Raw genomic sequence first — 61,955 nt, 5'->3', positions numbered from 1 at the left:
GCCGAATAACCACTATAATTATAATATCTCAAAAGCAGCTGGCCTTGTAAACTTAATGACAAAGCAAGCCGATGCATTTTGGGTTTTGTTGTAAAAGAATAAAAATACTATCCATCCTTTCCTTTTTTTCCGGCAACAAGCGATGTTACAAAGATATCACAGCACACAGTGAGATTGAGTGAAAGAAGAGGCACTGAGGCTGGCGTGCAGCACTCCACAGCTCTTGTTATTGTAATCCAGACAGGGGGCGGAAGGAGAAAAGTATGAAGGAATTGCGATAGTGAGACCACCTCTCCTATCTATCTGCATTACATGGAAAACGGATATCTTTAGTACTCATGGCTGGTTAGCTCAGTTGGTTAGAGCGCGGTGCTAATAATGCCAAGGTCGCGGGTTCGATCCCCGTATGGGCCAGGTTGCATTATTTTCTCTCAACTAAACTCTTTTTTTCTCATTTAATCAAGCTCTTATAAATCCATACACTCTGTTGCTCCAGTATACGTTCACTTTCCATTAGTCCTTCTTTTGCCACTGCTGACCAAAGCTCAAGCCGGCAGCGCCAGTAGAACAACACAAGTGCAAGGGATTGTCTCTCCAAGATGGAGACACTGCCTCAGACTATGTCTCGTGAGAGGTGGAGGGAGACCAAGAGCTGATTATTAGATGCGTGGGGATAAGAGGAACATAACTCAGGTGAACAGATTCTGGATAGTGATGCTATAGCTAGGATCAGCAACGTTACAGGGGAAAGGATAGGAAAATAATTAGGTGACAGAAGTATAGAAGTGGCTACAAGGGGGTGTGTCTCTTAAGAGGGCCGAAAGATACACTGAAGGCGAAGTTGAAGTGAAAGAAGAAAGAAAGATCAAAGGAAGTCGACAGTGATTGAGAGAAAACTCACAAAGGCAAATTGAGCAAAAGACAAGGCCTGGGGAGTTAGACTAATTCAATGCAAATTTACACCGCAGATGAGCATGACAACTGACCCTTGTACAGTGGTGCTGAAACAATTTTCAGTGTGGGGGTGCTGCCATCAAAGGGCTTCTGAAAATCCAGGAATCATACAAAGAACTAGTGCTGCGGAATGAGCCACGCACATTCAGAAAGAGTGGTGATGCGTTGGTTACTTATTGGTAATCTTCATTAGCCTTAGACCATTGCGTCCTTGTGACAGTCATTACAAAGTAAGGTGATGTCACCTTCCAACAGGAAGAAAGAACAGGAGGATCCTTAAATGCTAGCCCCATGCACCCAACCTGGGTGCCAAGCCCTTGACAAAGGACTGATGGGAAGGTGGGCAGGATGTAATGTTTGTGACAAAGACAAGATGGACTAAGGGTAATGCAGAGTTCAAAACATTGGTACTCAAATGCAAAACAGAAAAATTATTAAGCCATAATGCTTGACAAATGTATGCTCTGAGGACCAAGTAGCCACCCTAGGAATTTCCTAGATTGTTACTCACTGGAATTCAACCCAGGAGGTGGCCATTCCTCTCGTAGACCATCCCTGAACTGGAAAATATTCTAAAAAGCCTTGCAAAGCCAGAAAAATTGACAACTTAATCCACCTACTCAGAGTCATAAAAGTCACCTTCTTGTCTTTTCCAGGCTGTCCAAAAGTCACAAACAAGGAGTCGGTTTTCCTGAACTGCAGAGGCCTGGTGACATGAAAGAAAAGAGCTCTTTAAACATCAAGTGTATTCAGCAAATGTTCCTACGGAGAGGAAGGAGAGGGAATGAAAGAAGGAAGAATTATTTCCTAAGATCTATCAAAAATAGACTTAACCTTTGCAGCAAAGGTAAGGCTAGGCCTTAAAGTTACCATATCTTCCAAAGTATCAAATGAAGAGAGGACAGCATTTTAAGGCTCCCAGCTCCATAATTGTTCTCAGCAAGGTGATAGGAAATAGGAAAATAAATTTATAGGAAACAATCTTTATGTCTACAGTATCCAGATCCTCAAAGAGATAAAATTGCAAAGCCTATAAAAGAGTAGGAAGATTCTGAGTTGGAGAAAAGGGATTTTTCAACTGGTCTTACAATTGACAAAAGATCAGAACAGTCTAGACACCAAAGATTGTAACATCGACGAAGGTACAGAAAAGTCCCTAAAAACCTTTATCCCAAAGCAATGAGCTTTCAGAGTGGAAAGAGATTCAAGTGAAACCCATTCAGAAGAAAATGCAAAATAGCAGACAAACTACAGGTAGGTGCCAAAAGATCATGAGCAGAACATCACGTCTCAAAAGTCTTCCAGTTCTTTGAGTAAGACTTCGAAGTAGAAGGCCTGCTGGAGTGCTGAATTAACTCCACTAAGGAAGAGGAAAGACCCTTTGCTAGCAGTCCAGACTTCTCAACCTCCAAAGCGATAGAGTGAGTTGGAGCAAGAAGGTCAGGGACGACGTTCTGAGAGAGACACACTTGAGCAGTACCCAAGGAGGTAGAAGAGCCAGGGGTTCAGAAGAGGAAACCATGACATCTCTGGCCAATAAGGGCCCACAAGAATAAGGTTCCCTCCCCCCTGCTGAGACTTGAAGAGAACCATCTGGATCAATAAAAAGTGGGGGAATGTATAAAGGAGACTTCTCAGCCACTTTATCACCAATACGTCCACTATCTAGGCTCCTTGTTCCGGAAGCCTGGATCAGAATCGACAAAGATGAGCATTGTCCTTGTTTGAAAAGAGATCCAGAAAGGGTTTCACAAACTCTCGGCATATCTCTCAAAACAACGACCTGGATAACGTCAACTCCAGCAAATTTGGAAACCTCCAGCTGTCTGCCATCACATTGTCGGTGCCCTTGATGTGTACTGCCGACGTGTGCAACAGGTTGATCTCTGCCCAATAACCCAATTGTTCTGCGATTGCATTGAAGGATTTTGAATGCATGCTTCACTGTTGGTTAATGTAAAAGACAGCTACCTTTTTTTCTCTGTCTTTACTAGCACATTTGTTTGAGACAGATGATGATGGGAAAACTTCAAAGCCCTGTAGATTACCATCAACTCCATCTATTTCCATGACCTCCGACTCTCTAGGAAAGACCACTTGAATCGACAGGATCAGTCCAACACAGTAGCTCTCCAGCCTGGTTTGCTGGCATCTGTTGCGAGGATTCAGGAGCATCCAGGTATATTAGTGTCCACTTAGACCAGTGGTCTTCAAACTCTTTAATGCCGCATCCACCCAATGGGAAAAAAAAACATTGGTGCCTCCCCTCTGAATTGTCCACAATTCTGCTATTAAATTGACACTGTTTAAATATGTCTAGACCTATTTAAACATTGCAGTTAAGTTCTGTTACTGTTTTAAAAATGCAATCAAATACATGACCCCACATATACTATTCTTGTCAGGCCTGCCCTACTAACCAATTGCAGCGTCATGCTCTGCTGAGTAAACTGATCTCACGACAGTGAGGAATGCACAGGCCGGGTGGTGCCCGGCACACGAAAGCTCGCCCTCTTGTGTTGTACGTCTCTTCGCGCAAATGCAAACTCAGATTTCCTGCACTGTGGTCGGCAGGAGAGACATTGGAAGGCGCAGTAGGGAAGGCTTGAGCAACGAACCGTTGGCTATGTTTTGTTGTTACTTTGTTGACATGAGCTCAAGTAATTTGAAGCAGAAGGAACGGCCAGACCTAAAAAAAACTCTCTTACCTCCAACGCCGAATAACCACTATAATTATAATATCTCAAAAGCAGCTGGCCTTGTAAACTTAATGAGCAAGCAAGCCGATGCATTTTGGGTTTTGTTGTAAAAGAATAAAAATACTATCCATCCATTCCTTTTTTTCCGGCAACAAGCGATGTTACAAAGATATCACAGCACACAGTGAGATTGAGTGAAAGAAGAGGCACTGAGGCTGGCGTGCAGCACTCCACAGCTCTTGTTATTGTAATCCAGACAGGGGGCGGAAGGAGAAAAGTATGAAGGAATCGCGATCGTGAGACCAACTCTTCTATCTATCTGCATTTTATGGAAAAAGGAGATATGTAGTACTCATGGCCGGTTAGCTCAGTTGGTTAGAGAGTGGTGCTAATAACGCCAAGGTCGCGGGTTCGATCCCTGTATGGGCCAGGTTGCATTTTTTCTCTCAACTAAACTCTTTTTTTCTCATTTAATCAAGCTCTTATAAATCCATACACTCTGTTGCTCCAGTATACGTTCACTTTCCATTAGTCCTTCTTTTGCCACTGCTGACCAAAGCTCCAGCCGGCAGCGCCAGTAGAACAACACAAGTGCAAGGGATTGTCTCTCCAAGATGGAGACACTGCCTCAGACTATGTCTCGTGAGAGGTGGAGGGAGACCAAGAGCTGATTATTAGATGCGTGGGGATAAGAGGAACATAACTCAGGTGAACAGATTCTGGATAGTGATGCTATAGCTAGGATCAGCAACGTTACAGGGCAAAGGATAGGAAAATAATTAGGTGACAGAAGTATAGAAGTGGCTACAAGGGGGTGTGTCTCTTAAGAGGGCCGAAAGATACACTGAAGGCGAAGGTGAAGTGAAAGAAGAAAGAAAGATCAAAGGAAGTCGACAGTGATTGAGAGAAAACTCACAACGGCAAATTGAGCAAAAGACAAGGCCTGGGGAGTTAGACTACTTCAATGCAAATTTACGCTGCAGATGAGCATGACAACTGACCCTTGTACAGTGGTGCTGAAACAATTTTCAGTGTGGGGGTGCTGTCATCAAAGGGCTTCTGAAAATCCAGGAATTATACAAAGAACTAGTCCTGCGGAATGAGCCACGCACATTCAGAAAGAGTGGTGATGCGTTGGTTACTTATTGGTAATCTTCATTAGCCTTAGTCCATTGCGTCCTTGTGACAGTCATTACAAAGTAAGGTGATGTCACCTTCCAACAGGAAGAAAGAACAGGAGGATCCTTAAATGCTAGCCCCATGCACCCAACCTGGGTGCCAAGCCCTTGCCAAAGGACTGATGGGAAGGTGGGCAGGATGTAATGTTTGTGACAAAGACAAGATGGACTAAGGGTAATGCAGTGTTCAAAACATTGGTACTCAAATGCAAAACAGAAAAATTATTAAGCCATAATGCTTGACAAATGTATGCTCTGAGGACCAAGTAGCCACCCTAGGAATTTCCTAGATTGTTACTCACTGGAATTCAACCCAGGAGGTGGCCATTCCTCTCGTAGACCATCCCTGAACTGGAAGATATTCTAAAAAGCCTTGCAAAGCCAGAAAAATTGACAACTTAATCCACCTACTCAGAGTCATAAAAGTCACCTTCTTGTCTTTTCCAGGCTGTCCAAAAGTCACAAACAAGGAGTCGGTTTTCCTGAACTGCAGAGGCCTGGTGACATAAATGAAAAGAGCTCTTTAAACATCAAGTGTATTCAGAAAATGTTCCTACGGAGAGGAAGGAGAGGGAATGAAAGAAGGAAGAATTATTTCCTAAGATCTATCAAAAATAGACTTAACCTTTGCAGCAAAGGTAAGGCTAGGCCTTAAAGTTACCCCATCTTCCAAAGTATCAAATGAAGAGAGGACAGCATTTTAAGGCTCCCAGCTCCCCAATTGTTCTCAGCAAGGTGATAGGAAATAGGAAAATAACTTTATAGGAAACAATCTTTATGTCTACAGTATCCAGATCCTCAAAGAGATAAAATTGCAAAGCCTATAAAAGAGTAGGAAGATTCTGAGTTGGAGAAATGGGATTTTTCAACTGGTCTTACAATTGACAAAAGATCAGAACAGTCTAGACACCAAAGATTGTAACATCTTCGAAGGTACAGAAAAGTCCCTAAAAACCTTTATCGCAAAGCAATGAGCTTTCAGAGTGGAAAGAGATTCAAGTGAAACCCATTCAGAAGAAAATGCAAAATAGCAGACAAACTACAGGTAGGTGCCAAAAGATCATGAGCAGAACATCACGTCTCAAAAGACTTCCAGTTCTTTGAGTAAGACTTCGAAGTAGAAGGCCTGCTGGAGTGCTGAATTAACTCCACTAAGGAAGAGGAAAGACCCTTTGCTAGCAGTCCAGACTTCTCAACCTCCAAAGCGATAGAGTGAGTTGGAGCAAGAAGGTCAGGGACGACGTTCTGAGAGAGACACACTTGAGCAGTACCCAATGAGGTAGAAGAGCCAGGGTTCAGAAGAGGAAACCATGACATCTCTGGCCAATAAGGGCCCACAAGAATAAAGATCCCTCCCCCCTGCTGAGACTTGAAGAGAACCATCTGGATCAATAAAAAGTGGGGGAATGTATAAAGGAGACTTCTCAGCCACTTTATCACCAATACGTCCACTACCTAGGCTCCTTGTTCCGGAAGCCTGGATCAGAATCGACAAAGATGAGCATTGTCCTTGTTTGAAAAGAGATCCAGAAAGGGTTTCACAAACTCTCGGCATATCTCTCAAAACAACGACCTGGATAACGTCAACTCCAGCAAATTTAGAAACGTCCAGCTGTCTGCCATCACATTGTCGGTGCCCTTGATGTGTACTGCCCACGTGTGCAACAGGTTGATCTCTGCCCAATAACCCAATTGTTCTGCTATTGCATTGAGGGATTTTGAATGCATGCTTCACTGTTGGTTAATGTAAAAGACAGCTACCTTATTCTCTGTCTTTACTAGCACATTTTTTTGAGACAGATGATGATGGGAAAACTTCAAAGCCCTGAAGATTACCATCAACTCCATCTATTTCCATGACCTCCGACTCTCTAGGAAGACCACTTGAATCGACAGGATCAGTCCAACACAGTAGCTCTCCAGCCAGGTTTGCTGGCATCTGTTGCGAGGATTCAGGAGCATCCAGGTATATTAGTGTCCACTTAGACCAGTGGTCTTCAAACTCTTTGATGCCGCATCCACCCAAGGGGAAAAAAACCCATTGGTGCCTCCCCTCTGAATTGTCCACAATTCTTCTATTAAATTGTCACTGTTTAAATATGTCTAGACCTATTTAAACATTGCAGTTAAGTTCTGTTACTGTTTTAAAAATGCAATCAAATACATGACCCCAAATATACTATTCTGGTCAGGCCTGCCCTACTAACCAATTGCAGCGTCATGTTCTGCTGAGTAAACTGATCTCACGACAGTGAGGAATGCACGGGCCGGGTGGTGCCCGGCGCACAAAAGCGCGCCTTCTTGTGTTGTACGTCTCTTCGCGCAAATGCAAACTCAGATTTCCTGCACTGTGGTCGGCAGTATAGACATGGGAAGGCGCAGTAGGGAAGGCTTGAGCAACGAACCGTTGGCTATGTTTTGTTGTTACTTTGTTGACATGAGCTCAAGTAATTTGAAGCAGAAGGAACGGCCAGACCTAAAAAAAACTCTCTTACCTCCAACGCCGAATAACCACTATAATTATAATATCTCAAAAGCAGCTGGCCTTGTAAACTTAATGAGCAAGCAAGCCGATGCATTTTGGGTTTTGTTGTAAAAGAATAAAAATACTATCCATCCTTTCCTTTTTTTCCGGCAACAAGCGATGTTACAAAGATATCACAGCACACAGTGAGATTGAGTGAAAGAAGAGGCACTGAGGCTGGCATGCAGCACTCCACAGCTCTTGTTATTGTAATCCAGACAGGGGGCGGAAGGAGAAAAGTATGAAGGAATCGCGATCGTGAGACCAACTCTTCTATCTATCTGCATTTTATGGAAAAAAGAGATATGTAGTACTCATGGCCGGTTAGCTCAGTTGGTTAGAGCGTGGTGCTAATAACGCCAAGGTCGCGGGTTCGATCCCTGTATGGGCCAGGTTGCATTTTTTCACTCAACTAAACTCTTTTTTTCTCATTTAATCAAGCTCTTATAAATCCATACACTCTGTTGCTCCAGTATACGTTCACTTTCCATTAGTCCTTCTTTTGCCACTGCTGACCAAAGCTCCAGCCGGCAGCGCCAGTAGAACAACACAAGTGCAAGGGATTGTCTCTCCAAGATGGAGACACTGCCTCAGACTATGTCTCGTGAGAGGTGGAGGGAGACCAAGAGCTGATTATTAGATGCGTGGGGATAAGAGGAACATAACTCAGGTGAACAGATTCTGGATAGTGATGCTATAGCTAGGATCAGCAACGTTACAGGGCAAAGGATAGGAAAATAATTAGGTGACAGAAGTATAGAAGTGGCTACAAGGGGGTGTGTCTCTTAAGAGGGCCGAAAGATACACTGAAGGCGAAGGTGAAGTGAAAGAAGAAAGAAAGATCAAAGGAAGTCGACAGTGATTGAGAGAAAACTCACAACGGCAAATTGAGCAAAAGACAAGGCCTGGGGAGTTAGACTACTTCAATGCAAATTTACGCCGCAGATGAGCATGACAACTGACCCTTGTACAGTGGTGCTGAAACAATTTTCAGTGTGGGGGTGCTGTCATCAAAGGGCTTCTGAAAATCCAGGAATTATACAAAGAACTAGTCCTGCGGAATGAGCCACGCACATTCAGAAAGAGTGGTGATGCGTTGGTTACTTATTGGTAATCTTCATTAGCCTTAGTCCATTGCGTCCTTGTGACAGTCATTACAAAGTAAGGTGATGTCACCTTCCAACAGGAAGAAAGAACAGGAGGATCCTTAAATGCTAGCCCCATGCACCCAACCTGGGTGCCAAGCCCTTGCCAAAGGACTGATGGGAAGGTGGGCAGGATGTAATGTTTGTGACAAAGACAAGATGGACTAAGGGTAATGCAGAGTTCAAAACATTGGTACTCAAATGCAAAACAGAAAAATTATTAAGCCATAATGCTTGACAAATGTATGCTCTGAGGACCAAGTAGCCACCCTAGGAATTTCCTAGATTGTTACTCACTGGAATTCAACCCAGGAGGTGGCCATTCCTCTCGTAGACCATCCCTGAACTGGAAGATATTCTAAAAAGCCTTGCAAAGCCAGAAAAATTGACAACTTAATCCACCTACTCAGAGTCATAAAAGTCACCTTCTTGTCTTTTCCAGGCTGTCCAAAAGTCACAAACAAGGAGTCGGTTTTCCTGAACTGCAGAGGCCTGGTGACATAAATGAAAAGAGCTCTTTAAACATCAAGTGTATTTAGAAAATGGTCCTCCGGAGAGGAAGGAGAGGGAATGAAAGAAGGAAGAATTATTTCCTAAGATCTATCAAAAATAAACTTAACCTTTGCAGCAAAGGTAAGGCTAGGCCTTAAAGTTACCCCATCTTCCAAAGTATCAAATGAAGAGAGGACAGCATTTTAAGGCTCCCAGCTCCCCAATTGTTCTCAGCAAGGTGATAGGAAATAGGAAAATAACTTTATAGGAAACAATCTTTATGTCTACAGTATCCAGATCCTCAAAGAGATAAAATTGCAACGCCTATAAAAGAGTAGGAAGATTCTGAGTTGGAGAAATGGGATTTTTCAACTGGTCTTACAATTGACAAAAGATCAGAACAGTCTAGACACCAAAGATTGTAACATCTTCGAAGGTACAGAAAAGTCCCTAAAAACCTTTATCGCAAAGCAATGAGCTTTCAGAGTGGAAAGAGATTCAAGTGAAACCCATTCAGAAGAAAATGCAAAATAGCAGACAAACTACAGGTAGGTGCCAAAAGATCATGAGCAGAACATCACGTCTCAAAAGACTTCCAGTTCTTTGAGTAAGACTTCGAAGTAGAAGGCCTGCTGGAGTGCTGAATTAACTCCACTAAGGAAGAGGAAAGACCCTTTGCTAGCAGTCCAGACTTCTCAACCTCCAAAGCGATAGAGTGAGTTGGAGCAAGAAGGTCAGGGACGACGTTCTGAGAGAGACACACTTGAGCAGTACCCAATGAGGTAGAAGAGCCAGGGTTCAGAAGAGGAAACCATGACATCTCTGGCCAATAAGGGCCCACAAGAATAAAGTTCCCTCGCCCCTGCTGAGACTTGAAGAGAACCATCTGGATCAATAAAAAGTGGGGGAATGTATAAAGGAGACTTCTCAGCCACTTTATCACCAATACGTCCACTACCTAGGCTCCTTGTTCCGGAAGCCTGGATCAGAATCGACAAAGATGAGCATTGTCCTTGTTTGAAAAGAGATCCAGAAAGAGTTTCACAAACTCTCGGCATATCTCTCAAAACAACGACCTGGATAATGTCAACTCCAGCAAATTTGGAAACCTCCAGCTGTCTGCCATCACATTGTCGGTGCCCTTGATGTGTACTGCCGACGTGTGCAACAGGTTGATCTCTGCCCAATAACCCAATTGTTCTGCTATTGCATTGAGGGATTTTGAATGCATGCTTCACTGTTGGTTAATGTAAAAGACAGCTACCTTATTCTCTGTCTTTACTAGCACATTTTTTTTAGACAGATGATGATGGGAAAACTTCAAAGCCCTGAAGATTACCATCAACTCCATCTATTTCCATGACCTCCGACTCTCTAGGAAAGACCACTTGAATCGACAGGATCAGTGCAACACAGTAGCTCTCCAGCCAGGTTTGCTGGCATCTGTTGCGAGGAATTCAGGAGCATCCAGGTGTATTAGTGTCCACTTAGACCAGTGGTCTTCAAACTCTTTAATGCCGCATCCACCCAATGGGAAAAAAAAACATTGGTGCCTCCCCTCTGAATTGTCCACAATTCTTCTATTAAATTGACACTGTTTAAATATGTCTAGACCTATTTAAACATTGCAGTTAAGTTCTGTTACTGTTTTAAAAATGCAATCAAATACATGACCCCAAATATACTATTCTGGTCAGGCCTGCCCTACTAACCAATTGCAGCGTCATGCTCTGCTGAGTAAACTGATCTCACGACAGTGAGGAATGCACAGGCCGGGTGGTGCCCGGTGCACGAAAGCGCGCCTTCTTGTGTTGTACGTCTCTTCGCGCAAATGCAAACTCAGATTTCCTGCACTGTGGTCGGCAGGAGAGACATGGGAAGGCGCAGTAGGGAAGGCTTGAGCAACGAACCGTTGGCTATGTTTTGTTGTTACTTTGTTGACATGAGCTCAAGTAATTTGAAGCAGAAGGAACGGCCAGACCTAAAAAAAACTCTCTTACCTCCAACGCCGAATAACCACTATAATTATAATATCTCAAAAGCAGTTGGCCTTGTAAACTTAATGAGCAAGCAAGCCAATGCATTTTGGGTTTTGTTGTAAAAGAATAAAAATACTATCCCTCCTTTCCTTTTTTTCCGGCAACAAGCCATGTTACAAAGATATCACAGCACACAGTGAGATTGAGTGAAAGAAGAGGCACTGAGGCTGGCGTGCAGCACTCCACAGCTCTTGTTATTGTAATCCAGACAGGTGGCGGAAGAAGAAAAGTATGAAGGAAGTGCGATAGTGAGACCAACTCTTCTATCTATCTGCATTACAAGGAAAAAGGATATCTTTAATACTCATGTCCGGTTAGCTTAGTTGCTTAGAGTGTGGTGCTAATAATGCCAAGGTCACGGGTTTGATCCCCGTACGGGCCAGGTTGCATTTTTCTCTCAACTAAACTCTTTTTTTATCATTTAATCAAGCTCTTATAAATCCATACACTCTGTTGCTCCAGTATACGTTCACTTTCCATTAGTCCTTCTTTTGCCACTGCTGACCAAAGCTCAAGCCGGCAGCGCCAGTAGAACAACACAAGTGCAAGGGATTGTCTCTCCAAGATGGAGACACTGCCTCAGACTATGTCTCGTGAGAGGTGGAGGGAGACCAAGAGCTGATTATTAGATGCGTGGGGATAAGAGGAACATAACTCATGTGAACAGATTCTGGATAGTGATGCTATAGCTAGGATCGGCAACGTTACAGGGGAAAGGATAGGAAAATAATTAGGTGACAGAAGTATAGAAGTGGCTACAAGGGGGTGTGTCTCTTAAGAGGGCCGAAAGATACACTGAAGGCGAAGGTGAAGTAAAAGAAGAAAGAAAGATCAAAGGAAGTCGACAGTGATTGAGAGAAAACTCACAAAGGCAAATTGAGCAAAAGACAAGGTCTGGGGAGTTAGACTACTTCAATGCCAATTTACGCCGCAGATGAGCATGACAACTGACCCTTGTACAGTGGTGCTGAAACAATTTTCAGTGTGGGGGTGCTGCCATCAAAGGGCTTCTGAAAATCCAGGAATCATACAAAGAACAAGTCCTGCGGAATGAGCCACGCACATTCAGAAAGAATGGTGATGCGTTGGTTACTTATTGGTAATCTTCATTAGCCTTAGTCCATTGCGTCCTTGTGACAGTCATTACAAAGTAAGGTGATGTCACCTTCCAACAGGAAGAAAGAACAGGAGGATCCTTAAATGCTAGCCCCATGCACCCAACCTGGGTGCCAAGCCCTTGCCAAAGGACTGATGGGAAGGTGGGCAGGATGTAATGTTTGTGACAAAGACAAGATGGACTAAGGGTAATGCAGAGTTCAAAACATTGGTACTCAAATGCAAAACAGAAAAATGATTAAGCCCTAATGGTTCGCAAATGAATGATCTGAGGACAAAGTAGCCACCCTAGGAATTTCCTAGATTGTTACTCACTGGAATTCAACCCAGGAGGTGGCCATTCCTCTCGTAGACCATCCCTGAACTGGAAGATATTCTAAAAAGCCTTGCAAAGCCAGAAAAATTGACAACTTAATCCACCTACTCAGAGTCATAAAAGTCACCTTCTTGTCTTTTCCAGGCTGTCCAAAAGTCACAAACAAGGAGTCGGTTTTCCTGAACTGCAGAGGCCTGGTGACATAAATGAAAAGAGCTCTTTAAACATCAAGTGTATTCAGAAAATGTTCCTCCGGAGAGGAAGGAGAGGGAATGAAAGAAGGAAGAATTATTTCCTAAGATCTATCAAAAATAGACTTAACCTTTGCAGCAAAGGTAAGGCTAGGCCTTAAAGTTACCCCATCTTCCAAAGTATTAAATGAAGAGAGGACAGCATTTTGAGGCTCCCAGCTCCCCAATTGTTCTCAGCAAGGTGATAGGAAATAGGAAAATAACTTTATAGGAAACAATCTTTATGTCTATAGTATCCAGATCCTCAAAGAGATAAAATTGCAAAGCCTATAAAAGAGTAGGAAGATTCTGAGTTGGAGAAAGGGATTTTTCAACTGGTCTTACAATTGACAAAAGATCAGAACAGTCTAGACACCAAAGACTGTAACATCGACGAAGGTACAGAAAAGTCCCTAAAAACCTTTTTCGCAAAGCAATGAGCTTTCAGACTGGAAAGAGATTCAAGTGAAACCCATTCAGAAGAAAATGCAAAATAGCAGACAAACTACAGGTAGGTGCCAAAAGATCATGAGCAGAACATCACGTCTCAAAAGACTTCCAGTTCTTTGAGTAAGACTTCGAAGTAGAAGGCCTGCTGGAGTGCTGAATTAACTCCACTAAGGAAGAGGAAAGACCCTTTGCTAGCAGTCCAGACTTCTCAACCTCCAAAGCGATAGAGTGAGTTGGAGCAAGAAGGTCAGGGACGACGTTCTGAGAGAGACACACTTGAGCAGTACCCAAGGAGGTAGAAGAGCCAGGGGTTCAGAAGAGGAAACCATGACATCTCTGGCCAATAAGGGCCCACAAGAATAAAGTTCCCTCCCCCCTGCTGAGACTTGAAGAGAACCATCTGGATCAATAAAAAGTGGGGGAATGTATAAAGGAGACTTCTCAGCCACTTTATCACCAATACGTCCACTACCTAGGCTCCTTGTTCCGGAAGCCTGGATCAGAATCGACAAAGATGAGCATTGTCCTTGTTTGAAAAGAGATCCAGAAAGGGTTTCACAAACTCTCGGCATATCTCTCAAAACAACGACCTGGATAACGTCAACTCCAGCAAATTTGGAAACCTCCAGCTGTCTGCCATCACATTGTCGGTGCCCTTGATTTGTACTGCCGACGTGTGCAACAGGTTGATCTCTGCCCAATAACCCAATTGTTCTGCTATTGCATTGAGGGATTTTGAATGCATGCTTCACTGTTGGTTAATGTAAAAGACAGCTACCTTATTCTCTGTCTTTACTAGCACATTTTTTTGAGACAGATGATGATGGGAAAACTTCAAAGCCTTGAAGATTACCATCAACTCCATCTATTTCCATGACCTCCGACTCTCTAGGAAAGACCACTTGAATCGACAGGATCAGTCCAACACAGTAGCTCTCCAGCCAGGTTTGCTGGCATCTGTTGCGAGGAAATCAGGAACATCCAGGTGTATTAGTGTCCACTTAGACCAGTGGTCTTCAAACTCTTTAATGCCGCATCCACCCAATGGGAAAAAAAAACATTGGTGCCTCCCCTGTGAATTGTCCACTATTCTTCTATTAAATTGACACTGTTTAAATATGTCTAGACCTATTTAAACATTGCAGTTAAGTTCTGTTACTGTTTTAAAAATGCAATCAAATACATGACCCCACATATACTATTCTTGTCAGGCCTGCCCTACTAACCAATTGCAGCGTCATGCTCTGCTGAGTAAACTGATCTCACGACAGTGAGGAATGCACAGGCCGGGTGGTGCCCGGCACACGAAAGCTCGCCCTCTTGTGTTGTACGTCTCTTCGCGCAAATGCAAACTCAGATTTCCTGCACTGTGGTCGGCAGGAGAGACATTGGAAGGCGCAGTAGGGAAGGCTTGAGCAACGAACCGTTGGCTATGTTTTGTTGTTACTTTGTTGACATGAGCTCAAGTAATTTGAAGCAGAAGGAACGGCCAGACCTAAAAAAAACTCTCTTACCTCCAACGCCGAATAACCACTATAATTATAATATCCCAAAAGCAGCTGGCCTTGTAAACTTAATGAGCAAGCAAGCCGATGCATTTTGGGTTTTGTTGTAAAAGAATAAAAATACTATCCATCCTTTCCTTTTTTTCCGGCATCAAGCGATGTTACAAAGATATCACAGCACACAGTGAGATTGAGTGAAAGAAGAGGCACTGAGGCTGGCGTGCAGCACTCCACAGCTCTTGTTATTGTAATCCAGACAGGGGGCGGAAGGAGAAAAGTATGAAGGAATTGCGATCATGAGACCAACTCTTCTATCTATCTGCATTTCATGGAAAAAGGAGATCTATAGTACTCATGGCCGGTTAGCTCAGTTGGTTAGAGCGTGGTGCTAATAACGCCAAGGTCGCGGGTTCGATCCCCGTACGGGCCAGGTTGCATTTTTTCTCTCAACTAAACTCTTTTTTTCTCATTTAATCAAGCTCTTATAAATCCATACACTCTGTTGCTCCAGTATACGTTCACTTTCCATTAGTCCTTCTTTTGCCACTGCTGACCAAAGCTCAAGCCGGCAGCGCCAGTAGAACAACACAAGTGCAAGGGATTGTCTCTCCAAGATGGAGACACTGCCTCAGACTGTGTCTCGTGAGAGGTGGAGGGAGACCAAGAGCTGATTATTAGATGCGTGGGGATAAGAGGAACATAACTCAGGTGAACAGATTCTGGATAGTGATGCTATAGCTAGGTTCAGCAACGTTACAGGGCAAAGGATAGGAAAATAATTAGGTGACAGAAGTATAGAAGTGGCTACAAGGGGGTGTGTCTCTTAAGAGGGCCAAAAGATACACTGAAGGCGAAGGTGAAGTGAAAGAAGAAAGAAAGATCAAAGGAAGTCGACAGTGATTGAGAGAAAACTCACAAAGGCAAATTGAGCAAAAGACAAGGCCTGGGGAGTTAGACTACTTCAATTCAAATTTACGCCGCAGATGAGCATGACAACTGACCCTTGTACAGTGGTGCTGAAACAATTTTCAGTGTGGGGGTGCTGCCATCAAAGGGCTTCTGAAAATCCAGGAATTATACAAAGAACTAGTCCTGCGGAATGAGCCACGCACATTCAGAAAGAGTGGTGATGCGTTGGTTACTTATTGGTAATCTTCATTAGCCTTAGTCCATTGCGTCCTTGTGACAGTCATTACAAAGTAAGGTTATGTCACCTTCCAACAGGAAGAAAGAACAGGAGGATCCTTAAAGGCTAGCCCCATGCACCCAACCTGGGTGCCAAGCCCTTGCCAAAGGACTGATGGGAAGGTGGGCAGGATGTAATGTTTGTGACAAAGACAAGATGGACTAAGGGTAATGCAGAGTTCAAAACATTCGTACTCAAATGCAAAACAGAAAAATTATTAAGCCATAATGCTTGACAAATGTATGCTCTGAGGACCAAGTAGCCACCCTAGGAATTTCCTAGATTGTTACTCACTGGAATTCAACCCAGGAGGTGGCCATTCCTCTCGTAGACCATCCCTGAACTGGAAGATATTCTAAAAAGCCTTGCAAAGCCAGAAAAATTGACAACTTAATCCACCTACTCAGAGTCATAAAAGTCACCTTCTTGTCTTTTCCAGGCTGTCCAAAAGTCACAAACAAGGAGTCGGTTTTCCTGAACTGCAGAGGCCTGGTGACATAAATGAAAAGAGCTCTTTAAACATCAAGTGTATTCAGAAAATGTTCCTCCGGAGAGGAAGGAGAGGGAATGAAAGAAGGAAGAATTATTTCCTAAGATCTATCAAAAATAGACTTAACCTTTGCAGCAAAGGTAAGGCTAGGCCTTAAAGTTACCCCATCTTCCAAAGTATCTAATGAAGAGAGGACAGCATTTTAAGGCTCCCAGCTCCCCAATTGTTCTCAGCAAGGTGATAGGAAATAGGAAAATAACTTTATAGGAAACAATCTTTATGTCTACAGTATCCAGATCCTCAAAGAGATAAAATTGCAAAGCCTATAAAAGAGTAGGAAGATTCTGAGTTGGAGAAAAGGGATTTTTCAACTGGTCTTACAATTGACAAAAGATCAGAACAGTCTAGACACCAAAGACTGTAACATCGACGAAGGTACAGAAAAGTCCCTAAAAACCTTTATCGCAAAGCAATGAGCTTTTAGAGTGGAAAGAGATTCAAGTGAAACCCATTCAGAAGAAAATGCAAAATAGCAGACAAACTACAGGTAGGTGCCAAAAGATCATGAGCAGAACATCACGTCTCAAAAGACTTCCAGTTCTTTGTAAGACTTCGAAGTAGAAGGCCTGCTGGAGTGCTGAATTAACTCCACTAAGGAAGAGGAAAGACCCTTTGCTAGCAGTCCAGACTTCTCAACCTCCAAAGCGATAGAGTGAGTTGGAGCAAGAAGGTCAGGGACGACGTTCTGACTGAGACACACTTGAGCAGTACTCAAGGAGGTAGAAGAGCCAGGGGTTCAGAAGAGGAAACCATGACATCTCTGGCCAATAAGGGCCCACAAGAATAAAGATCCCTCCCCCCTGCTGAGACTTGAAGAGAACCATCTGGATCAATAAAAAGTGGGGGAATGTATAAAGGAGACTTCTCAGCCACTTTATCACCAATACGTCCACTACCTAGGCTCCTTGTTCCGGAAGCCTGGATCAGAATCGACAAAGATGAGCATTGTCCTTGTTTGAAAAGAGATCCAGAAAGGGTTTCACAAACTCTCGGCATATCTCTCAAAACAACGACCTGGATAACGTCAACTCCAGCAAATTTAGAAACCTCCAGCTGTCTGCCATCACATTGTCGGTGCCCTTGATGTGTACTGCCCACGTGTGCAACAGGTTGATCTCTGCCCAATAACCCAATTGTTCTGCTATTGCATTGAGGGATTTTGAATGCATGCTTCACTGTTGGTTAATGTAAAAGACAGCTACCTTATTCTCTGTCTTTACTAGCACATTTTTTTGAGACAGATGATGATGGGAAAACTTCAAAGCCCTGTAGATTACCATCAACTACATCTATTTCCATGACCTCCGACTCTCTAGGAAAGACCACTTGAATCGACAGGATCAGTCCAACACAGTAGCTCTCCAGCCAGGTTTGCTGGCATCTGTTGCGAGGATTCAGGAGCATCCAGGTATATTAGTGTCCACTTAGACCAGTGGTCTTCAAACTCTTTAATGCCGCATCCACCCAAGGGGAAAAAAAAACATTGGTGCCTCCCCTCTGATTTGTCCACAATTCTTCTATTAAATTGTCACTGTTTAAATATGTCTAGACCTGTTTAAACATTGCAGTTAAGTTCTGTTACTGTTTTAAAAATGCAATCAAATACATGACCCCAAATATACTATTCTGGTCAGGCCTGCCCTACTAACCAATTGCAGCGTCATGTTCTGCTGAGTAAACTGATCTCACGACAGTGAGGAATGCACAGGCCGGGTGGTGCCCGGCGCACAAATGCGCGCCTTCTTGTGTTGTACGTCTCTTCGCGCAAATGCAAACTCAGATTTCCTGCACTGTGGTCGGCAGTATAGACATGGGAAGGCGCAGTAGGGAAGGCTTGAGCAACGAACCGTTGGCTATGTTTTGTTGTTACTTTGTTGACATGAGCTCAAGTAATTTGAAGCAGAAGGAACGGCCAGACCTAAAAAAAACTCTCTTACCTCCAACGCCGAATAACCACTATAATTATAATATCTCAAAAGCAGCTGGCCTTGTAAACTTAATGAGCAAGCAAGCCGATGCATTTTGGGTTTTGTTGTAAAAGAATAAAAATACTATCCATCCTTTCCTTTTTTTCCGGCAACAAGCGATGTTACAAAGATATCACAGCACACAGTGAGATTGAGTGAAAGAAGAGGCACTGAGGCTGGCGTGCAGCACTCCACAGCTCTTGTTATTGTAATCCAGACAGGTGGCGGAAGAAGAAAAGTATGAAGGAAGTGCGATAGTGAGACCAACTCTTCTATCTATCTGCATTACAAGGAAAAAGGATATCTTTAATACTCATGGCCGGTTAGCTCAGTTGCTTAGAGTGTGGTGCTAATAACGCCAAGGTCCCGGGTTTGATCCCCGTACGGGCCAGGTTGCATTTTTCTCTCAACTAAACTCTTTTTTTATCATTTAATCAAGCTCTTATAAATCCATACACTCTGTTGCTCCAGTATACGTTCACTTTCCATTAGTCCTTCTTTTGCCACTGCTGACCAAAGCTCAAGCCGGCAGCGCCAGTAGAACAACACAAGTGCAAGGGATTGTCTCTCCAAGATGGAGACACTGCCTCAGACTATGTCTCGTGAGAGGTGGAGGGAGACCAAGAGCTGATTATTAGATGCGTGGGGATAAGAGGAACATAACTCATGTGAACAGATTCTGGATAGTGATGCTATAGCTAGGATCGGCAACGTTACAGGGGAAAGGATAGGAAAATAATTAGGTGACAGAAGTATAGAAGTGGCTACAAGGGGGTGTGTCTCTTAAGAGGGCCGAAAGATACACTGAAGGCGAAGGTGAAGTAAAAGAAGAAAGAAAGATCAAAGGAAGTCGACAGTGATTGAGAGAAAACTCACAAAGGCAAATTGAGCAAAAGACAAGGTCTGGGGAGTTAGACTACTTCAATGCCAATTTACGCCGCAGATGAGCATGACAACTGACCCTTGTACAGTGGTGCTGAAACAATTTTCAGTGTGGGGGTGCTGCCATCAAAGGGCTTCTGAAAATCCAGGAATCATACAAAGAACAAGTCCTGCGGAATGAGCCACGCACATTCAGAAAGAATGGTGATGCGTTGGTTACTTATTGGTAATCTTCATTAGCCTTAGTCCATTGCGTCCTTGTGACAGTCATTACAAAGTAAGGTGATGTCACCTTCCAACAGGAAGAAAGAACAGGAGGATCCTTAAATGCTAGCCCCATGCACCCAACCTGGGTGCCAAGCCCTTGCCAAAGGACTGATGGGAAGGTGGGCAGGATGTAATGTTTGTGACAAAGACAAGATGGACTAAGGGTAATGCAGAGTTCAAAACATTGGTACTCTAATGCAAAACAGAAAAATTATTAAGCCCTAATGGTTCACAAATGAATGATCTGAGGACAAAGTAGCCACCCTAGGAATTTCCTAGATTGTTACTCACTGGAATTCAACCCAGGAGGTGGCCATTCCTCTCGTAGACCATCCCTGAACTGGAAGATATTCTAAAAAGCCTTGCAAAGCCAGAAAAATTGACAACTTAATCCACCTACTCAGAGTCATAAAAGTCACCTTCTTGTCTTTTCCAGGCTGTCCAAAAGTCACAAACAAGGAGTCGGTTTTCCTGAACTGCAGAGGCCTGGTGACATAAATGAAAAGAGCTCTTTAAACATCAAGTGTATTCAGAAAATGTTCCTCCGGAGAGGAAGGAGAGGGAATGAAAGAAGGAAGAATTATTTCCTAAGATCTATCAAAAATAGACTTAACCTTTGCAGCAAAGGTAAGGCTAGGCCTTAAAGTTACCCCATCTTCCAAAGTATCAAATGAAGAGAGGACAGCATTTTGAGGCTCCCAGCTCCCCAATTGTTCTCAGCAAGGTGATAGGAAATAGGAAAATAACTTTATAGGAAACAATCTTTATGTCTATAGTATCCAGATCCTCAAAGAGATAAAATTGCAAAGCCTATAAAAGAGTAGGAAGATTCTGAGTTGGAGAAAGGGATTTTTCAACTGGTCTTACAATTGACAAAAGATCAGAACAGTCTAGACACCAAAGACTGTAACATCGACGAAGGTACAGAAAAGTCCCTAAAAACCTTTTTCGCAAAGCAATGAGCTTTCAGACTGGAAAGAGATTCAAGTGAAACCCATTCAGAAGAAAATGCAAAATAGCAGACAAACTACAGGTAGGTGCCAAAAGATCATGAGCAGAACATCACGTCTCAAAAGACTTCCAGTTCTTTGAGTAAGACTTTGAAGTAGAAGGCCTGCTGGAGTGCTGAATTAACTCCACTAAGGAAGAGGAAAGACCCTTTGCTAGCAGTCCAGACTTCTCAACCTCCAAAGCGATAGAGTGAGTTGGAGCAAGAAGGTCAGGGACGACGTTCTGAGAGAGACACACTTGAGCAGTACCCAAGGAGGTAGAAGAGCCAGGGGTTCAGAAGAGGAAACCATGACATCTCTGGCCAATAAGGGCCCACAAGAATAAAGTTCCCTCCCCCCTGCTGAGACTTGAAGAGAACCATCTGGATCAATAAAAAGTGGGGGAATGTATAAAGGAGACTTCTCAGCCACTTTATCACCAATACGTCCACTACCTAGGCTCCTTGTTCCGGAAGCCTGGATCAGAATCGACAAAGATGAGCATTGTCCTTGTTTGAAAAGAGATCCAGAAAGGGTTTCACAAACTCTCGGCATATCTCTCAAAACAACGACCTGGATAACGTCAACTCCAGCAAATTTGGAAACCTCCAGCTGTCTGCCATCACATTGTCGGTGCCCTTGATTTGTACTGCCGACGTGTGCAACAGGTTGATCTCTGCCCAATAACCCAATTGTTCTGCTATTGCATTGAGGGATTTTGAATGCATGCTTCACTGTTGGTTAAAGTAAAAGACAGCTACCTTATTCTCTGTCTTTACTAGCACATTTTTTTGAGACAGATGATGATGGGAAAACTTCAAAGCCTTGAAGATTACCATCAACTCCATCTATTTCCATTACCTCCGACTCTCTAGGAAAGACCACTTGAATCGACAGGATCAGTCCAACACAGTAGCTCTCCAGCCAGGTTTGCTGGCATCTGTTGCGAGGAATTCAGGAACATCCAGGTGTATTAGTGTCCACTTAGACCAGTGGTCTTCAAACTCTTTAATGCCGCATCCACCCAATGGGAAAATAAAACATTGGTGCCTCCCCTTTGAATTGTCCACTATTCTTCTATTAAATTGACACTGTTTAAATATGTCTAGACCTATTTAAACATTGCAGTTAAGTTCTGTTACTGTTTTAAAAATGCAATCAAATACATGACCCCAAATATACTATTCTTGTCAGGCCTGCCCTACTAACCAATTGCAGCGTCATGCTCTGCTGAGTAAACTGATCTCACGACAGTGAGGAATGCACAGGCCGGGTGGTGCCCGGCACACGAAAGCTCGCCCTCTTGTGTTGTACGTCTCTTCGCGCAAATGCAAACTCAGATTTCCTGCACTGTGGTCGGCAGGAGAGACATTGGAAGGCGCAGTAGGGAAGGCTTGAGCAACGAACCGTTGGCTATGTTTTGTTGTTACTTTGTTGACATGAGCTCAAGTAATTTGAAGCAGAAGGAACGGCCAGACCTAAAAAAAACTCTCTTACCTCCAACGCCGAATAACCACTATAATTATAATATCCCAAAAGCAGCTGGCCTTGTAAACTTAATGAGCAAGCAAGCCGATGCATTTTGGGTTTTGTTGTAAAAGAATAAAAATACTATCCATCCTTTCCTTTTTTTCCGGCATCAAGCGATGTTACAAAGATATCACAGCACACAGTGAGATTGAGTGAAAGAAGAGGCACTGAGGCTGGCGTGCAGCACTCCACAGCTCTTGTTATTGTAATCCAGACAGGGGGCGGAAGGAGAAAAGTATGAAGGAATTGCGATAGTGAGACCAACTCTTCTATCTATCTGTATTACATGGAAAAAGGATATATTTAGTACTCATGGCTGGTTAGCTCAGTTGGTTAGAGGGTGGTGCTAATAACGCCAAGGTTGCGAGTTCGATCCCCGTACGGGCCAGGTTGCATTTTTTCTCTTAACTAAACTCTTTTTTTATCATTTAATCAAGCTCTTATAAATCTATACACTCTGTTGCTCCAGTATACGTTCACTTTCCATTAGTCCTTCTTTTGCCACTGCTGACCAAAGCTCAAGCCGGCAGCGCCAGTAGAACAACACAAGTGCAAGGGATTGTCTCTCCAAGATGGAAACACTGCCTCAGACTACGTCTCGTGAGAGGTGGAGGGAGACCAAGAGCTGATTATTAGATGCGTGGGGATAAGAGGAACATAACTCAGGTGAACAGATTCTGGATAGTGATGCTATAGCTAGGATCAGAAACGTTACAGGGCAAAGGATAGGAAAATAATTAGGTGACAGAAGTATAGAAGTGGCTACAAGGGGGTGTGTCTCTTAAGAGGGCCGAAAGATACACTGAAGGCGAAGGTGAAGTGAAAGAAGAAAGAAAGATCAAAGGAAGTAGACAGTGATTGAGAGAAAACTCACAAAGGCAAATTGAGCAAAAGACAAGGCCTGGGGAGTTAGACTACTTCAATGCAAATTTACGCCGCAGATGAGCATGACAACTGACCCTTGTACAGTGGTGCTGAAACAATTTTCAGTGTGGGGGTGCTGCCATCAAAGGGCTTCTGAAAATACAGGAATTATACAAAGAACAAGTCCTGCGGAATGAGCCACGCACATTCAGAAAGAGTGGTGATGCGTTGGTTACTTATTGGTAATCTTCATTAGCCTTAGTCCATTGCGTCCTTGTGACAGTCATTACAAAGTAAGGTGATGTCACCTTCCAACAGGAAGAAAGAACAGGAAGATCCTTAAATGCTAGCCCCATGCACCCAACCTGGGTGCCAAGCCCTTGCCAAAGGACTGATGTGAAGGTGGGCAGGATGTAATGTTTGTGACAAAGACAAGATGGACTAAGGGTAATGCAGAGTTCAAAACATTGGTACTCAAATGCAAAACAGAAAAATTATTAAGCCATAATGCTTGACAAATGTATGCTCTGAGGACCAAGTAGCCACCCTAGGAATTTCCTAGATTGTTACTCACTGGAATTCAACCCAGGAGGTGGCCATTCCTCTCGTAGACCATCCCTGAACTGGAAGATATTCTAAAAAGCCTTGCAAAGCCTGAAAAATTGACAACTTAATCCACCTACTCAGAGTCATAAAAGTCACCTTCTTGTCTTTTCCAGGCTGTCCAAAAGTCACAAACAAGGAGTCGGTTTTCCTGAACTGCAGAGGCCTGGTGACATAAATGAAAAGAGCTCTTTAAACATCAAGTGTACTAAGCAAATGTTCCTCCGGAGAGGAAGGAGAGGGAATGAAAGAAGGAAGAATTATTTCCTAAGATCTATCAAAAATAGACTTAACCTTTGCAGCAAAGGTAAGGCTAGGCCTTAAAGTTACCCCATCTTCCAAAGTATCAAATGAAGAGAGGGCAGCATTTTAAGGCTCCCAGCTCCCCAATTGTTCTCAGCAAGGTGATAGGAAATAGGAAAATAACTTTATAGGAAACAATCTTTATGTCTACAGTATCCAGATCCTCAAAGAGATAAAATTGCAAAGCCTATAAAAGAGTAGGAAGATTCTGAGTTGGAGAAAAGGGATTTTTCAACTGGTCTTACAATTGACAAAAGATCAGAACAGTCTAGACACCAAAGATTGTAACATCTTCGAAGGTACAGAAAAGTCCCTAAAAACCTTTATCGCAAAGCAATGAGCTTTCAGAGTGGAACGAGATTCAAGTGAAACCCATTCAGAAGAAAATGCAAAATAGCAGACAAACTACAGGTAGGTGCCAAAAGATCATGAGCAGAACATCACGTCTCAAAAGACTTCCAGTTCTTTGAGTAAGACTTCGAAGTAGAAGGCCTGCTGGAGTGCTGAATTAACTCCACTAAGTAAGAGGGAAGACCCTTTGCTAGCAGTCCAGACTTCTCAACCTCCAAAGCGATAGAGTGAGTTGGAGCAAGAAGGTCAGGGACGACGTTCTGAGAGAGACACACTTGAGCAGTACCCAATGAGGTAGAAGAGCCAGGGTTCAGAAGAGGAAACCATGACATCTCTGGCCAATAAGGGCCCACAAGAATAAAGTTCACTCGCCCCTGCTGAGACTTGAAGAGAACCATCTGGATCAATAAAAAGTGGGGGAATGTATAAAGGAGACTTCTCAGCCACTTTATCACCAATACGTCCACTACCTAGGCTCCTTGTTCCGGAAGCCTGGATCAGAATCGACAAAGATGAGCATTGTCCTTGTTTGAAAAGAGATCCAGAAAGGGTTTCACAAACTCTCGGCATATCTCTCAAAACAACGACCTGGATAACGTCAACTCCAGCAAATTTGGAAACCTCCAGCTGTCTGCCATCACATTGTCGGTGCCCTTGATGTGTACTGCCGACGTGTGCAACAGGTTGATCTCTGCCCAATAACCCAATTGTTCTGCTATTGCATTGAGGGATTTTGAATGCATGCTTCACTGTTAGTTAATGTAAAAGACAGCTACCTTATTCTCTGTCTTTACTAGCACATTTTTTTGAGACAGATGATGATGGGAAAACTTCAAAGCCCTGAAGATTACCATCAACTCCATCTATTTCCATGACCTCCGACTCTCTAGGAAAGACCACTTGAATCGACAGGATCAGTCCAACACAGTAGCTCTCCAGCCAGGTTTGCTGGCATCTGTTGCGAGGAATTCAGGAGCATCCAGGTGTATTAGTGTCCACTTAGACCAGTGGTCTTCAAACTCTTTAATGCCGCATCCACCCAATGGGAAAAAAAACATTGGTGCCTCCCCTCTGAATTGTCCACAATTCTTCCATTAAATTGACACTGTTTAAATATGTCTAGACCTATTTAAACATTGCAGTTAAGTTCTGTTACTGTTTTAAAAATGCAATCAAATACATGACCCCAAATATACTATTCTGGTCAGGCCTGCCCTACTAACCAATTGCAGCGTCATGCTCTGCTGAGTAAACTGATCTCACGACAGTGAGGAATGCACAGGCCGGGTGGTGCCCGGCGCACGAAAGCGCGCCTTCTTGTGTTGTACGTCTCTTCGCGCAAATGCAAACTCAGATTTCCTGCACTGTGGCCGGCAGGAGAGACATGGGAAGGTGCAGTAGGGAAGGCTTGAGCAGCGAACCGTTGGCTATGTTTTGTTGTTACTTTGTTGACATGAGCTCAAGTAATTTGAAGCAGAAGGAACGGCCAGGCCTAAAAAAAAATCTCTTACCTCCAACGCCGAATGACCACTATAATTATAATATCTCAAAAGCAGCTGGCCTTGTAAACTTAATGACCAAGCAAGCCGATGCGTTTTGGGTTTTGTTGTAAAAGAATAAAAATACTATCCATCCTTTCCTTTTTTTCCGGCAACAAGCGATGTTACAAAGATATCACAGCACACAGTTTGATTGAGTGAAAGAAGAGGCACTGAGGCTGGCGTGCAGCACTCCACAGCTCTTGTTATTGTAATCCAGACAGGGGGCGGAAGGAGAAAAGTATGAAGGAATTGTGATAGTAAGACCAACTCTTCTACCTATCTGCATTTCATGGAAAAAGGATATCTGTAGTACTCATGGCCAGTTAGCTCAGTTGGTTAGAGCGTGGTGCTAATAACGCCAAGGTAGCGGGTTCGATCCCCGTACAGGCCATGTTGCATTTTTTCCCTCAACTAAACTCTTTTTTTCTCATTTAATCAAGCTCTTATAAATCCATGCACTCTGTTGCTCCAGTATACGTTCACTTTCCATTAGTCCTTCTTTTGCCACTACTGACCAAAGCTCAAGCCGGCAGCGCCAGTAGAACAACACAAGTACAAGGGATTGTCTCTCCAAGATGGAGACACTGCCTCAGACTATGTCTCGTGAGAGGTGGAGGGAGACCAAGAGCTGATTATTAGATGCGTGGGGATAAGAGGAACATAACTCAGGTGAACAGATTCTGGATAGTGATGCTATAGCTAGGATCAGCAACGTTACAGGGGAAAGGATAGGAAAATAATTAGGTGACAGAAGTATAGAAGTGGCTATAAAGGGGGTGTGTCTCTCAAGAGGGCCGAAAGATACACTGAAGGCAAAGGTGAAGTGAAAGAAGAAAGAAAGATCAAAGGAAGTCGACAGTGATTGAGAGAAAACTCACAAAGGCAAATTGAGCAAAAGACAAGGCCTGGGGAGTTAGACTACTTCAATGCAAATTTACGCCGCATATGAGCATGACAACTGACCCTTGTACAGTGGTGCTGAAACAATTTTCAGTGTGGGGGTGCTGCCATCAAAGGGCTTCTGAAAATCCAGGAATCATACAAAGAACTAGTCCTGCGGAATGAGCCACGCACATTCAGAAAGAGTGGTGATGCGTTGGTTACTTATTGGTAATCTTCATTAGCCTTAGTCCATTGCGTCCTTGTGACAGTCATTACAAAGTAAGGTGATGTGACCTTCCAACAGGAAGAAAGAACAGGAGGATCCTTAAATGCTAGCCCCATGCACCCAACCTGGGTGCCAAGCCCTTGCCAAAGGACTGATGGGAAGGTGGGCAGGATGTAATGTTTGTGACAAAGACAAGATGGACTAAGGGTAATGCAGAGTTCAAAACATTGGTACTCAAATGCAAAACAGAAAAATTATTAAGCCCTAATGCTTGACAAATGTATGATCTGAGGACCAAGTAGCCACCCTAGGAATTTCCTAGATTGTTACTCACTGGAATTCAACCCAGGAGGTGGCCATTCCTCTCGTAGACCATCCCTGAACTGGAAGATATTCTAAAAAGCCTTGCAAAGCCAGAAAAATTGACAACTTAATCCACCTACTCAGAGTCATAAAAGTCACCTTCTTGTCTTTTCCAGGCTGTCCAAAAGTCACAAACAAGGAGTCGGTTTTCCTGAACTGCAGAGGCCTGGTGACATAAATGAAAAGAGCTCTTTAAACATCAAGTGTATTCAGAAAATGTTCCTCCGGAGAGGAAGGAGAGGGAATGAAAGAAGGAAGAATTATTTCCTAAGATCTATCAAAAATAGACTTAACCTTTGCAGCAAAGGTAAGGCTAGGCCTTAAAGTTACCCCATCTTCCAAAGTATCAAATGAAGAGAGGACAGCATTTTAAGGCTCCCAGCTCACCAATTGTTCTCAGGAAGGTGATAGGAAATAGGAAAATAACTTTATAGGAAACAATCCTTATGTCTACAGTATCCAGATCCTCAAAGAGATAAAATTGCAAAGCCTATAAAAGAGTAGGAAGATTCTGAGTTGGAGAAAGGGATTTTTCAACTGGTCTTACAATTGACAAAAGATCAGAACAGTCTAGACACCAAAGACTGTAACATCGACGAAGGTACAGAAGAGTCCCTAAAAACCTTTATCGCAAAGCAATGAGCTTTCAGAGTGGAAAGAGATTCAAGTGAAACCCATTCAGAAGAAAATGCAAAATAGCAGACAAACTACAGCTAGGTGCCAAAAGATCATGAGCAGAACATCACGTCTCAAAAGACTTCCAGTTCTTTGAGTAAGACTTCGAAGTAGAAGGCCTGCTGGAGTGCTGAATTAACTCCACTAAGGAAGAGGAAAGACCCTTTGCTAGCAGTCCAGACTTCTCAACCTCCAAAGCGATAGAGTGAGTTGGAGCAAGAAGGTCAGGGACGACGTTCTGAGAGAGACACACTTGAGCAGTACCCAAGGAGGTAGAAGAGCCAGGGGTTCAGAAGAGGAAACCAATGACATCTCTGGCCAATAAGGGCCCACAAGAATAAAGTTCCCTCCCCCCTGCTGAGACTTGAAGAGAACCATCTGGATCAATAAAAAGTGGGGGAATGTATAAAGGAGACTTCTCAGCCACTTTATCACCAATACGTCCACTACCTAGGCTCCTTGTTCCGGAAGCCTGGATCAGAATCGACAAAGATGAGCATTGTCCTTGTTTGAAAAGAGATCCAGAAAGGGTTTCACAAACTCTCGGCATATCTCTCAAAACAACGACCTGGATAACGTCAACTCCAGCAAATTTGGAAACCTCCAGCTGTCTGCCATCACATTGTCGGTGCCCTTGATGTGTACTGCCGACGTGTGCAACAGGTTGATCTCTGCCCAATAACCCAATTGGTCTGCTATTGCATTGAGGGATTTTGAATGCATGCTTCACTGTTGGTTAATGTAAAAGACAGCTACCTTATTCTCTGTCTTTACTAGCACATTTTTTTGAGACATATGATGATGGGAAAACTTCAAAGCCTTGAAGATTACCATCAACTCCATCTATTTCCATGACCTCCGACTCTCTAGGAAAGACCACTTGAATCGACAGGATCAGTCCAACACAGTAGCTCTCCAGCCAGGTTTGCTGGCATCTGTTGCGAGGAATTCAGGAGCATCCAGGTGTATTAGTGTTCACTTAGACCAGTGGTCTTCAAACTCTTTAATGCCGCATCCACCCAATGGGGAAAAAAACATTGGTGCCTCCCCTCTGAATTGTCCACAATTCTTCTATTAAATTGACAATGTTTAAATATGTCTAGACCTATTTAAACATTGCAGTTAAGTTCTGTTACTGTTTTAAAAATGCAATCAAATACATTACCCCAAATATACTATTCTGGTCAGGCCTGCCCTACTAACCAATTGCAGCGTCATGCTCTGCTGAGTAAACTGATCTAACGACAGTGAGGAATGCACAGGCCGGGTGGTGCCCGGCGCACGAAAGCGCGCCTTCTTGTGTTGTACGTCTCTTCGCGCAAATGCAAACTCAGATTTCCTGCACTGTGGTCGGCAGGAGAGACATGGGAAGGCGCAGTAGGGAAGGCTTGAGCAACGAACCGTTGGCTATGTTTTGTTGTTACTTTGTTGACATGAGCTCAAGTAATTTGAAGCAGAAGGAACGGCCAGACCTAAAAAAAACTCTCTTACCTCCAACGCCGAATAACCACTATAATTATAATATCTCAAAAGCAGCTGGCCTTGTAAACGTAATGAGCAAGCAAGCCGATGCATTTTGGGTTTTGTTGTAAAAGAATAAAAATACTATCCATCCTTTCCCTTTTTTCCGGCAACAAGCGATGTTACAAAGATATCACAGCACACAGTGAGATTGAGTGAAAGAAGAGGCACTGAGGCTGGCGTGCAGCACTCCACAGCTCTTTTTATTGTAATCCAGACAGGGGGCGGAAGGAGAAAAGTATGAAGGAATTGCGATAGTAAGACCAACTCTTCTATCTATCTGCATTTCATGGAAAAAGGATTTCTGTAGTACTCATGGCCGGTTAGCTCAGTTGGTTAGAGCATGGTGCTAATAACGCCAAGGTCGCGGGTTCGATCCCCGTACGGGCCAGGTTGCATTTTTTCTCTCAACTAAACTCTTTTTTTCTCATTTAATCAAGCTCTTATAAATCCATACACTCTGTTGCTCCAGTATACGTTCACTTTCCATTAGTCCTCCTTTTGCCACTGCTGACCAAAGCTCAAGCCGCAGCGCCAGTAGAACAACACTAGTGCAAGGGATTGTCTCTCCAAGATGGAGACACTGCCTCAGACTATGTCTCGTGAGAGGTGGAGGGAGACCAAGAGCTGATTATTAGATGCGTGGGGATAAGAGGAACATAACTCAGGTGAACAGATTCTGGATAGTGATGCTATAGCTAGGATCAGCAACGTTACAGTGGAAAGGATAGGAAAATAATTAGGTGACAGAAGTATAGAAGTGGCTACAAGGGGGTGTGTCTCTCAAGAGGGCCGAAAGATACACTGAAGGCAAAGGTGAAGTGAAAGAAGAAAGAAAGATCAAAGGAAGTCGACAGTGATTGAGAGAAAACTCACAAAGGCAAATTGAGCAAAAGACAAGGCCTGGGGAGTTAGACTACTTCAATGCAAATTTACGCCGCAGATGAGCATGACAACTGACCCTTGTACAGTGGTGCTGAAACAATTTTCAGTGTGGGGGTGCTGCCATCAAAGGGCTTCTGAAAATCCAGGAATCATACAAAGAACTAGTCCTGCGGAATGAGCCACGCACATTCAGAAAGAGTGGTGATGCGTTGGTTACTTATTGGTAATCTTCATTAGCCTTAGTCCATTGCGTCCTTGTGACAGTCATTACAAAGTAAGGTGATGTGACCTTCCAACAGGAAGAAAGAACAGGAGGATCCTTAAATGCTAGCCCCATGCACCCAACCTGGGTGCCAAGCCCTTGCCAAAGGACTGATGGGAAGGTGGGCAGGATGTAATGTTTGTGACAAAGACAAGATGGACTAAGGGTAATGCAGAGTTCAAAACATTGGTACTCAAATGCAAAACAGAAAAATTATTAAGCCCTAATGCTTGACAAATGTATGATCTGAGGACCAAGTAGCCACCCTAGGAATTTCCTAGATTGTTACTCACTGGAATTCAACCCAGGAGGTGGCCATTCCTCTCGTAGACCATCCCTGAACTGGAAGATATTCTAAAAAGCCTTGCAAAGCCAGAAAAATTGACAACTTAATCCACCTACTCAGAGTCATAAAAGTCACCTTCTTGTCTTTTCCAGGCTGTCCAAAAGTCACAAACAAGGAGTCTGTTTTCCTGAACTGCAGAGGCCTGGTGACATAAATGAAAAGAGCTCTTTAAACATCAAGTGTATTCAGAAAATGTTCCTCCGGAGAGGAAGGAGAGGGAATGAAAGAAGGAAGAATTATTTCCTAAGATCTATCAAAAATAGACTTAACCTTTGCAGCAAAGGTAAGGCTAGGCCTTAAAGTTACCCCATCTTCCAAAGTATCAAATGAAGAGAGGACAGCATTTTAAGGCTCCCAGCTCACCAATTGTTCTCAGGAAGGTGATAGGAAATAGGAAAATAACTTTATAGGAAACAGTCTTTATGTCTACAGTATCCAGATCCTCAAAGAGATAAAATTGCAAAGCCTATAAAAGAGTAGGAAGATTCTGAGTTGGAGAAAGGGATTTTTCAACTGGTCTTACAATTGACAAAAGATCAGAACAGTCTAGACACCAAAGACTGTAACATCGACGAAGGTACAGAAGAGTCCCTAAAAACCTTTATCGCAAAGCAATGAGCTTTCAGAGTGGAAAGAGATTCAAGTGAAACCCATTCAGAAGAAAATGCAAAATAGCAGACAAACTACAGCTAGGTGCCAAAAGATCATGAGCAGAACATCACGTCTCAAAAGACTTCCAGTTCTTTGAGTAAGACTTCGAAGTAGAAGGCCTGCTGGAGTGCTGAATTAACTCCACTAAGGAAGAGGAAAGACCCTTTGCTAGCAGTCCAGACTTCTCAACCTCCAAAGCGATAGAGTGAGTTGGAGCAAGAAGGTCAGGGACGACGTTCTGAGAGAGACACACTTGAGCAGTACCCAAGGAGGTAGAAGAGCCAGGGGTTCAGAAGAGGAAACCAATGACATCTCTGGCCAATAAGGGCCCACAAGAATAAAGTTCCCTCCCCCTGCTGAGACTTGAAGAGAACCATCTGGATAAATAAAAAGTGGGGGAATGTATAAAGGAGACTTCTCAGCCACTTTATCACCAATACGTCCACTACCTAGGCTCCTTGTTCCGGAAGCCTGGATCAGAATCGACAAAGATGAGCATTGTCCTTGTTTGAAAAGAGATCCAGAAAGGGTTTCACAAACTCTCGGCATATCTCTCAAAACAACGACCTGGATAACGTCAACTCCAGCAAATTTGGAAACCTCCAGCTGTCTGCCATCACATTGTCGGTGCCCTTGATGTGTACTGCCGACGTGTGCAACAGGTTGATCTCTGCCCAATAACCCAATTGTTCTGCTATTGCATTGAGGGATTTTGAATGCATGCTTCACTGTTGGTTAATGTAAAAGACAGCTACCTTATTCTCTGTCTTTACTAGCACATTTTTTTGAGACATATGATGATGGGAAAACTTCAAAGCCTTGAAGATTACCATCAACTCCATCTATTTCCATGACCTCCGACTCTCTAGGAAAGACCACTTGAATCGACAGGATCAGTCCAACACAGTAGCTCTCCAGCCAGGTTTGCTGGCATCTGTTGCGAGGAATTCAGGAGCATCCAGGTGTATTAGTGTTCACTTAGACCAGTGGTCTTCAAACTCTTTAATGCCGCATCCACCCAATGGGGAAAAAAACATTGGTGCCTCCCCTCTGAATTGTCCACAATTCTTCTATTAAATTGACAATGTTTAAATATGTCTAGACCTATTTAAACATTGCAGTTAAGTTCTGTTACTGTTTTAAAAATGCAATCAAATACATTACCCCAAATATACTATTCTGGTCAGGCCTGCCCTACTAACCAATTGCAGCGTCATGCTCTGCTGAGTAAACTGATCTCACGACAGTGAGGAATGCACAGGCCGGGTGGTGCCCGGCGCACGAAAGCGCGCCTTCTTGTGTTGTACGTCTCTTCGCGCAAATGCAAACTCAGATTTCCTGCACTGTGGTCGGCAGGAGAGACATGGGAAGGCGCAGTAGGGAAGGCTTGAGCAACGAACCGTTGGCTATGTTTTGTTGTTACTTTGTTGACATGAGCTCAAGTAATTTGAAGCAGAAGGAACGGCCAGACCTAAAAAAAACTCTCTTACCTCCAACGCCGAATAACCACTATAATTATAATATCTCAAAAGCAGCTGGCCTTGTAAACGTAATGAGCAAGCAAGCCGATGCATTTTGGGTTTTGTTGTAAAAGAATAAAAATACTATCCATCCTTTCCCTTTTTTCCGGCAACAAGCGATGTTACAAAGATATCACAGCACACAGTGAGATTGAGTGAAAGAAGAGGCACTGAGGCTGGCGTGCAGCACTCCACAGCTCTTTTTATTGTAATCCAGACAGGGGGCGGAAGGAGAAAAGTATGAAGGAATTGCGATAGTAAGACCAACTCTTCTATCTATCTGCATTTCATGGAAAAAGGATTTCTGTAGTACTCATGGCCGGTTAGCTCAGTTGGTTAGAGCATGGTGCTAATAACGCCAAGGTCGCGGGTTCGATCCCCGTACGGGCCAGGTTGCATTTTTTCTCTCAACTAAACTCTTTTTTTCTCATTTAATCAAGCTCTTATAAATCCATACACTCTGTTGCTCCAGTATACGTTCACTTTCCATTAGTCCTTCTTTTGCTTCTGCTGACCAAAGCTGAAGGCGGCAGCGCCAGTAGAACAACACAAGTGCAAGGGATTGTCTCTCCAAGATGGAGACACTGCCTCAGACTATGTCTCGTGAGAGGTGGAGGGAGGCCAAGAGCTGATTATTAGATGCGAGGGGATAAGAGGAACATAACTCAGGTGAACAGATTCTGGATAGTGATGCTATAGCTAGGAACGGCAACGTTACAGGGGAAAGGATAGGAAAATAATTAGGTGACAGAAGTAAAGAAGTGGCTACAAGGGGGTGTGTCTCTTAAGAGGGCCGAAAGATACACTGAAGGCGAAGGTGAAGTAAAAGAAGAAAGAAAGATCAAAGGAAGTCGACAGTGATTGAGAGAAAACTCACAAAGGCAAATTGAGCAAAAGACAAGGCCTGGGGAGTTAGACTACTTCAATGCAAATTTACGCCGCAGATGAGCATGACAACTGACCCTTGTACAGTGGTGCTGAAACAATTTTCAGTGTGGGGGTGCTGCCATCAAAGGGCTTCTGAAAATCCAGGAATCATACAAAGAACAAGTCCTGCGGAATGAGCCACGCACATTCAGAAAGAATGGTGATGCGTTGGTTACTTATTGGTAATCTTCATTAGCCTTAGTCCATTGCGTCCTTGTGACAGTCATTACAAAGTAAGGTGATGTCACCTTCCAACAGGAAGAAAGAACAGGAGGATCCTTAAATGCTAGCCCCATGCACCCAACCTGGGTGCCAAGCCCTTGCCAAAGGACTGATGGGAAGGTGGGGAGGATGTAATGTTTGTGACAAAGTCAAGATGGACTAAGGGTAATGCAGATTTCAAAACATTGGTACTCAAATGCAAAACAGAAAAATTATTAAGCCCTACTGCTTGACAAATGTATGCTCTGAGGACCAAGTAGCCACCCTAGGAATTTCCTAGATTGTTACTCACTGGAATTCAACCCAGGAGGTGGCCATTCCTCTCGTAGACCATCCCTGAACTGGAAGATATTCTAAAAAGCCTTGCAAAGCCAGAAAAATTGACAACTTAAGTCACCTACTCAGAGTCATGAAAGTCACCTTCTTGTCTTTTCCAGGCTGTCCAAAAGTCACAAACAAGGAGTCGTTTTTCCTGAACTGCAGAGGCCTGGTGACATAAATGAAAAGAGCTCTTTAAACATCAAGTGTATTCAGAAAATGTTCCTCCGGAGAGGAAGGAGAGGGAATGAAAGAAGGAAGAATTATTTCCTAAGATCTTTCAAAAATAGACTTAACCTTTGCAGCAAAGGTAAGGCTAGGCCTTAAAGTTACCCCATCTTCCAAAGTTTCAAATGAAGAGAGGACAGCATTTTAAGGCTCCCAGCTCACCAATTGTTCTCAGCAAGGTGATAGGAAATAGGAAAATAACTTTATAGGAAACAATCTTTATGTCTACAGTATCCAGATCCTCAAAGAGATAAAATTGCAAAGCCTATAAAAGAGTAGGAAGATTCTGAGTTGGAGAAAAGGATTTTTCAACTGGTCTTACAATTGACAAAAGATCAGAACAGTCTAGACACCAAAGACTGTAACATCGACGAAGGTACAGAAAAGTCCCTAAAAACCTTTATCGCAAAGCAATGAGCTTTCAGAGTGGAAAGAGATTCAACTGAAACCCATTCAGAAGAAAATGCAAAATAGCAGACAAACTACAGGTAGGTGCCAAAAAATCATGAGCAGAACATCACGTCTCAAAAGACTTCCAGTTCTTTGAGTAAGACTTCGAAGTAGAAGGCCTGCTGGAGTGCTGAATTAACTCCACTAAGGAAGAGGAAAGACCCTTTGCTAGCAGTCCAGACTTCTCAACCTCCAAAGCGATAGAGTGAGTTGGAGCAAGAAGGTCAGGGACGACGTTCTGAGAGAGACACACTTGAGCAGTACCCAAGGAGGTAGAAGAGCCAGGGGTTCAGAAGAGGAAACCATGACATCTCTGGCCAATAAGGGCCCACAAGAATAAAGTTCCCTCCCCCTTGCTGAGACTTGAAGAGAACCATCTGGATCAATAAAAAGTGGGGGAATGTATAAAGGAGACTTCTCAGCCACTTTATCACCAATACGTCCACTACCTAGGCTCCTTGTTCCGGAAGCCTGGATCAGAATCAACAAAGATGAGCATTGTCCTTGTTTGAAAAGAGATCCAGAAAGGGTTTCACAAACTCTCGGCATATCTCTCAAAACAACGACCTGGATAACGTCAACTCCAGCAAATTTGGAATCCTCCAGCTGTCTGCCATCACATTGTTGGTGCCCTTGATGTGTACTGCCGACGTGTGCAACAGGTTGATCTCTGCCCAATAACCCAATTGTTCTGCTATTGCATTGAGGGATTTTGAATGCATGCTTCACTGTTGGTTAATGTAAAAGACAGCTACCTTATTCTCTGTCTTTACTAGCACATTTTTTTGAGACAGATGATGATGGGAAAACTTCAAAGCCTTGAAGATTACCATCAACTCCATCTATTTCCATGACCTCCGACTCTCTAGGAAAGACCACTTGAATCGACAGGATCAGTCCAACACAGTAGCTCTCCAGCCAAGTTTGCTGGCATCTGTTGCGAGGAATTCAGGAGCATCCAGGTGTATTAGTGTCCACTTAGACCAGTGGTCTTCAAACTCTTTAATGCCCCATCCACCCAATGGGAAAAAAAACATTGGTGCCTCCCCTCTGAATTGTCCACAATTCTTCTATTAAATTGACACTGTTTAAATATGTCTAGACCTATTTAAACATTGCAGTTAAGTTCTGTTACTGTTTTAAAAATGCAATCAAATACATGACCCCAAATATACTATTCTGGTCAGGCCTGCCCTACTAACCAATTGCAGCGTCATGCTCTGCTGAGTAAACTGATCTCACGACAGTGAGGAATGCACAGGCCGGGTGGTGCCAGGTGCACAAAAGCGCGCCTTCTTGTGTTGTACGTCTCTTCGCGCAAATGCAAACTCAGATTTCCTGCACTGTGGTCGGCAGGAGAGACATGGGAAGGCGCAGTCGGGAAGGCTTGAGCAATGAACCGTTGGCTATGTTTTGTTGTTACTTTGTTGACATGAGCTCAAGTAATTTGAAGCAGAAGGAACGGCCAGACCTAAAAAAAACTCTCTTACCTCCAACGCCGAATAACCACTATAATTATAATATCTCAAAAGCAGCTGGCCTTGTAAACTTAATGAGCAAGCAAGCCGATGCATTTTGGGTTTTGTTGTAAAAGAATAAAAATACTATCCATCCTTTCCTTTTTTTCCGGCAACAAGCAATGTTACAAAGATATCACAGCACACAGTGAGATTGAGTGAAAGAAGAGGCACTGAGGCTGGTGTGCAGCACTCCACAGCTCTTGTTATTGTAATCCAGACAGGGGGCGGAAGGAGAAAAGTATGAAGGAATTGCGATAGTAAGACCAACTCTTCTATCTATCTGCATTTCATGGAAAAAGGATATCTGTAGTAGTCATGGCCGGTTAGCTCAGTTGGTTAAAGCGTGGTGCTTTTAACGCCAAGGTCGCGGGTTCGATCCCCGTACGGGCCAGGTTGCATTTTTTCTCTCAACTAAACTCTTTTTTTCTCATTTAATCAAGCTCTTATAAATCCATACACTCTGTTGCTCCAGTATACGTTCACTTTCCATTAGTCCTTCTTTTGCCACTGCTGACCAAAGCTCAAGCCGGCAGCGCCAGTAGAACAACACAAGTGCAAGGGATTGTCTCTCCAAGATGGAGACACTGCCTCAGACTATGTCTCGTGAGAGGTGGAAGGAGACCAAGAGCTGATTATTAGATGCGTGGGGATAAGAGGAACATAACTCAGGTGAACAGATTCTGGATAGTGATGCTATAGCTAGGATCAGCAAAGTTACAGGGGAAAGGATAGGAAAATAATTAGGTGACAGAAGTATAGAAGTGGCTTCAAGGGGGTGTGTCTCTCAAGAGGGCCGAAAGATACACTGAAGGCGAAGGTGAAGTGAAAGAAGAAAGAAAGATCAAAGGAAGTCGACAGTGATTGAGAGAAAACTCACAAAGGCAAATTGAGCAAAAGACAAGGCCTGGGGAGTTAGACTACTTCAATGCAAATTTACGCCGCAGATGAGCATGACAACTGACCCTTGTACAGTGGTGCTGAAACAATTTTCAGTGTGGGGGTGCTGCCATCAAAGGGCTTCTGAAAATCCAGGAATCATACAAAGAACAAGTCCTGCGGAATGAGCCACGCACATTCAGAAAGAATGGTGATGCGTTGGTTACTTATTGGTAATCTTCATTAGCCTTAGTCCATTGCGTCCTTGTGACAGTCATTACAAAGTAAGGTGATGTCACCTTCCAACAGGAAGAAAGAACAGGAGGATCCTTAAATGCTAGCCCCATGCACCCAACCTGGGTGCCAAGCCCTTGCCAAAGGACTGATGGGAAGGTGGGCAGGATGTAATGTTTGTGACAAAGACAAGGTGGACTAAGGGTAATGCAGAGTTCAAAACATTGGTACTCAAATGCAAAACAGAAAAATTATTAAGCCCTAATGCTTGACAAATGTATGATCTGAGGACCAAGTAGCCACCCTAGGAATTTCCTAGATTGTTACTCACTGGAATTCAACCCAGGAGGTGGCCATTCCTCTCGTAGACCATCCCTGAACTGGAAGATATTCTAAAAAGCCTTGCAAAGCCAGAAAAATTGACAACTTAATCCACCTACTCAGAGTCATAAAAGTCACCTTCTTGTCTTTTCCAGGCTGTCCAAAAGTCACAAACAAGGAGTCGGTTTTCCTGAACTGCAGAGGCCTGGTGACATGAATGAAAAGAGCTCTTTAAACATCAAGTGTATTCAGCAAATGTTCCTCCGGAGAGGAAGGAGAGGGAATGAAAGAAGGAAGAATTATTTCCTAAGATCTATCAAAAATAGACTTAACCTTTGCAGCAAAGGTAAGGCTAGGCCTTAAAGTTACCCCATCTTCCAAGGTATCAAATGAAGAGAGGACAGCATTTTAAGGCTCCCAGCTCCCCAATTGTTCTCAGCAAGGTGATAGGAAATAGGAAAATAACTTTATAGGAAACAATCTTTATGTCTACAGTATCCAGATCCTCAAAGAGATAAAATTGCAAAGCCTATAAAAGAGTAGGAAGATTCTGAGTTGGAGAAAAGGGATTTTTCAACTGGTCTTACAATTGACAAAAGATCAGAACAGTCTAGACACCAAAGACTGTAACATCGACGAAGGTACAGAAAAGTCCCTAAAAACCTTTATCGCAAAGCAATGAGCTTTCAGAGTGGAAAGAGATTCAAGTGAAACCCATTCAGAAGAAAATGCAAAATAGCAGACAAACTACAGGTAGGTGCCAAAAGATCATGAGCAGAACTTCACGTCTCAAAAGACTTCCAGTTCTTTGAGTAAGACTTCGAAGTAGAAGGCCTGCTGGAGTGCTGAATTAACTCCACTAAGGAAGAGGAAAGACCCTTTGCTAGCAGTCCAGTCTTCTCAACCTCCAAAGCGATAGAGTGAGTTGGAGCAAGAAGGTCAGGGACGACGTTCTGACAGAGACACACTTGAGCAGTACTCAAGGAGGTAGAAGAGCCAGGGGTTCAGAAGAGGAAACCATGACATCTCTGGCCAATAAGGGCCCACAAGAATAAAGTTCCCTCCCCCCTCCTGAGACTTGAAGAGAACCATCTGGATCAATAAAAAGTGGGGGAATGTATAAAGGAGACTTCTCAGCCACTTTATCACCAATACGTCCACTACCTAGGCTCCTTGTTCCGGAAGCCTGGATCAGAATCGACAAAGATGAGCATTGTCCTTGTTTGAAAAGAGATCCAGAAAGGGTTTCACAAACTCTCGGCATATCTCTCAAAACAACGACCTGGATAACGTCAACTCCAGCAAATTTGGAAACCTCCAGCTGTCTGCCATCACATTGTCGGTGCCCTTGATGTGTACTGCCGACGTGTGCAACAGGTTGATCTCTGCCCAATAACCCAATTGTTCTGCTATTGCATTGAGGGATTTTGAATGCATGCTTCACTGTTGGTTAATGTAAAAGACAGCTACCTTATTCTCTGTCTTTACTAGCACATTTTTTTGAGACAGATGATGATGGGAAAACTTCAAAGCCCTGTAGATTACCATCAACTCCATCTATTTCCATGACCTCCGACTCTCTAGGAAAGACCACTTGAATCGACAGGATCAGTCCAACACAGTAGCTCTCCAGCCAGGTTTGCTGGCATCTGTTGCGAGGATTCAGGAGCATCCAGGTATATTAGTGTCCACTTAGACCAGTGGTCTTCAAACTCTTTAATGCCGCATCCACCCAATGGGAAAAAAAAACATTGGTGCCTCCCCTCTGAATTGTCCACAATTCTTCTATTAAATTGACACTGTTTAAATATGTCTAGACCTATTTAAACATTGCAGTTAAGTTCTGTTACTGTTTTAAAAATGCAATCAAATACTTGACCCCAAATATACTATTCTGGTCAGGCCTGCCCTACTAACCAATTGCAGCGTCATGCTTTGCTGAGTAAACTGATCTCACGACAGTGAGGATTGCACAGGCCGGGTGGTGCCCGGCGCACAAAAGCGCGCCTTCTTGTGTTGTACGTCTCTTCGCGCAAATGCAAACTCAGATTTCCTGCACTGTGGTCGGCAGGAGAGACATGGGAAGGCGCAGTAGGGAAGGCTTGAGCAACGAACCGTTGGCTATGTTTTGTTGTTACTTTGTTGACATGAGCTCAAGTAATTTGAAGCAGAAGGAACGGCCAGACCTAAAAAAAACTCTCTTACCTCCAACGCCGAATAACCACTATAATTATAATATCTCAAAAGCAGCTGGCCTTGTAAACTTAATGACCAAGCAAGCCGATGCATTTTGGGTTTTGTTGTAAACGAATAAAAATACTATCCATCCTTTCCTTTTTTTCCGGCAACAAGCGATGTTACAAAGATATCACAGCACACAGTGAGATTGAGTGAAAGAAGAGGCACTGAGGCTGGCGTGCAGCACTCCACAGCTCTTGTTATTGTAATTCAGACAGGGGGCGGAAGGAGAAAAGTATGAAGGAATTGCGATAGTGAGACCAACTCTTCTATCTATCTGCATTACAAGGAAAAAGGATAGCTTTAGTACTCATGGCTGGTTAGCTCAGTTGGTTAGAGCGTGGAGCTAATAACGCCAAGGTCGTGGGTTCGATCCCCGTACGGGCCAGGTTGCATTTTTTCTCTCAACTAAACTCTTTTTTTCTCATTTAATCAAGCTCTTATAAACCCATACACTCTGTTGCTCCAGTATACGTTCACTTTCCATTAGTCCTTATTTTGCCACTGCTGACCAAAGCTCAAGCCGGCAGCACCAGTAGAACAACACAAGTGCAAGGGATTGTCTCTCCAAGATGGAGACACTGCCTCAGACTATGTCTCGTGAGAGGTGGAGGGAGACCAAGAGCTGATTATTAGATGCGTGGGGATAAGAGGAACATAACTCAGGTGAACAGATTCTGGATAGTGATGCTATAGCTAGGATCAGCAACGTTATAGGGCAAAGGATAGGAAAATAATTAGGTGACAGAAGTATAGAAGTGTCTACAAGGGGGTGTGTCTCTTAAGAGGGCCGAAAGATACACTGAAGGCGAAGGTGAAGTGAAAGAAGAAAGAAAGATCAAAGGAAGTCGACAGTGATTGAGAGAAAACTCACAAAGGCAAATTGAGCAAAAGACAAGGCCTGGGGAGTTAGACTACTTCAATGCAAATTTACGCCGCAGATGAGCATGAAAACTGACCCTTGTACAGTGGTGCTGAAACAATTTTCAGTGTGGGGGTGCTGCCATCAAAGGGCTTCTGAAAATCCAGGAATTATACAAAGAACAAGTCCTGCGGAATGAGCCACGTACATTCAGAAAGAGTGGTGATGCGTTGGTTACTTATTGGTAATCTTCATTAGCCTTAGTCCATTGCGTCCTTGTGACAGTCATTACAAAGTAAGGTGATGTCACCTTCCAACAGGAAGAAAGAACAGGAAGATCCTTAAATGCTAGCCCCATGCACCCAACCTGGGTGCCAAGCCCTTGCCAAAGGACTGATGGGAAGGTGGGCAGGATGTAATGTTTGTGACAAAGACAAGATGGACTATGGGTAATGCAGAGTTCAAAACATTGGTACTCAAATGCAAAACAGAAAAATTATTAAGCCATAATGCTTGACAAATGTATGCTCTGAGGACCAAGTAGCCACCCTAGGAATTTCCTAGATTGTTACTCACTGGAATTCAACCCAGGAGGTGGCCATTCCTCTCGTAGACCATCCCTGAACTGGAAGATATTCTAAAAAGCCTTGCAGAGCCAGAAAAATTGACAACTTAATCCACCTACTCAGAGTCATAAAAGTCACCTTCTTGTCTTTTCCAGGCTGTCCAAAAGTCACAAACAAGGAGTCAGTTTTCCTGAACTGCAGAGGCCTGGTGACATGAATGAAAAGAGCTCTTTAAACATCAAGTGTATTCAGCAAATGTTCCTCCGGAGAGGAAGGAGAGGGAATGAAAGAAGGAAGAATTATTTCCTAAGATCTATCAAAAATAGACTTAACCTTTGCAGCAAAGGTAAGGCTAGGCCTTAAAGTTACCCCATCTTCCAAGGTATCAAATGAAGAGAGGACAGCATTTTAAGGCTCCCAGCTCCCCAATTGTTCTCAGCAAGGTGATAGGAAATAGGAAAATAACTTTATAGGAAACAATCTTTATGTCTACAGTATCCAGATCCTCAAAGAGATAAAATTGCAAAGCCTATAAAAGAGTAGGAAGATTCTGAGTTGGAGAAAAGGGATTTTTCAACTGGTCTTACAATTGACAAAAGATCAGAACAGTCTAGACACCAAAGACTGTAACATCGACGAAGGTACAGAAAAGTCCCTAAAAACCTTTATCGCAAAGCAATGAGCTTTCAGAGTGGAAAGAGATTCAAGTGAAACCCATTCAGAAGAAAATGCAAAATAGCAGACAAACTACAGGTAGGTGCCAAAAGATCATGAGCAGAACTTCACGTCTCAAAAGACTTCCAGTTCTTTGAGTAAGACTTCGAAGTAGAAGGCCTGCTGGAGTGCTGAATTAACTCCACTAAGGAAGAGGAAAGACCTTTTGCTAGCAGTCCAGTCTTCTCAACCTCCAAAGCGATAGAGTGAGTTGGAGCAAGAAGGTCAGGGACGACGTTCTGACAGAGACACACTTGAGCAGTACTCAAGGAGGTAGAAGAGCCAGGGGTTCAGAAGAGGAAACCATGACATCTCTGGCCAATAAGGGCCCACAAGAATAAAGTTCCCTCCCCCCTCCTGAGACTTGAAGAGAACCATCTGGATCAATAAAAAGTGGGGGAATGTATAAAGGAGACTTCTCAGCCACTTTATCACCAATACGTCCACTACCTAGGCTCCTTGTTCCGGAAGCCTGGATCAGAATCGACAAAGATGAGCATTGTCCTTGTTTGAAAAGAGATCCAGAAAGGGTTTCACAAACTCTCGGCATATCTCTCAAAACAACGACCTGGATAACGTCAACTCCAGCAAATTTGGAAACCTCCAGCTGTCTGCCATCACATTGTCGGTGCCCTTGATGTGTACTGCCGACGTGTGCAACAGGTTGATCTCTGCCCAATAACCCAATTGTTCTGCTATTGCATTGAGGGATTTTGAATGCATGCTTCACTGTTGGTTAATGTAAAAGACAGCTACCTTATTCTCTGTCTTTACTAGCACATTTTTTTGAGACAGATGATGATGGGAAAACTTCAAAGCCCTGTAGATTACCATCAACTCCATCTATTTCCATGACCTCCGACTCTCTAGGAAAGACCACTTGAATCGACAGGATCAGTCCAACACAGTAGCTCTCCAGCCAGGTTTGCTGGCATCTGTTGCGAGGATTCAGGAGCATCCAGGTATATTAGTGTCCACTTAGACCAGTGGTCTTCAAACTCTTTAATGCCGCATCCACCCAATGGGAAAAAAAAACATTGGTGCCTCCCCTCTGAATTGTCCACAATTCTTCTATTAAATTGACACTGTTTAAATATGTCTAGACCTATTTAAACATTGCAGTTAAGTTCTGTTACTGTTTTAAAAATGCAATCAAATACATGACCCCAAATATACTATTCTGGTCAGGCCTGCCCAACTAACCAATTGCAGCGTCATGCTTTGCTGAGTAAACTGATCTCACGACAGTGAGGATTGCACAGGCCGGGTGGTGCCCGGCGCACAAAAGCGCGCCTTCTTGTGTTGTACGTCTCTTCGCGCAAATGCAAACTCAGATTTCCTGCACTGTGGTCGGCAGGAGAGACATGGGAAGGCGCAGTAGGGAAGGCTTGAGCAACGAACCGTTGGCTATGTTTTGTTGTTACTTTGTTGACATGAGCTCAAGTAATTTGAAGCAGAAGGAACGGCCAGACCTAAAAAAAACTCTCTTACCTCCAACGCCGAATAACCACTATAATTATAATATCTCAAAAGCAGCTGGCCTTGTAAACTTAATGACCAAGCAAGCCGATGCATTTTGGGTTTTGTTGTAAACGAATAAAAATACTATCCATCCTTTCCTTTTTTTCCGGCAACAAGCGATGTTACAAAGATATCACAGCACACAGTGAGATTGAGTGAAAGAAGAGGCACTGAGGCTGGCGTGCAGCACTCCACAGCTCTTGTTATTGTAATTCAGACAGGGGGCGGAAGGAGAAAAGTATGAAGGAATTGCGATAGTGAGACCAACTCTTCTATCTATCTGCATTACAAGGAAAAAGGATAGCTTTAGTACTCATGGCTGGTTAGCTCAGTTGGTTAGAGCGTGGAGCTAATAACGCCAAGGTCGTGGGTTCGATCCCCGTACGGGCCAGGTTGCATTTTTTCTCTCAACTAAACTCTTTTTTTCTCATTTAATCAAGCTCTTATAAACCCATACACTCTGTTGCTCCAGTATACGTTCACTTTCCATTAGTCCTTATTTTGCCACTGCTGACCAAAGCTCAAGCCGGCAGCACCAGTAGAACAACACAAGTGCAAGGGATTGTCTCTCCAAGATGGAGACACTGCCTCAGACTATGTCTCGTGAGAGGTGGAGGGAGACCAAGAGCTGATTATTAGATGCGTGGGGATAAGAGGAACATAACTCAGGTGAACAGATTCTGGATAGTGATGCTATAGCTAGGATCAGCAACGTTATAGGGCAAAGGATAGGAAAATAATTAGGTGACAGAAGTATAGAAGTGTCTACAAGGGGGTGTGTCTCTTAAGAGGGCCGAAAGATACACTGAAGGCGAAGGTGAAGTGAAAGAAGAAAGAAAGATCAAAGGAAGTCGACAGTGATTGAGAGAAAACTCACAAAGGCAAATTGAGCAAAAGACAAGGCCTGGGGAGTTAGACTACTTCAATGCAAATTTACGCAGCAGATGAGCATGACAACTGACCCTTGTACAGTGGTGCTGAAACAATTTTCAGTGTGGGGGTGCTGCCATCAAAGGGCTTCTGAAAATCCAGGAATTATACAAAGAACAAGTCCTGCGGAATGAGCCACGCACATTCAGAAAGAGTGGTGATGCGTTGGTTACTTATTGGTAATCTTCATTAGCCTTAGTCCATTGCGTCCTTGTGACAGTCATTACAAAGTAAGGTGATGTCACCTTCCAACAGGAAGAAAGAACAGGAAGATCCTTAAATGCTAGCCCCATGCACCCAACCTGGGTGCCAAGCCCTTGCCAAAGGACTGATGGGAAGGTGGGCAGGATGTAATGTTTGTGACAAAGACAAGATGGACTATGGGTAATGCAGAGTTCAAAACATTGGTACTCAAATGCAAAACAGAAAAATTATTAAGCCATAATGCTTGACAAATGTATGCTCTGAGGACCAAGTAGCCACCCTAGGAATTTCCTAGATTGTTACTCACTGGAATTCAACCCAGGAGGTGGCCATTCCTCTCGTAGACCATCCCTGAACTGGAAGATATTCTAAAAAGCCTTGCAAAGCCAGAAAAATTGACAACTTAATCCACCTACTCAGAGTCATAAAAGTCACCTTCTTGTCTTTTCCAGGCTGTCCAAAAGTCACAAACAAGGAGTCGGTTTTCCTGAACTGCAGAGGCCTGGTGACATGAATGAAAAGAGCTCTTTAAACATCAAGTGTATTCAGCAAATGTTCCTCCGGAGAGGAAGGAGAGGGAATGAAAGAAGGAAGAATTATTTCCTAAGATCTATCAAAAATAGACTTAACCTTTGCAGCAAAGGTAAGGCTAGGCCTTAAAGTTACCCCATCTTCCAAGGTATCAAATGAAGAGAGGACAGCATTTTAAGGCTCCCAGCTCCCCAATTGTTCTCAGCAAGGTGATAGGAAATAGGAAAATAACTTTATAGGAAACAATCTTTATGTCTACAGTATCCAGATCCTCAAAGAGATAAAATTGCAAAGCCTATAAAAGAGTAGGAAGATTCTGAGTTGGAGAAAAGGGATTTTTCAACTGGTCTTACAATTGACAAAAGATCAGAACAGTCTAGACACCAAAGACTGTAACATCGACGAAGGTACAGAAAAGTCCCTAAAAACCTTTATCGCAAAGCAATGAGCTTTCAGAGTGGAAAGAGATTCAAGTGAAACCCATTCAGAAGAAAATGCAAAATAGCAGACAAACTACAGGTAGGTGCCAAAAGATCATGAGCAGAACTTCACGTCTCAAAAGACTTCCAGTTCTTTGAGTAAGACTTCGAAGTAGAAGGCCTGCTGGAGTGCTGAATTAACTCCACTAAGGAAGAGGAAAGACCCTTTGCTAGCAGTCCAGTCTTCTCAACCTCCAAAGCGATAGAGTGAGTTGGAGCAAGAAGGTCAGGGACGACGTTCTGACAGAGACACACTTGAGCAGTACTCAAGGAGGTAGAAGAGCCAGGGGTTCAGAAGAGGAAACCATGACATCTCTGGCCAATAAGGGCCCACAAGAATAAAGTTCCCTCCCCCCTCCTGAGACTTGAAGAGAACCATCTGGATCAATAAAAAGTGGGGGAATGTATAAAGGAGACTTCTCAGCCACTTTATCACCAATACGTCCACTACCTAGGCTCCTTGTTCCGGAAGCCTGGATCAGAATCGACAAAGATGAGCATTGTCCTTGTTTGAAAAGAGATCCAGAAAGGGTTTCACAAACTCTCGGCATATCTCTCAAAACAACGACCTGGATAACGTCAACTCCAGCAAATTTGGAAACCTCCAGCTGTCTGCCATCACATTGTCGGTGCCCTTGATGTGTACTGCCGACGTGTGCAACAGGTTGATCTCTGCCCAATAACCCAATTGTTCTGCTATTGCATTGAGGGATTTTGAATGCATGCTTCACTGTTGGTTAATGTAAAAGACAGCTACCTTATTCTCTGTCTTTACTAGCACATTTTTTTGAGACAGATGATGATGGGAAAACTTCAAAGCCCTGAAGATTACCATCAACTCCATCTATTTCCATGACCTCCGACTCTCTAGGAAAGACCACTTGAATCGACAGGATCAGTCCAACACAGTAGCTCTCCAGCCAGGTTTGCTGGCATCTGTTGCGAGGATTCAGGAGCATCCAGGTATATTAGTGTCCACTTAGACCAGTGGTCTTCAAACTCTTTAATGCCGCATCCACCCAATGGGGAAAAAAAACATTGGTGCCTCCCCTCTGAATTGTCCACAATTCTTCTATTAAATTGACACTGTTTAAATATGTCTAGACCTATTTAAACATTGCAGTTAAGTTCTGTTACTGTTTTAAAAATGCAATCAAATACATGACCCCAAATATACTATTCTGGTCAGGCCTGCCCTACTAACCAATTGCAGCGTCATGCTTTGCTGAGTAAACTGATCTCACGACAGTGAGGATTGCACAGGCCGGGTGGTGCCCGGCGCACAAAAGCGCGCCTTCTTGTGTTGTACGTCTCTTCGCGCAAATGCAAACTCAGATTTCCTGCACTGTGGTCGGCAGGAGAGACATGGGAAGGCGCAGTAGGGAAGGCTTGAGCAACGAACCGTTGGCTATGTTTTGTTGTTACTTTGTTGACATGAGCTCAAGTAATTTGAAGCAGAAGGAACGGACAGACCTAAAAAAAACTCTCTTACCTCCAACGCCGAATAACCACTATAATTATAATATCTAAAAAGCAGCTGGCCTTGTAAACTTAATGAGCAAGCAAGCCGATGCATTTTGGGTTTTGTTGTAAAAGAATAAAAATACTATCCATCCTTTCCTTTTTTTCCGGCAACAAGCGATGTTACAAAGATATCACAGCACACAGTGAGATTGAGTGAAAGAAGAGGCACTGAGGCTGGCGTGCAGCACTCCACAGCTCTTGTTATTGTAATCCAGACAGGGGGCGGAAGTAGAAAAGTATGAAGGAATTGCGATAGTAAGACCAACTCGTCTCTCTATCTGCATTTCATGGAAAAAGGATATCTGTAGAACTCATGGCCGGTTAGCGCAGTTGGTTAGAGCGTGGTGCTAATAACGCCAAGGTCGCGGGTTCGATCCCCGTACGGGCCAGGTTGCATTTTTTCTCTCAACTAAACTCTTTTTTTCTCATTTAATCAAGCTCTTATAAATCCATACACTCTGTTGCTCCAGTATACGTTCACTTTCCATTAGTCCTTCTTTTGCCACTGCTGACCAAAGCTCAAGCCGGCAGCGCCAGTAGAAAAACACAAGTGCAAGGGATTGTCTCTCCAAGATGGAGACACTGCCTCAGACTATGTCTCGTGAGAGGTGGAGGGAGACCAAGAGCTGATTATTAGATGCGTGGGGATAAGAGGAACATAACTCAGGTGAACAGATTCTGGATAGTGATGCTATAGCTAGGATCAGCAACGTTACAGGGGAAAGGATAGGAAAATAATTAGGTGACAGAAGTATAGAAGTGGCTACAAAGGGGTGTGTCTCTTAAGAGGGCCGAAAGATACACTGAAGGCGAAGGTGAAGTGAAAGAAGAAAGAAAGATCAAAGGAAGTCGACAGTGATTGAGAGAAAACTCACAAAGGCAAATTGAGCAAAAGACAAGGCCTGGGGAGTTAGACTACTTCAATGCAAATTTACGCTGCAGATGAGCATGACAACTGACCCTTGTACAGTGGTGCTGAAACAATTTTCAGTGTGGGGGTGCTGCCATCAAAGGGCTTCTGAAAATCCAGGAATCATACAAAGAACTAGTCCTGCGGAATGAGCCACGCACATTCAGAAAGAGTGGTGATGCGTTGGTTACTTATTGGTAATCTTCATTAGCCTTAGTCCATTGCGTCCTTGTGACAGTCATTACAAAGTAAGGTGATGTCACCTTCCAACAGGAAGAAAGAACAGGAGGATCCTTAAATGCTAGCCCCATGCACCCAACCTGGGTGCCAAGCCCTTGCCAAAGGACTGATGGGAAGGTGGGCAGGATGTAATGTTTGTGACAAAGACAAGATGGACTAAGGGTAATGCAGAGTTCAAAACATTGGTACTCAAATGCAAAACAGAAAAATTATTAAGCCATAATGCTTGACAAATGTATGCTCTGAGGACCAAGTAGCCACCCTAGGAATTTCCTAGATTGTTACTCACTGGAATTCAACCCAGGAGGTGGCCATTCCTCTCGTAGACCATCCCTGAACTGGAAGATATTCTAAAAAGCCTTGCAAAGCCAGAAAAATTGACAACTTAATCCACCTACTCAGAGTCATAAAAGTCACCTTCTTGTCTTTTCCAGGCTGTCCAAAAGTCACAAACAAGGAGTCGGTTTTCCTGAACTGCAGAGGCCTGGTGACATAAATGAAAAGAGCTCTTTAAACATCAAGTGTATTCAGAAAATATTACTCCGGAGAGGAAGGAGAGGGAATGAAAGAAGGAAGAATTATTTCCTAATATCTATCAAAAATAGACTTAACCTTTGCAGCAAAGGTAAGGCTGGGCCTTAAAGTTACCCCATCTTCCAAAGTATCAAATGAAGAGAGGACAGCATTTTAAGGCTCCCAGCTCCCCAATTGTTCTCAGCAAGGTGATAGGAAATAGGAAAATAACTTTATAGGAAACAATCTTTATGTCTACAGTATCCAGATCCTCAAAGAGATAAAATTGCAAAGCCTATAAAAGAGTAGGAAGATTCTGAGTTGGAGAAAAGGGATTTTTCAACTGGTCTTACAATTGACAAAAGATCAGAACAGTCTAGACACCAAAGATTGTAACATCTTCGGAGGTACAGAAAAGTCCCTAAAAACCTTTATCGCAAAGCAATGAGCTTTCAGTGTGGAAAGAGATTCAAGTGAAACCCATTCAGAAGAAAATGCAAAATAGCAGACAAACTACAGGTAGGTGCCAAAAGATCATGAGCAGAACATCACGTCTCAAAAGACTTCCAGTTCTTTGAGTAAGACTTCGAAGTAGAAGGCCTGCTGGAGTGCTGAATTAACTCCACTAAGGAAGAGGAAAGACCCTTTGCTAGCAGTCCAGACTTCTCAACCTCCAAAGCGATAGAGTGAGTTGGAGTAAGAAGGTCAGGGATGACGTTCTGAGAGAGACACACTTGAGCAGTACCCAAGGAGGTAGAAGAGCCAGGGGTTCAGAAGAGGAAACCATGACATCTCTGGCCAATAAGGGCCCACAAGAATAAAGTTCCCTCGCCCCTGCTGAGACTTGAAGAGAACCATCTGGATCAATAAAAAGTGGGGGAATGTATAAAGGAGACTTCTCAGCCACTTTATCACCAATTCGTCCACTACCTAGGCTCCTTGTTCCGGAAGCCTGGATCAGAATCGACAAAGATGAGCATTGTCCTTGTTTGAAAAGAGATCCAGAAAGGGTTTCACAAACTCTCGGCATATCTCTCAAAACAACGACCTGGATAACGTCAACTCCAGCAAATTTGGAAACCTCCAGCTGTCTGCCATCACATTGTCGGTGCCCTTGATGTGTACTGCCGACGTGTGCAACAGGTTGATCTCTGCCCAATAACCCAATTGTTCTGCTATTGCATTGAGGGATTTTGAATGCATGCTTCACTGTTGGTTAATGTAAAAGACAGCTACCTTATTCTCTGTCTTTACTAGCACATTTTTTTGAGACAGATGATGATGGGAAAACTTCAAAGCCCTGAAGATTACCATCAACTCCATCTATTTCCATGACCTCCGACTCACTAGGAAAGACCACTTGAATCGACAGGATCAGTCCAACACAGTAGCTCTCCAGCCAGGTTTGCTGGCATCTGTTGCGAGGAATTCAGGAGCATCCAGGTGTATTAGTGTCCACTTAGACCAGTGGTTTTCAAACTCTTTAATGCCGCATTCACCCAATGGGAAAAAAAAACATTGGTGCCTCCCCTCTGAATTGTCCACAATTCTTCTATTAAATTGACACTGTTTAAATATGTCTAGACCTATTTAAACATTGCAGTTAAGTTCTGTTACTGTTTTAAAAATGCAATCAAATACATGACCCCAAATATACTATTCTGGTCAGGCCTGCCCTACTAACCAATTGCAGCGTCATGCTCTGCTGAGTAACCTGATCTCACGACAGTGAGGAATGCACAGGCCGGGTGGTGCCCGGCGCACAAAAGCGCGCCTTCTTGTGTTGTACGTCTCTTCGCGCAAATGCAAACTCAGATTTCCTGCACTGTGGTCGGCAGGAGAGACATGGGAAGGCGCAGTAGGGAAGGCTTGAGCAACGAACCGTTGGCTATGTTTTGTTGTTACTTTGTTGACATGAGCTCAAGTAATTTGAAGCAGAAGGAACGGCCAGACCTAATAAAAACTCTCTTACCTCCAACGCCGAATAACCACTATAATTATAATATCTCAAAAGCAGCTGGCCTTGTAAACTTAATGACCAAGCAAGCCGATGCATTTTGGGTTTTGTTGTAAAAGAATAAAAATACTATCCCTCCTTTCCTATTTTTCCGGCAACAAGCGATGTTACAAAGATATCACAGCACACAGTGAGATTGAGTGAAAGAAGAGGCACTGAGGCTGGCGTGCAGCACTCCACAGCTCTTGTTATTGTAATCCAGACAGGGGGCGGAAGGAGAAAAGTATGAAGGAATTGCGATAGTGAGACCAACTCTTCTATCTATATGCATTACATGGAAAAAGGATATCTTTAGTACTCATGGCTGGTTAGCTCAGTTGGTTAGAGCGTGGTGCTAATAACGCCAAGGTCGTGGGTTCAATCCCCCTACGGGCCAGGTTGCATTTTTTCTCTCAACTAAACTCTTTTTTTCTCATTTAATCAAGCTCTCATAAATCCATACACCCTGTTGCTCCAGTATACGTTCACTTTCCATTAGTCCTTCTTTTGCCACTGCTGACCAAAGCTTAAGCCGGCAGCGCCAGTAGAACAACACAAGTGCAAGGGATTGTCTCTCCAAGATGGAGACACTGCCTCAGACTATGTCTTGTGAGAGGTGGAGGGAGACCAAGAGCTGATTATTAGATGCGTGGGGATAAGAGGAACATAACTCAGGTGAACAGATTCTGGATAGTGATGCTATAGCTAGGATCAGCAACGTTACAGGGGAAAGGATAGGAAAATAATTAGGTGACAGAAGTATAGAAGTGGCTACAAGGGGGTGTGTCTCTTAAGAGGGCCGAAAGATACACTGAAGGCGAAGGTGAAGTGAAAGAAGAAAGAAAGATCAAAGGAAGTCGACAGTGATTGAGAGAAAACTCACAAAGGCAAATTGAGCAAAAGACAAGGCCTGGGGAGTTAGACTACTTCAATGCAAATTTACGCCGCAGATGAGCATGACAACTGACCCTTGTACAGTGGTGCTGAAACAATTTTCAGTGTGGGGGTGCTGCCATCAAAGGGCTTCTGAAAATCCAGGAATCATACAAAGAACTAGTCCTGCGGAATGAGCCACGCACATTCAGAAAGAGTGGTGATGCGTTGGTTACTTATTGGTAATCTTCATTAGCCTTAGTCCATTGCGTCCTTGTGACAGTCATTACAAAGTAAGGTGATGTCACCTTCCAACAGGAAGAAAGAACAGGAGGATCCTTAAATGCTAGCCCCATGCACCCAACCTGGGTGCCAAGCCCTTGCCAAAGGACTGATGGGAAGGTGGGCAGGATGTAATGTTTGTGACAAAGACAAGATGGACTAAGGGTAAGGCAGAGTTCAAAACATTGGTACTCAAATGCAAAACAGAAAAATTATTAAGCCATAATGCTTGACAAATGTATGCTCTGAGGACCAAGTAGCCACCCTAGGAATTTCCTAGATTGTTACTCACTGGAATTCAACCCAGGAGGTGGCCATTCCTCTCGTAGACCATCCCTGAACTGGAAGATATTCTAAAAAGCCTTGCAAAGCCAGAAAAATTGACAACTTAATCTACCTACTCAGAGTCATAAAAGTCACCTTCTTGTCTTTTCCAGGCTGTCCAAAAGTCACAAACAAGGAGTCGGTTTTCCTGAACTGCAGAGGCCTGGTGACATAAATGAAAAGAGCTCTTTAAACATCAAGTGTATTCAGAAAATATTCCTCCGGAGAGGAAGGAGAAGGAATGAAAGAAGGAAGAATTATTTCCTAAGATCTATCAAAAATAGACTTAACCTTTGCAGCAAAGGTAAGGCTAGGCCTTAAAGTTACCCCATCTTCCAAAGTATCAAATGAAGAGAGGACAGCATTTTAAGGCTCCCAGCTCCCCAATTGTTCTCAGCAAGGTGATAGGAAATAGGAAAATAACTTTATAGGAAACAATCTTTATGTCTACAGTATCCAGATCCTCAAAGAGATAAAATTGCAAAGCCTATAAAAGAGTAGGAAGATTCTGAGTTGTAGAAAAGGGATTTTTCAACTGGTCTTACAATTGACAAAAGATCAGAACAGTCTAGACACCAAAGATTGTAACATCTTCGAAGGTACAGAAAAGTCCCTAAAAACCTTTATCGCAAAGCAATGAGCTTTCAGTGTGGAAAGAGATTCAAGTGAAACCCATTCAGAAGAAAATGCAAAATAGCAGACAAACTACAGGTAGGTGCCAAAAGATCATGAGCAGAACATCACGTCTCAAAAGACTTCCAGTTCTTTGAGTAAGACTTCGAAGTAGAAGGCCTGCTGGAGTGCTGAATTAACTCCACTAAGGAAGAGGAAAGACCCTTTGCTAGCAGTCCAGACTTCTCAACCTCCAAAGCGATAGAGTGAGTTGGAGCAAGAAGGTCAGGGATGACGTTCTGAGAGAGACACTCTTGAGCAGTACCCAAGGAGGTAGAAGAGCCAGGGGTTCAGAAGAGGAAACCATGACAACTCTGGCCAATAAGGGCCCACAAGAATAAAGTTCCCTCGCCCCTGCTGAGACTTGAAGAGAACCATCTGGATCAATAAAAAGTGGGGGAATGTATAAAGGAGACTTCTCAGCCACTTTATCACCAATACGTTCACTACCTAGGCTCCTTGTTCCGGAAGCCTGGATCAGAATCGACAAAGATGAGCATTGTCCTTGTTTGAAAAGAGATCCAGAAAGGGTTTCACAAACTCTCGGCATATCTCTCAAAACAACGACCTGGATAACGTCAACTCCAGCAAATTTGGAAACCTCCAGCTGTCTGCCATCACATTGTCGGTGCCCTTGATGTGTACTGCCGACGTGTGCAACAGGTTGATCTCTGCCCAATAACCCAATTGTTCTGCTATTGCATTGAGGGATTTTGAATGCATGCTTCACTGTTGGTTAATGTAAAAGACAGCTACCTTATTCTCTGTCTTTACTAGCACATTTTTTTGAGACAGATGATGATGGGAAACCTTCAAAGCCCTGAAGATTACCATCAACTCCATCTATTTCCATGACCTCTGACTCTCTAGGAAAGACCACTTGAATCGACAGGATCAGTCCAACACAGTAGCTCTCCAGCCAGGTTTGCTGGCATCTGTTGCGAGGAATTCAGGAGCATCCAGGTGTATTAGTGTCCACTTAGACCAGTGGTCTTCAAACTCTTTAATGTCGCATCCACCCAATGGGAAAAAAAAACATTGGTGCCTCCCCTCTGAATTGTCCACAATTCTTCTATTAAATTGACACTGTTTAAATATGTCTAGACCTATTTAAACATTGCAGTTAAGTTCTGTTACTGTTTTAAAAATGCAATCAAATACATGACCCCAAATATACTATTCTGGTCAGGCCTGCCCAACTAACCAATTGCAGCGTCATGCTCTGCTGAGTAAACTGATCTCACGACACTGAGGAATGCACAGGCCGGGTGGTGCCCAGCGCACGAAAGCGCGCCTTCTTGTGTTGTACGTCTCTTAGCGCAAATGCAAACTCAGATTTCCTGCACTGTGGTCGGCAGGAGAGACATGGGAAGGCGCAGTAGGGAAGGGTGGAGCAACGAACCGTTGGCTATGTTTTGTTGTTACTTTGTTGACATGAGCTCAAGTAATTTGAAGCAGAAGGAACGGCCAGACCTAAAAAAAACTCTCTTACCTCCAACGCCGAATAACCACTATAATTATAATATCTCAAAAGCAGCTGGCCTTGTAAACTTAATGACCAAGCAAGCCGATGCATTTTGGGTTTTGTTGTAAAAGAATAAAAATACTATCCCTCCTTTCCTTTTTTTCCGGCAACAAGCGATGTTACAAAGATATCACAGCACACAGTGAGATTGAGTGAAAGAAGAGGCACTGAGGCTGGCGTGCAGCACTCCACAGCTCTTGTTATTGTAATCCAGACAGGGGGCGGAAGGAGAAAAGTATGAAGGAATTGCGATAGTGAGACCAACTCTTCTATCTATCTGCATTACATGGAAAAAGGATATCTTTAGTACTCATGGCTGGTTAGCTTAGTTGGTTAGAGTGTGGTGCTAATAACGCCAAGGTCGTGGGTTCGATCCCCGTACAGGCCAGGTTGCATTTTTTCTCTCAACTAAACTCTTTTTTTCTCATTTAATCAACCTCTTATAAATCCATACACTCTGTTGCTCCAGTATACGTTCACTTTCCATTAGTCCTTCTTTTGCCACTGCTGACCAAAGCTCAAGCCGCAGCGCCAGTAGAACAACACAAGTGCAAGGGATTGTCTCTCCAAGATGGAGACACTGCCTCAGACTATGTCTCGTGAGAGGTGGAGGGAGACCAAGAGCTGATTATTAGATGCGTTGGGATAAGAGGAACATAACTCAGGTGAACAGATTCTGGATAGTGATGCTATAGCTAGGATCAGCAACGTTACAGGGGAAAGGATAGGAAAATAATTAGGTGACAGAAGTATAGAAGTGGCTACAAGGGGGTGTGTCTCTTAAGAGGGCCGAAAGATACACTGAAGGCGAAGGTGAATTGAAAGAAGAAAGAAAGATCAAAGGAAGTCGACAGTGATTGAGAGAAAACTCACAAAGGCAAATTGAGCAAAAGACAAGGCCTGGGGAGTTAGACTACTTCAATGCAAATTTACGCCGCAGATGAGCATGACAACTGACCCTTGTACAGTGGTGCTGAAACAATTTTCAGTGTGGGGGTGCTGCCATCAAAGGGCTTCTGAAAATCCAGGAATCATACAAAGAACTAGTCCTGCGGAATGAGCCACGCACATTCAGAAAGAGTGGTGATGCGTTGGTTACTTATTGGTAATCTTCATTAGCCTTAGTCCATTGCGTCCTTGTGACAGTCATTACAAAGTAAGGTGATGTCACCTTCCAACAGGAAGAAAGAACAGGAGGATCCTTAAATGCTAGCCCCATGCACCCAACCTGGGTGCCAAGCCCTTGCCAAAGGACTGATGGGAAGGTGGGCAGGATGTAATGTTTGTGACAAAGACAAGATGGACTAAGGGTAATGCAGAGTTCAAAACATTGGTACTCAAATGCAAAACAGAAAAATTATTAAGCCATAATGCTTGACAAATGTATGCTCTGAGGACCAAGTAGCCACCCTAGGAATTTCCTAGATTGTTACTCACTGGAATTCAACCCAGGTGGTGGCCATTCCTCTCGTAGACCATCCCTGAACTGGAAGATATTCTAAAAAGCCTTGCAAAGCCAGAAAAATTGACAACTTAATCCACCTACTCAGAGTCATAAAAGTCACCTTCTTGTCTTTTCCAGGCTGTCCAAAAGTCACAAACAAGGAGTCGGTTTTCCTGAACTGCAGAGGCCTGGTGACATGAATGAAAAGAGGTCTTTAAACATCAAGTGTATTCAGCAAATGTTCCTCCGGAGAGGAAGGAGAGGGAATGAAAGAAGGAAGAATTATTTCCTAAGATCTATCAAAAATAGACTTAACCTTTGCAGCAAAGGTAAGGCTAGGCCTTAAAGTTACCCCATCTTCCAAAGTATCAAATGAAGAGAGGACAGCATTTTAATGCTCCCAGCTCCCCAATTGTTCTCAGCAAGGTGATAGGAAATAGGAAAATAACTTTATAGGAAACAATCTTTATGTCTACAGTATCCAGATCCTCAAAGGGATAAAATTGCAAAGCCTATAAAAGAGTAGGAAGATTCTGAGTTGGAGAAAAGGGATTTTTCAACTGGTCTTACAATTGACAAAAGATCAGAACAGTCTAGACACCAAAGATTGTAACATCGACGAAGGTACAGAAAAGTCCCTAAAAACCTTTATCGCAAAGCAATGAGCTTTCAGAGTGGAAAGAGATTCAAGTGAAACCCATTCAGAAGAAAATGCCAAATAGCAGACAATCTACAGGTAGGTGCCAAAAGATCATGAGCAGAACATCACGTCTCAAAAGACTTCCAGTTCTTTGAGTAAGACTTCGAAGTAGAAGGCCTGCTGGAGTGCTGAATTAACTCCACTAAGGAAGAGGAAAGACCCTTTGCTAGCAGTCCAGACTTCTCAACCTTCAAAGCGATAGAGTGAGTTGGAGCAAGAAGGTCAGGGACGACGTTCTGACAGAGACACACTTGAGTAGTACTCAAGGAGGTAGAAGAGCCAGGGGTTCAGAAGAGGAAACCATGACATCTCTGGCCAATAAGGGCCCACAAGAATAAAGTTCCCTCCCCCCTGCTGAGACTTGAAGAGAACCATCTGGATCAATAAAAAGTGGGGGAATGTATAAAGGAGACTTCTCAGCCACTTCATCACCAATACGTCCACTACCTAGGCTCCTTGTTCCGGAAGCCTGGATCAGAATCGACAAAGATGAGCATTGTCCTTGTTTGAAAAGAGATCCAGAAAGGGTTTCACAAACTCTCGGCATATCTCTCAAAACAACGACCTGGATAACGTCAACTCCAGCAAATTTGGAAACCTCCAGCTGTCTGCCATCACATTGTCGGTGCCCTTGATGTGTACTGCCGACGTGTGCAACAGGTTGATTTCTGCCCAATAACCCAATTGTTCTGCCATTGCATTGAGAAATTTTGAATGCATGCTTCACTGTTGGTTAATGTAAAAGACAGCTACCTTATTCTCTGTCTTTACTAGCACATTTTTTTGAGACAGATGATGATGGGAAAACTTCAAAGCCCTGTAGATTACCATCAACTCCATCTATTTCCATGACCTCCGACTCTCTAGGAAAGACCACTTGAATCGACAGGATCAGTCCAACACAGTAGCTCTCCAGCCAGGTTTGCTGGCATCTGTTGCGAGGATTCAGGAGCATCCAGGTATATTAGTGTCCACTTAGACCAGTGGTCTGCAAACTCTTTAATGCCGCATCCACCCAATGGGAAAAAAAAACATTGGTGCCTCCCCTCTGAATTGTCCACAATTCTTCTATTAAATTGACACTGTTTAAATATGTCTAGACCTATTTAAACATTGCAGTTAAGTTCTGTTACTGTTTTAAAAATGCAATCAAATACATGACCGCAAATATACTATTCTGGTCAGGCCTGCCCTACTAACCAATTGCAGCGTCATGCTCTGCTGAGTAAACTGATCTCACGACAGTGAGGAATGCACAGGCCGGGTGGTGCCCGGCGCACAAAAGCGCGCCTTCTTGTGTTGTACGTCTCTTCGCGCAAATGCAAACTCAGATTTCCTGCACTGTGGTCGGCAGGAGAGACATGGGAAGGCACAGTAGGGAAGGCTTGAGCAACGAACCGTTGGCTATGTTTTGTTGTTACTTTGTTGACATGAGCTCAAGTAATTTGAAGCAGAAGGAACGGCCAGACCTAAAAAAAACTCTCTTACCTCCAACGCCGAATAAGCACTATAATTATAATATCTCAAAAGCAGCTGGCCTTGTAAACTTAATGACCAAGCAAGCCGATGCATTTTGGGTTTTGTTGTAAAAGAATAAAAATACTATCCCTCCTTTCCTTTTTTTCCGGCAACAAGCGATGTTACAAAGATATCACAGCACACAGTGAGATTGAGTGAAAGAAGAGGCACTGAGGCTGGCGTGCAGCACTCCACAGCTCTTGTTATTGTAATCCAGACAGGGGGCGGAAGGAGAAAAGTATGAAGGAATTGCGATAGTGAGACCAACTCTTCTATCTCTCTGCATTACATGGAAAAAGGATATCTTTAGGATTCATGGCCGGTTAGCTCAGTTGGTTAAAGCATGGTGCTAATAATGCCATGGTTGTGGGTTCGATCCCTGTACGGGCCAGGTTGCATTTTTTCTCTCAACTAAACTCTTTTTTTCTCATTTAATCAAGCTCTCATAAATCCATACACTCTGTTGCTCCAGTATACGTTCACTTTCCATTAGTCCTTCTTTTGCCACTGCTGACCAAAGCTCAAGCCGGCAGCGCCAGTAGAACAACACAAGTGCAAGGGATTGTCTCTCCAAGATGGAGACACTGCCTCAGACTATGTCTCGTGAGAGGTGGAGGGAGACCAAGAGCTGATTATTAGATGCGTGGGGATAAGAGGAACATAACTCAGGTGAACAGATTCTGGATAGTGATGCTATAGCTAGGATCAGCAACGTTACAGGGGAAAGGATAGGAAAATAATTAGGTGACAGAAGTATAGAAGTGGCTACAAGGGGGTGTGTCTCTTAAGAGGGCCGAAAGATACACTGAAGGCGAAGGTGAAGTGAAAGAAGAAAGAAAGATCAAAGGAAGTCGACAGTGATTGAGAGAAAACTCACAAAGGCAAATTGAGCAAAAGACAAGGCCTGGGGAGTTAGACTACTTCAATGCAAATTTACGCCGCAGATGAGCATGACAACTGACCCTTGTACAGTGGTGCTGAAACAATTTTCAGTGTGGGGGTGCTGCCATCAAAGGGCTTCTGAAAATCCAGGAATCATACAAAGAATTAGTCCTGCGGAATGAGCCACGCACATTCAGAAAGAGTGGTGATGCGTTGGTTACTTATTGGTAATCTTCATTCGCCTTAGTCCATTGCGTCCTTGTGACAGTCATTACAAAGTAAGGTGATGTCACCTTCCAACAGGAAGAAAGAACAGGAGGATCCTTAAATGCTAGCCCCATGCACCCAACCTGGGTGCCAAGCCCTTGCCAAAGGACTGATGGGAAGGTGGGCAGGATGTAATGTTTGTGACAAAGACAAGATGGACTAAGGGTAATGCAGAGTTCAAAACATTGGTACTCAAATGCAAAACAGAAAAATTATTAAGCCATAATGCTTGACAAATGTATGCTCTGAGGACCAAGTAGCCACCCTAGGAATTTCCTAGATTGTTACTCACTGGAATTCAACCCAGGAGGTGGCCATTCCTCTCGTAGACCATCCCTGAACTGGAAGATATTCTAAAAAGCCTTGCAAAGCCAGAAAAATTGACAACTTAATCCACCTACTCAGAGTCATAAAAGTCACCTTCTTGTCTTTTCCAGGCTGTCCAAAAGTCACAAACAAGGAGTCGGTTTTCCTGAACTGCAGAGGCCTGGTGACATGAATGAAAAGAGCTCTTTAAACATCAAGTGTATTCAGCAAATGTTCCTCCGGAGAGGAAGGAGAGGGAATGAAAGAAGGAAGAATTATTTCCTAAGATCTATCAAAAATAGACTTAACCTTTGCAGCAAAGGTAAGGCTAGGCCTTAAAGTTACCCCATCTTCCAAAGTATCAAATGAAGTGAGGACAGCATTTTAAGGCTCCCAGCTCCCCAATTGTTCTCAGCAAGGTGATAGGAAATAGGAAAATAACTTTATAGGAAACAATCTTTATGTCTACAGTATCCAGATCCTCAAAGAGATAAACTTGCAAAGCCTATAAAAGAGTAGGAATATTCTGAGTTGGAGAAAAGGGATTTTTCAACTGGTCTTACAATTGACAAAAGATCAGAACAGTCTAGACACCAAAGATTGTATCATCGACGAAGGTACAGAAAAGTCCCTAAAAACCTTTATCGCAAAGCAATGAGCTTTCAGAGTGGAAAGAGATTCAAGTGAAACCCATTCAGAAGAAAATGCAAAATAGCAGACAAACTACAGGTAGGTGCCAAAAGATCATGAGCAGAACATCATGTCTCAAAAGACTTCCAGTTCTTTGAGTAAGACTTCGAAGTAGAAGGCCTGCTGGAGTGCTGAATTAACTCCACTAAGGAAGAGGAAAGACCCTTTGCTAGCAGTCCAGACTTCTCAACCTCCAAAGCGATAGAGTGAGTTGGAGCAAGAAGGTCAGGGACGACGTTCTGACAGAGACACACTTGAGCAGTACTCAAGGAGGTAGAAGAGCCAGGGGTTCAGAAGAGGAAACCATGACATCTCTGGGCAATAAGGGCCCACAAGAATAAAGTTCCCTCCCCCCTGCTGAGACTTGAAGAGAACCATCTGGATCAATAAAAAGTGGGGGAATGTACTGTATAAAGGAGACTTCTCAGCCACTTTATCACCAATACGTCCACTACCTAGGCTCCTTGTTCCGGAAGCCTGGATCAGAATCGACAAAGATGAGCATTGTCCTTGTTTGAAAAGAGATCCAGAAAGGGTTTCACAAACTCTCGGCATATCTCTCAAAACAACGACCTGGATAACGTCAACTCCAGCAAATTTGGAAACCTCCAGCTGTCTGCCATCACATTGTCAGTGCCCTTGATGTGTACTGCCGACGTGTGCAACAGGTTGATTTCTGCCCAATAACCCAATTGTTCTGCTATTGCATTGAAGGATTTTGAATGCATGCTTCACTGTTGGTTAATGTAAAAGACAGCTACCTTATTCTCTGTCTTTACTAGCACATTTTTTTGAGACAGATGATGATGGGAAAACTTCAAAGCCCTGTAGATTACCATCAACTCCATCTATTTCCATGACCTCCGACTCTCTAGGAAAGACCACTTGAATCGACAGGATCAGTCCAACACAGTAGCTCTCCAACCAGGTTTGCTGGCATCTGTTGCGAGGATTAAGGAGCATCCAGGTATATTAGTGTCCACTTAGACCAGTGGTCTTCAAACTCTTTAATGCTGCATCCACCAAATGGGAAAAAAAAACATTGGTGCCTCCCCTCTGAATTGTCCACAATTCTTCTATTAAATTGACACTGTTTAAATATGTGTAGACCTATTTAAACATTGCAGTTAAGTTCT

General features: G+C 43.4%; 12 non-coding genes across 12 annotated transcripts; all 12 read left to right on the top strand.

Moving 5' to 3' along the window:
* The first annotated feature begins 340 nt into the window (after positions 1-340).
* On the top strand, positions 341-414 carry TRNAI-AAU (transfer RNA isoleucine (anticodon AAU)). Its single transcript has one exon. It is a non-coding gene; the product is annotated as a tRNA-Ile (tRNA).
* Positions 415-7,673: 7,259 nt separating this feature from the next.
* Positions 7,674-7,747, top strand: TRNAI-AAU (transfer RNA isoleucine (anticodon AAU)). The gene has a single exon. It is a non-coding gene; the product is annotated as a tRNA-Ile (tRNA).
* Positions 7,748-15,004: 7,257 nt separating this feature from the next.
* On the top strand, positions 15,005-15,078 carry TRNAI-AAU (transfer RNA isoleucine (anticodon AAU)). Its single transcript has one exon. It is a non-coding gene; the product is annotated as a tRNA-Ile (tRNA).
* Positions 15,079-25,998: 10,920 nt separating this feature from the next.
* Positions 25,999-26,072, top strand: TRNAI-AAU (transfer RNA isoleucine (anticodon AAU)). The gene has a single exon. It is a non-coding gene; the product is annotated as a tRNA-Ile (tRNA).
* Positions 26,073-29,665: 3,593 nt separating this feature from the next.
* On the top strand, positions 29,666-29,739 carry TRNAI-AAU (transfer RNA isoleucine (anticodon AAU)). Its single transcript has one exon. It is a non-coding gene; the product is annotated as a tRNA-Ile (tRNA).
* A 3,590-nt stretch (positions 29,740-33,329) lies between these two features.
* Positions 33,330-33,403, top strand: TRNAI-AAU (transfer RNA isoleucine (anticodon AAU)). The gene has a single exon. It is a non-coding gene; the product is annotated as a tRNA-Ile (tRNA).
* A 3,591-nt stretch (positions 33,404-36,994) lies between these two features.
* Positions 36,995-37,068, top strand: TRNAK-UUU (transfer RNA lysine (anticodon UUU)). Its single transcript has one exon. It is a non-coding gene; the product is annotated as a tRNA-Lys (tRNA).
* Positions 37,069-40,660: 3,592 nt separating this feature from the next.
* Positions 40,661-40,734, top strand: TRNAI-AAU (transfer RNA isoleucine (anticodon AAU)). The gene has a single exon. It is a non-coding gene; the product is annotated as a tRNA-Ile (tRNA).
* A 3,592-nt stretch (positions 40,735-44,326) lies between these two features.
* On the top strand, positions 44,327-44,400 carry TRNAI-AAU (transfer RNA isoleucine (anticodon AAU)). Its single transcript has one exon. It is a non-coding gene; the product is annotated as a tRNA-Ile (tRNA).
* A 3,592-nt stretch (positions 44,401-47,992) lies between these two features.
* TRNAI-AAU (transfer RNA isoleucine (anticodon AAU)) lies at positions 47,993-48,066 on the top strand. The gene has a single exon. It is a non-coding gene; the product is annotated as a tRNA-Ile (tRNA).
* Positions 48,067-51,659: 3,593 nt separating this feature from the next.
* TRNAI-AAU (transfer RNA isoleucine (anticodon AAU)) lies at positions 51,660-51,733 on the top strand. The gene has a single exon. It is a non-coding gene; the product is annotated as a tRNA-Ile (tRNA).
* A 3,593-nt stretch (positions 51,734-55,326) lies between these two features.
* On the top strand, positions 55,327-55,400 carry TRNAI-AAU (transfer RNA isoleucine (anticodon AAU)). Its single transcript has one exon. It is a non-coding gene; the product is annotated as a tRNA-Ile (tRNA).
* The last annotated feature ends 6,555 nt before the right edge of the window (positions 55,401-61,955 follow it).

Source organism: Pleurodeles waltl, chromosome 12 (genome assembly GCF_031143425.1).
Source record: "Pleurodeles waltl isolate 20211129_DDA chromosome 12, aPleWal1.hap1.20221129, whole genome shotgun sequence".
NCBI lineage: Eukaryota > Metazoa > Chordata > Amphibia > Caudata > Salamandridae > Pleurodeles > Pleurodeles waltl.
This window is presented reverse-complemented; position numbering and strand designations above follow the sequence as displayed.